This window comes from Phlebotomus papatasi, chromosome 2, assembly GCF_024763615.1.
Source record: "Phlebotomus papatasi isolate M1 chromosome 2, Ppap_2.1, whole genome shotgun sequence".
NCBI lineage: Eukaryota > Metazoa > Arthropoda > Insecta > Diptera > Psychodidae > Phlebotomus > Phlebotomus papatasi.
In genome coordinates, this window is record NC_077223.1 from 20,967,254 (window position 1) to 21,024,067 (window position 56,814).

At 32.8% G+C, this 56,814-nt stretch overlaps 2 protein-coding genes across 2 annotated transcripts; both read right to left on the minus strand.

Annotated features, from left to right (window-relative positions):
- Positions 1 to 5,703: 5,703 nt before the first annotated feature.
- On the minus strand, positions 5,704 to 11,314 carry LOC129800272 (uncharacterized). Its single transcript, XM_055844547.1, has 2 exons — positions 11,171 to 11,314; positions 5,704 to 6,117 (listed from the first exon to the last, which is right to left on the minus strand). The coding sequence occupies exons 1-2, from the start codon at positions 11,312 to 11,314 to the stop codon at positions 5,704 to 5,706; spliced, it is 558 nt and encodes a 185-aa protein (XP_055700522.1).
- Positions 11,315 to 15,564: 4,250 nt separating this feature from the next.
- LOC129802998 (protein O-mannosyl-transferase TMTC1-like) lies at positions 15,565 to 56,533 on the minus strand. The gene is made up of 8 exons (XM_055849281.1): positions 55,884 to 56,533; positions 45,083 to 45,858; positions 34,981 to 35,232; positions 31,119 to 31,739; positions 30,591 to 30,755; positions 26,094 to 26,207; positions 25,677 to 26,020; positions 15,565 to 21,592 (listed from the first exon to the last, which is right to left on the minus strand). Exons 2-8 carry the CDS (start codon positions 45,394 to 45,396, stop codon positions 21,048 to 21,050), a joined length of 2,355 nt encoding a protein of 784 aa, XP_055705256.1. The 5' UTR covers positions 45,397 to 45,858; positions 55,884 to 56,533; the 3' UTR covers positions 15,565 to 21,047.
- Between the last annotated feature and the right edge of the window lie 281 nt (positions 56,534 to 56,814).

A 56,814-nucleotide genomic window follows, 5' to 3' on the forward strand; every position in this document is an offset into this window, starting at 1 on the left:
TCTTGTTAACTTTTCTTAGTTTACTTTTAGTTTCTCCAGATCTCCCTCTACTTAGTTAATTCACCTTTTTTTTTGGTCGCTCAACTGTTCTTCTTCCAGGTGAGTTTCCATTCATCGCTCTTTTCACTGGCAAATGTGCTTCCATTCTTTGAACGTGTCCTACCCATGGCAGACCTCATGCTTTAATGAATTTTCATATGTTTTCGTCTTTATAACCGATTTATTACCAGTCACTATTGTAACCAATTCTTACTTATAATAAATTCCCATGACCTTTTAAACTAGTCTAAAGATGACTCCATTTGGTTGAGAAATTCATTTTCAAGAGCTTGTTGAACTTTCGACTTTGACAACTCGTTACGTCCGCGTTACATAATTGGGGATGGTTCAACGGTGTTTTCGTGTAAGGACGAAATATCCGCATATGTAATCTCTAAAACATATTCAAAATTGAAAAAAAAACAGCATGATGCGTTTTCAAGCAATAATCCAAAAAACATGATTTTTAGAGGGGGGTATTAGGGGTGCATTTTGGAACAGACGGACAGACAGTTGAACAGCGTGACATAATTTCTCAGAAATCGTCTGAATTGTGGCGATATGTTGGATCTTGGAATATGATGTTGGGCAACTGGGCTTTGTGTATTTCCTTTTTATCTGCATTTGTTGCAAACGCGATAAGTAGCGATAAGTTGTTTGAAATGAATACGAGATACTGAACCAACCGATGATAATCTTGGTAGTAAAATTCATCCTCCACAAGTTTGCAAAAGATCAATTTTCTCTTTTACTAAAGAAAAATTCTTTGAAGCCAGTTATCAAAAGCTTTCAACAAGAAAAATGTTTTTACTGGTTTGGAAAGGCAAAATATGGAGAAAAGACACAGATTTTGGAAAATGACTTGAAAAACAGGTTTTCGTTACCAAACCAGAGAGATTAAATTATGTAAGACAAAGTTTTTGAGGACGAAATTAATCATTTTAACATTAATGAGAAATTGCTTTTGAAGTATAGCATCAAACAAAGTTTCAAGTACAATCGCAAAACTTGGGACGCTTTCCATGGCTTTAAATAGAATAATTTCCATAGATGGAAAATTCTTCGGAAAAATTAAAAACCAACAACGAATTCGTGTTTGCTAAACTTTGGTGAACCAAAGTTACTTAAGAAATACTCACTACTGCACAATTCTTGGACAATATGTTAATTTTTTAATGTTAATTTTAATTTTAATTTAATGTTAATTTTTAATGAAAAGAAATGAAAATATTTTGAATAGATGACCTAAATTTCAATATTTTTTATCTTCCATTTGCCTTGCTCGAATCTCTTGAGAGTTGAGACACTTTGTACGTTTAAGCAGATTCGATATATTTTATCTTAGATAACGTTGATTTTTTAAAATTTTTCATTTGTACATTTTTGCCCTAGTCTCCCCTATGCAATTATGGTAACTTTTTTTTAACCTGTTATTACTAATTTTAAATATTTCTCTTTTAGAAATTAGAGAACTTGAATTAAAAATATTACATTATCCATGATTATATGATTATATCCGTATTTTATTTCTTGATGGGGCAAGAGTTTATTCACTTGATTTTCTTTCTTGATTTACTTTCTTGATTTGTGAGAAACTTTCTTCAAAGTAAAGCATTTTGACACGTTTTTCGTTCATACTAAAGCCATTTATTTCAAAATACTTAATTTTGAAGAAAATGTCTTATACAAATCAAGGGGTTAAATAAAATTCAAGACTAAATAGACAGAAAAAATGTTTTTTTTTGAGACACCAGTACCCCACATGTTCTTAAGGCATTAAAATAACCTGTTGGTCCTGTAGCTTTATTAACGGCCAGACGGTAAAAAGGGATTTTTTCAACCCTCCCCCCAAAATTTTGTCCTTCCACCCCCTGGAGATCACTTTTCTCAACAAATTTTCGCATTTCAGACGCCACGCTCTTTGTCCGTCTGTCCGTTCGGCTGTCGCTAGCTCTAGAGGCCAAACGGTTAGAGATAGCGACTTGGGGCCTAAGGGGGACTCCCCCATAAGTCGATGCAAGGATCGTTAACATGCCCTCATTTTCCCCCCACTCCTCCCCTTTCCATCCAAAACATTTTTTCATTTTTGGATGTGTTTTAGAAATTACCCAGGCGGACAATTGACCATGTGTGAATACCATTAAATCGTCCCTAATAACGGTTTTTCAAGGTTAAAGGTTAAAAAAAGGCTCCAGAGGGCGCATTTATCAGGTGAATGGAATCTTGATTGGGCTCGTTGGAAAGGTCTTGGAATTTCCGACAAAACTGAACCGGTTCCAATCGGTTTTGAACCGGTAATGAACCGATACGATAACTAATTTTTATTTGAAATTCAATTAAATTACCCCTGAAGTGTATTTTGAGAAATACTTTGAATGATTTATAAATCGGTTCAAATCAGTTGTGAACCGGTAATGAACCGATAAGTAATTTTTTCCCGAAAATAAATTTTATTACTCTTAAAACTATTTTGGGGAATCTTTTGAGTGATTTATGAATCGGTTTAAATTGGGTGAGAACCGGTAAACAGCAAACATATTTACGTGTAATATACGTTTAACATATATTCAAACGGTACAATGTAGCTATCAAACTTTATGGATTTCTTAAAATATGCATGTAATATAGGGGAAAGCGCGCTACCTTCGGACGATTTATGCTTTGCACAAATCATTTTTTACAAAGTGGTATAAATTAATTTAGCCCATTATAATATTATGTTTTAATAGCTAGTCCAATGAATGCCTCAAATTTTCAGAAAAGTGTTATGGGTGAAATCCATCAGGAACATAGAGAAAAAATTGAATTGTCCGAAGCTTGAATCGTCCGAACGCAGCGCGCTTTCCCCTATTTTTTAGTGTTTCCATTACAATTTTTTCCTCTTTTCCAAGAAAAATATGTTGAATATTCTACAGTGCTGTCTCTCTATATGCACACTCTCTATATGCACAGCTTTTGTGGCGGTTGCATTCAAAATCAATTTGTTTACATTTTGACAAAGTAATAAAGACAATTATTTTCTTGGTAACTAATTTTTCTTGTTTTTAATTTTCTTAATTTTATTTTTTCTGTCACATATTATATTTAAAATAACACGGGAAATTCTAGAACAATAAAAAAATGATAATTTATTAAAAGAAAGAGAAAAAAAACAGTTGGGAATTTCAAAAAAAGTTGTGCATATTCAGAGAGAGAACTGTCAAAAAAAGTACCCAAACTGTGCATATAGCGAGACAGCACTGTACTTACTACGGTCTGTCATTTGACCGAGCGCGCAAGAAAAAACGACCGAAAACGGTCGGTAGGTTTAGTGTTAAATATGCAGTTTTTTTTTTTAATTCTCCACGACCCACATAACCCTTTAAAGTAAGTAATAAATCAATAAAATTAATATGAGGAGTTTTATCATGTGTGGAGTATATGGAGTTGTTTAAGGGATGAAAAGTTAGCAAATGGGATGTTTAGAAATTAAATTTGTTTTTGAAAGGCATTATATAATTTTAAATCAAAGTCAGGAAGTTATTAAGTTAATTAAGGAAAACCGTACCTTTCTGTCTGAACTTCAAGCAGGATAGGTCATCTGTTTTAAACAAATTGTACAACTTTAAATTTATTTACCAACAATATTCAAAAACCCACATCTACAAACGCTTCATCAATTCCTTTGCTCATTTCCATATTGCGAATTCTTCTCAAGATAGGGTGGGGTGGGGTAACAACGGTCACTGCGATTTCTTTCTTTGTAGAATCTTGCTGAATAATTAGATTACGTGAGGTAAAGTACCCTCAAGACGGTCGGTTCCTCAAGCTCGGCCGGTGGAGTCATTTAATCAGTTGATGAGTCCGATCCTTGAATCTTTGATAATATTGGGGCAACTGGGGCAGTAAACATGGGGTAATTGTAAACTCTATGATTTTTTTAAATTAGAAATTAGACTTTAGAGGTCGAGACCTTAATGAACTTAAAGATACTACAGGAATTTCTGTCTACTGAAGAAATGGTCAACATAACTCCACGTAGTGTAGACATTAAAATTACTGCTTACAACTACCCCATGTTTTTACTGCCCCAGTAGTTACGAAAACTAAATGCCAAACAATTGTATTTTGTCTGAAATTTATCGCTATTTTGGGACATATTTTTGGTAATTTATAAAACGGTTTAAATCGATTCTAAACCAGTACGCCTTGTTCCACAATTTTTTCAAAAAAAAATCTCTAAAACTGAAGTCGAAATTTGCAACGAAATAGCCCTATTCTCCTCTATAGGGGAGACTGGGGCACATGTAACCATTTTCGATAGATGCGAATTTGAGGTGATTTTCCAAGGACACCGTGATTTTTTGGAAAATATTTCTTAGCTCATGTTTTACCCTTGGGTATAGGCAATTCGTCGAGGGTAATGCGGATGCTGGAAAACAATTGAGTTTTCCATAAAAATAAAATTTGTGTCCCTGTGCATTTTTCTCTTTTCACAAAATACCTGGGGTAGAAGTAACCACTTTCTGGGGAGGATGTAAACACCTTTTTTCCCACCCTTGAAATTAACTTTGCACCACTCTCGATTATTTTAATTACTTAAGAGATATATAAAGACTGTATATTTTTCAAAAAATCACGACACTTTTTACAAAGAATAATTAAAATAGCAAAAGAACTAAAAGCATGCATATCAAAGACATTTTTCAATGAATTTCCCCATATTTTGACATCATGTGACTTTTTATTGAACACAGCGCCACCAATTTTTTTCGTAATCTATGAATTATAGATATTTCGCATGAAGGTCAATTTCCCGCTCTTTTACCTACTCATTTTGTGAAATTGAAATTGCCTGTTTACATCTACCCCAAATGCTGTTTTCTGACCAATTATTAATTCTTTTGAAATAATGAGAATCTCAATTTGTCTAGTAAATCCATAAATATAATCCTAAAAGATGTAGGAAAGAACTGGTATTGCTACATTTCGATTATTTTACACAGTTTTTAATTTCCAGGTGGAAATCCAAATGACCAAAATAATTGAAATATCAACATTTTCAGGAAAAATGATTTTTATTTTTAAACTATTAGGATTTTATTGACCAATTCTTCTGTGGACATACATCCCCATGGTATCTATGAATGCTCATGGGTTTTATCCTCTGGAGTCTTAAAATTAATGAAAAAAATCACAGTGTTTACAACTACCCCAGTTTACTACTGCCCCAGTTCCCCCTAAGCATATTTGATAAATATCTGTATGACTTTTTAGTGGTCAATTTTTCACCTCTTCCGTCATCCTTGAGTGAATAAGTATGGCAAAAATTTTCTATTTCACCTGGTGATATCAAATAAAAAAAATAAGAGAGAAGGGGAAGCAGAACTAAGAGACTCCATCACCTGTGCAAATAAATTGCTCAATGTTTCTCTTGTTTCCTCCTCGGCAAACCCCCCAAAAAGCTTGACAACAATTTGACCCCATTTCACGAGGACAATGAACTGGAAATTTTCTCATGCAAATTTTTCGTGTATTTTCTCATCGGTTACATGTTTTAAGAATGAACAAAAAAAATTGCTTATGCTTCACGCCTCTATGCTAGGCTCTTACACAAGAGAGGTAATATGGGCTTTCTGAAGAGGGACGGTTGACTTCAACCCCCAGAGGATGATTTTGGGTTAATTAAGGTTTCTTGCTTTTTCCCTCCACGGCCACCTGTTGATGGTGTTTTCCCGCTTCCTGGGCAAAAGTTTGGCTGTTTTTCTTTGATTTTGCAGCATCGAACTTGTTATAAGCACCACCTTTGTGTTCATCCCCGAAGAATTTATTCACTTTGTGGTATTCACGCTTTCGGAAGCTCTGCCTAAATCCCTTTTCTTTCTTCCCATTTTTCTGGGCTTTTTTGTTATTGTAGTGGGCTTTTAGGTGACCCTCGTGGGCGTCATCATGGTCTCCGGACTCATAGTCTTCCTCAAAGTCCTTTTTAGTTTTCCCACCTTTTTCTTCGTGAGATTTTGAAGAGTCTTCTTTGGTGTCTGATCCCTTCTTTGAGGTGGATTTTTCTCGATGCGATATCCCATCAATTTCTTCAGAAACCTAGATGGTTGAAATAAAAATCAATGAGAAACTTTATATAAACCTTGATCACCTTACAGTGAGTGAGATTCTTAATGTGATATGAAGTTGGAACACGTGCAAATTTAATTTTAAACTACAGGTGGTCCCGGGATTATGAATACTTTCGGGATCAAGAAAAACCGCGTGAAATGGCTTTATGCATACAGAAATTTTGCATACATGCAGGAGTTTTTTTTTCGAATAAGTAACATAAATGTCGTAATGTTTGCAAATATTGTTGACGATATTATATCAAGCTGTTTTTAGCGCCAACTGTTCATAGAATATTTTACAGACCTCAAATGTTTTTGCACTAAATAAATTTGTGATTTTTTTTACAAATTACGGTATACCAAAATTTCAAAATACAATAATAATTAAATACTTTGATTTTATAAACCTGAATTACTGAAATATTCAGAACCAATTATGAATTTATTAAAGATGGTATTAAATGGGACATGGTGCTATATGATGCTACTATCCTAACCCCAAATAAAATATGCTCGCATTTTTAAAGTCTAGGATTTCTAGGTTATGGATTTCTGAGTTTTATGAAACTTTTTCAAGGTTTTCTGAGGTATCTGCAAAACTTATTCAAGGCTGTATCTATTTCATTTCGTCATATTACAGATCAAGCGATTTGTTGATTACAGTGGAACCTCGATAGAGTCAACTAATTATTTCCAGACCTGTTGACTCTATTGGATTCGTTGACTCTATCGGAGTCCAAAAAAATCAATTAAAATGTGAAATTTTGATATAAAGGAGTATTATTTTAAGTTTATACTACATCATTGATAAATTCAACACGATAGTAGAATATTTTATTAAATTAATCCATAAATTCTATACCCTCTGACCCAAAAAAGTCGTGTGTTTAGGCAAAAGTTGGAGATTAAGGAATGATTTTTAAGAATAATTTTATAATTAGTAAATACACTCAGTCCCGGGATTATGCACATTTTCGGGAGCGAAAAATCGCGCGAAATGGCATTATGCATCAACAAAAAGGTGTATACCCGCAGGTGATTTATTTTTAATGAATTTGCTTAAAAATTTTAATTTTCTGTTGCTTATTTTTGTTTTATATCAAAATTTTCTTCTAAGATACTGATATTTTAAATTAAAAATGTCAGTTCAAATAAATTTAGACGTTTTCTTTAGAAGTGTAATTTTTAAGATTGTTTTTATCATGTACATTTTTTAAAGAAGTAAGGTCTTTAAAAATGATTACACGTTTAATAAACCTACGAATTTAATCACAAAATTACCATGTCCTTACATAAATATTTTTTCTTGTGTTCAAAGTGTTACGTTAATACACAATAAGACTGGCTTTTATTTCGAAAAGATCATATTAAATCATATAATATTATTAGTTCAATAATTCAAGAATAGTTGAATTTATCGGAGTCAATTTGGGTCCAAGTTGACACTATCGGAGTCCGTAGAGTAAAAAAAAAAGCTGTTGAGTAATGGAGATTGACTCTATCGGGGGTTGACTCTATCGAGGTCCCACTGTATTTGCAAGCATATTTATTTTATAAAGATAGACCGTGACTAAGGTCAATTTACTACTCACGGGACCTTTTTCAAATCTTAAAGAAACCTGAAGATAATGTTTTTTCGTGCTTTTATTTAAAAAAAAAGTGTCGAAGTAAATGGTAGGGGAGACTGGGGCAAAACTTGTCAAAACGCATATTTAATACTTTCACGAGCTCTGAGAAAACTTAAACGTTTTATAATGAGCTGATTCTTATAGAAAATTTACTGCTCTACAACATTGCAGAAGAGTATTTTCCTCTATCTGGAAAGAAATGTGATTTTCGAATCACTTTCTTAAAGTCGATTTTGTGAAGATTCTCAAAATTGCTGGGGCAAATTTTGTCAGTCTTCGGATAATTTGTGACGTTTTACTTTCGCAAGCGCTACAAATATCAAATTGACATATTTTTATAGGAAATTTATTTCTCTACAACCTTGTCGAAGATATTTTTTCTCTATCTTAACGAGAAATGTGCTTAAATTGAGCTAATCAGTATTGATATTTTCTGTAAGTCAAATATTCCAAAAATAGGACTCAAAATTTCAATATTTTTTATTTTACATAATCCTTTGTCGTATCCCTTGGAACTTTGTACGTTTAAGAAGGTTCATGAAGGCTATCCATAATAAAAATTTCAAGCCTCAGTCTCTTTTATTTTAGAAAATAGTGAATATTGAAATTTTTATTTTGACAAAATTTGCCCTAGTCTCCCCTATAATTGGAATGTTGTATTTTTGTTTGCTTAAGAGCATGAATTGAACATTTTTTTATTTTGTTAAAAAAATATAAATATTTTAAGAAAATAAGTTATGCTGCTTCTTTAGATTTATTGATCTACGTAACCCTTTAATCCTTTAAGGACGACTGGGTCACCGTTGAGCCAAACACAAAGTTGTTGCTAAGGCCATCTAAAGTCTTGATTTGCTATAAAATAAAAAGTCAGAAAAAAAAGATTTTTTTTGACCCCCAATTTTCCACTCTTTCGTCCTTAAAGGGTTAAAAGACTGAAGAGATCCCGAAATTCAAAATCAGATTCTGTTCAATACTATATATGTACTCTGAAAAAAAAGTCTTGTTAAACGGACAAACGGATTTTGTTCAAAGGAGAATGGTCAAAACTATATGGGCGCTGGTCCCGGAATCGCCACAAACGAGAATAGACGCATTTTGTAGGTATTGATATAAGATTAAAAAATTGCCGGAACCCAGGATGATAAACGCTGAGAGTCCTTGTAAAAAAGCCTATCCTTCCGAAATATCGCTATTTTGACAACGAATTACTCAAGAACGACTAAAGCGATCTTGATGAGATTAGGTATAGGGTCAGTGTATAACTTAAACTTTTTATTCGTGCATACCACCCCCTCCCCCCACCCTCTGCTCTGGTAGCCCCCATACAAAATGAGAGCATTTTACGTTAAGACTTCTTTCTGAGAAGAGGTACAAAGCTGAAATACAGCATGCGAACAAGGCTTAAACAAAACTATTTAACCATACATACCAAACCCTTCGTCCATCATCCCTTATGGTAGCCTCCATACAAAATGAGAGCACTTTACCTATAATTCCTTTCTGAGAGGAGGTAGAAAGCTGAAATTCGTCATGGGAACAAAGCTTAGGAAATACTCTTTAACTAGCATACCACCCCAACAACCATCTGTCTGATAGTCCCAATATAAAAAGAATTCCTTCGCACAAATTGTTATAAATCCACTGAATTGCATATTAGTACAACTTTTGTAGACAATAAATTGAGAAGCAACTCCAAAACTTTAATTACAATATCAAAAAAATCACCACTAATGCCAATTAGATTATACAATGAGGATATGTTTCTTTCTTTCACGTACCAACAGATCTTAATGAGACGAAAAATGAAATATAAAAAAATCTAGAAAATGATTGTTAACTTTATTACTTATTCAAGTTTTTCATTCAATCAAGCTCGATCAAAAAATTGTTCGTGAAGATTGTTGAAAATATCTCTTCTCGGAAAGGAGTTATAAAGTAAAATACTCACATTTTGTATGGGGGCTACCAGAATGGAGGGTGGGGGGAGGGGGTGGTACGCATGAATAAAAGGTTTAAGTAATACACTGACCCTGTACCGAATCTCATCAAGATCGCTTTAGTAGTTCTTGCGTAATTTGTTGTCAAAATAGTGATTTATCGGCAAGATAGAGGCATTTTTACAAGGACTCCTAGCGTTTATCGTCCTGGGTCCCGGATTTTTTTTAATCTTGTACCAGTATCTGCGAAATGCGCCTAGTCTTATTTCTAGATAAAGATGAACCGGTGCCCATATATACATTTGACCATTCTTCCTTCTAAGAAATAGTTTTTATGCTCTAGAACTTTTCCTCCATAGCTTAGAACATTGGTCCTAGAACAAAAGTTGTTACCTATACCAATATCTATCCATTGACATAGGTCCCGTTCGTGGCGATTCCGGGACCGGGACCGGATTTGACCATTCTCCTTTTGTCAAAAGAATGTTATTTACCAATTTGACAAAGGTTTTTCTCGAATTTGATATGGAAAAACACCCTTTTAACAAACTTAACAAGATCCAGTTGGCCATCGATTTAACAAAACTTTTCCATATTCTGTATGGAAGAACATCCTTTTGACAAACTTGTCTTGTTAATTTGACAAAACTTTTGTTTTCGGAGTACCTTAATGTACCGTACTTGCTTACTTTTCTATGGTCCTAATTGCGAATTCGCACGATTTTTTCGTTCCCGGCAGTTTCGGTAATCTTATCGTCTATATCTATAAAACTCCAAGCTTGCGATGTATATAAGTCTATAAATATTTCTTGACACAGAACATTCCAGATTATTTCGACACATTTAAAACACATTACCTTTCGAGTTTCTAGAAGTGAAAAAAATGTTTTTGTTAATGGATTTTTCATGGTTTCAAATTTTGCTACGCATCGGTCGTTTTAAATATGCATATTTTGACACTGTAGTAAATGTTTTTGCATATTTTTATACATCTTTGAAATTTAAATAAAAGAATTTTTTTTACTTCACGGAATTTTAGTACAAAATATGGAAAAGGATCTGTCAAATGGAAATTCTTTTTCAAACTGAACCAAAAGAAATTTTATTGCTCTTTTGCAAGTTATATTTTTGACTGTGTGTGAAGTTGTTAAAAGTTTTATTAAAGTTAATAATCATTGAATTTAAAGACTTCGGTATACTTCTTTTTAGGGGAAAGTTGTTCCCGTTGTTCCCCTTTGAAAATTGAAGAGATATTTTCAATTCTTTTTTAGTACTTTACGGAGTTTGTCCCCTTTTCTTTTTATAAAGCTTTCCGTAACTTTTTCGCCTAAAGTTTGAAAATGTCTATAAGTAATAAAAATCTATAATTATATACCTATATAATGTATTAACATTCACTTTTCCTCTTTAAATGCCAAATTAATGGAAGTTTGGATAATTTAAGGATTTACTTTGAATAATACAAACAACTCACACTAGTTAGGGCGTGAACGTCAGCTCCTTGATGGCTTTGTGATGATGCCTTGTGCTTAGATCCGTGGTGATGGTGATGATTTCCTAGGGTGGTGGACACAAGAACGGCCAAAATCCACATTAATATGTAATGAGATGTCGCCATTGCTCGACATCAAACTCGTCACTCACTGTCTATCGAGAAAAGAAAATTCTGTGCGTTGTGATTAAGGTACTCAAGAGCTATGGCTGCCTGAATGATTTTGATGTTGGCATAAATGGTAAAAATGTACCAATTCACACTTATTATTTGGCCGGGTAATGAAGCGAGGCAAAAGAGGGGAATTTTCTCAATTATTCAACCGGATGATTGACACACAAACAAAGTAATTTTCACTTGATATACCTTCTCACACCATATTTCGTGTTTGCTTTTTTTGTTCCTTCGGTATTCAAAATCCCAACATAAGAAATCCCCAAGAGAGAGAGTGAGAAAATGGGACTTTTTCACAAAATCACTGGCTTGACTCTTGAGATTGATGGGGAGAAAAATTAAGAGCCAAGGGGTAAATATTTGAAGCTGAAGGATTTCTCAAAAGACCCTTTTGGGGATTATTGAATTTGATGGTGTAGGAAGAAGAATATTATTTTTTTAGTCCAATATCATCATAGGGACTTTGCTATATAAAAGGTAGCCTTCTAATGATAATTTATTTACACAAACTTAATCCTTTGATTTTGTGGATTTTTTTTTGATTCAACAGTAACAAGCTTTCATTAATATTTCTTTGAATTTTGAGCTTGAATTACTGATTTCTTTAAAATTTTTTAATGTGTCCCTAAGGATGAGTGAAACTTTGCTGGTTTAAAGCGGAAAATAGTGCGTCGGGATACACAACACACTAAGTAGCTGTTAATAAGCTTGAGGTCCGGATCAAACTTTTCCAAAGTGTTTCTTGCAATACATAAAGAAATATCATGAATTTATGAGAGACAATTTCGGCTGACTAAGCTACCATTCAGACAAATTTCATCATAACCACAATGGGACGATGACAAAGATGAATTTATCATTGAATAGTTGATGAATAGTTCAATTCTTTTATTATGCAATATCGTCTTATAGAACGACTGATACTGAGTCAAAAAATATCACCGATACTAGAGCTAAAATTTCAAATATACGTACATCATTTTGATTTATATAGCATCTCATATTTAAACCTTAAACCATATTTATTTTTGTCTTAAAAAAATATTTACGAAACGACTTTAGATCGAATTTGTGATGCTATAAACGAAATCATTTATATCACATTATCCTTGTGAAGTATACTTTGTGCATACCATGAATAACTGTGAGGTCTTCTTAAGGACATATGGGACATGTACTATAAAAGCCTCGATTAAATAAATTGATCATGAGTCACCTCCAAAACTCTGTGTATTGCATTTCTCGATACGTTAACTTTATCGATATTTTTTTTGTCTTGAAATATATTGATGAAACAGGTTTTAGTTCAGATATAAGGTGCCATAAAGGAAGTTATTTATAACACCTTTATTTTTCTACCAAGAAAACTTGTTTCTTTTTCTTTTGAAACATCAAAACCGCTTTAGATCGAATTTGTGGTGCTACAAACGAAATCATTTATTACACCTCTTATTTGTACCAATATCTTTTTTGTTTTTGTCTTAAAAAAAAATAAAAAAGTCAGTTAGATATGTGCTATAAATGAAGTCATTTATAGCGCCTTATATTTGTACCAAAAACTACGTTTGCTTTTGTGTTTAAAAGTATTTACAAGAATGTTTTATTTCAGATTTGAAGTGCTATGTGCTATAAATAAAATTATGTTATTATGATGAGAATCATGCCAGTTCTGTGATTTCTAAAATATTTTAATAAGAAAAACTTTTCGAGTATGAACTTGTCTGTGCTATAAAGCTAAAATGAAGGTTAGCGTTTCCCATATAATTTTTCATATTTATTAGAGGTTGCAATCACAGTACTTTCTCTTAGGGTGGAAAGAAGTCTTTTAGCACTTCAAGAACTTGTGTTACTTTGTTCATTTTTTTTGTTGTTTTGAAAACTTTCCTTTTTTAAATATTGACTTATGTATATCAACTTCATTGACTACCGATTATAAGCAACTTTTTTCAACATTTGTGAAAACTCAAAAAAATGCATTTTTCATTACTAAGGTAAAGTGCCCTAAAGTCGACCGGTTCCTTAACTCGACCGGTGATCAATTTTTCAATGTTTTATGGCCAGTTTCCATAAATTTGTTACTGATTTTTATGAAATAATTAACCTAATTAATGTTAGATCATCCACTAAATATTGTAGCAAATATATATAAATTTTATAAATAATCCTACCGGTCGAATTGAGGAACCGGTCGACTTAAGGGCACTTTACCTTATGCCTTAATGACACCTTAAGGCCTGGCAGTTTCAGTACCATTTGGAATATAAAATTTGAACAACAATTTGATATAGGGGAAGGCTTTGAAGTTTCGCACATAGTCTGGCTTGGAACATTTTATATTATTTCAATATATTCCTAAAATAAATCTGACCTATTTTTTCGGGAAATGTGTGACTGAAGACTGGCTATTAAATTATATTGCTATTAGGCCAGATTTTTTTAAGGAATACGGGAAAAACTATGAAGTGTTCGAAGTCAGAATGTATGTGAAACCTCAAAGTCTTCCTCTAGAAAATTATGTCATAACTTGCAATACAGTAGAACCCCGCTATAGGCCATCGCTCTATATAGTCCACAATTTATCGACCGTTGATTTCAAAACACTGATTTTAAGTTCAGTTATGTTTTTTAGTACGCGACATGCAATGTTGTCATAATTATTTTAATATTTTTGGCAAACTTTATTGAGTAGTTGTGATATTTGTGATCCATAATGAAGAGAGCGAGGACAAGTACCACAATCGCAAAGACAGTGGAGGTCGTTGAGCAATTTCAATACTAAAAGTCGTTGATAATTTTAAAAAATTACATGGACTATAGTGCGACCCAAGTGTCAAATCTGGAACCAAATATGGCCTATAGCGAGGCTCTACTGTATCTTGAAGAGACTGCGAACATAGTGTCTCCACTGAGAGAAATATTAAAAAGTTAAAATAAGATTCCGGAAATGTTAATTTTACCCTGCAGTATTGATCCAAAATCGGTGTAACTATTACCCTTTATAAGGTGTATTGGGGGTTAAAGTTAACCTTTTTCATGATATTTTATCCTTAAAAAGGTGTAAAATTAACATTAAAAAATGTTGATATATTTTTACACATAAAAAGTGTTAAAGTTGAGGAAAAAAAGTTAATCGCACCCTCTTTTTTATTCTCAGTGTCTGCCGAAGAGATAATTAAAAAAATCTTTACAGGGCCTAAAGACTTGGCAAAGAGGCATAAAGAATTTAAGCGAACTGGCAACTGAAACTATATAAAACTTTAAGCCAAGATCCCTATCGTAGCCATAAAATTATCATACGAGTATCAAACGCTTCTTTAAATTTATTTTCTTTTTTTCCTGAAAATAGTATCTCGGTATCTTTAATAAATATGTAGTCTTTAGAAACTTGTATTAACAGTGAAAAGACTTTTAAAAAAATTATTGAAAAATATTTACCATTATATTTAGGTGATGTATGTTTTATTTATTTAAGACTCCCATTTGCCGTAGACACTTGAAAGTTTTAATAATCTCAATTGATATTATTCATTGTTATTTAATAAGTTATAGCCTTTGTATACCTTCAGTCCCTTCAGTAAAATCTTTATTTAAAATTTCTTACCAATAAACACCTTTCAGTGTCTGAGCGCCTTCTGAATAATTGCAGGGAAGGGGGCTTGATAGAGGCACAAATTATCGTAGGAAAATTTACCCATTCCACCTTACGTGAGACCATGGCAATTTTGTAATTGAATTTCACCCCAGGAAATTGTCTATCAAATACCTCTTTCCGCAAAAGAATTTTTCTTTCTCACCACCTTTAGTTCATGTTTTCTTGTTTTTTTACCTTCCCATTTTTGTTGAGGCAGGAAGAAATGACGATTCAAATTAGATAGGGAACGAAGTGAGAAGCCAAAAAAATAAAGCATAATGAGACAGAAACATTTCCTCTAAATATGAAACATATTTCATTTTATTTTCTCATTATTTCATTTTTTTCACCATTTATTCTCCTCTTGCATTTGCTGGCTTGGAAATTGAAGTTGGTATAGCTGGAAAAGCCAGAACAGGGTGTTTCAGTATCTTTTCCGTCTTTTTTTTTGTTTTTAAATTTTATAATTTTGTTCCCATTTGTGAATTCTTTTTTTTTCGAGTAATTTCTCTTTCACTTGATTTTACGATTTTGGGTTTTCTTTTTCTTTAGTTGATTAGGTTAGCTTAAAAATTAGATGTTTTACATTACTTAAAGGTAGAGTTTCTTTGTTGTTGTTGGTTTTTTTTTAAGTTAATAAAATAGTATATAGTTAGTATATCATTTTTTTCTTTTTAAAGATTTATTAAGCCAATATTTTCACAATATTCTCTATATTCTAAATTGAATACTTTCTGTATTTTCCTCATTTCCTCATTCATTATTACAAAAGTAATAAATAGATTTATATTTTATTTATTTAGTACAATATTTTGATGTTTTCATCTAATAATTTCCCGTAGATTTTTCTATGGTCACAATAAGAATTTTTTTTAGAAAGAATTTTCAAGATTGTTTTTTAATGTGTCGCGAATTGGTCCAAATTTCGAAATAAAAAGTATTAGAATGGGGAAATTTTAAAAAAGTTTTTTTTTTGTCGAAGAAAAATCTACAGGACATTTTTAAGAGTTAAACACCGAGTATATTTCTTATGGCCACAAATCACTTAAGCTTACGTTAATTTCTTGTATCTTAGTAATATTGTGTTCACTTAACTTATTTTGTACAGCGGTAATATTCACTCTATCTTCAATAAAGACCAATGCTAACTTTCGAAGAGTTAGGCAGATGCGATTCTTTAATTATACTGACAAACCCCTCAACTCTGAGATAAAGAAAATTTAAAGATTTAAGTGGAGTATTTAGTGTCAACAATAAAGATTTCTCTTTGCCAAAGGCTAATGAAGCTTCTATTTTAATCTTTTTTTTTTAAGTTTCTGTAACTTAAAGATATTTTAATATATTCATTTCAGCTTTCTTTTTAGATGATACAAAATCAGCCTTCAAAGTCTAATTTAAAGATTAAAGGCTTAAAAAAATTATCACAGAATTAAGGGGGTGTTTTTTTAAATTTTATTTTGCAAGGAGATAAGTATTTAAACTCCTGATTTATATATAATACTTAATTGCTTTATACTTTTGCAAATATGTTTTCAAAAGATCATATGTAAGGGAGAGAGGCAACTACACTGAGAAAAAAAGAGGGTGCGATTAACTGTTTTTCATCGCAACCTTAACACTTTTTAGGTGTAAAAATATATCAACATTTTTTAATGTTAGTTTTACACCTTTTTAATGGCAAAAGTAACATGAAAAAGGGTAACTTTAACCCCTAATACACCTAGAAAGGGTAATATTTACACCGATTTCGAATCAATAATGCAAGGTAAAATTAACATTTCCGGAATGTTATTTTAACTTTTGCGAATTTCTCTCAGTGTAGCAGTAGATCTCACTTACCCAAGTTGAAATGTTAAATAAATATTTATAAAATAAATGTCATTTATTTTGTAAATATATTTCACGTTATATATTTAAATTAGCTAAAATCACTCTCCATAAGATGCTATCACACAATTATTTTAAATATTTATAATTTAACAGGGAATACTCTAACCTTTTCTGACTTTGATAAATCAGCATGTGCAAAAATAGGCCACGCCCCCCTCTGTTTAATGTCAAAAAACACAATTTCCCATTTTTATTCGTGTTATTTCTACTCTTCAAATTAAGGAATAGATAAGAGAAAATTCTTTGAGAAATATTACTTGAGTTGCATGATTTTTTAAAGTTTAAAATTTCGTGGGGCGTGGTCTATTTTTTAAATTATGACAACTTGAGTGATTTTAAGCAAGGGCATTGCTTTAATTTCATATTAAATGTTTGGAATTCAAAAATATTGCTATACATTATGTTGCAGTTCCTGGAAGAGACGAAGCCTAAACATTTTGTGGATAAAATTCACTTGTGAGTTTAAATGCTATCCCCGTGTAAAACAAAACTTAAAAAAAATGACAGTTTATTTGTGCCAAACAATTTTGCAAATCACCCTGTTGTAAGAGCAATTTATTGATTTATTCCATATCCTTTTGTCTTGTTCTTTTTTTGGCAAAAAGCATAATAATATAATATTTTCACTCTCTTATCATACATGTCAGAGTAGAGGGTAGTTCTATTTTTTCTCTTTTCTACTCATAAATTTGTCGTATTTCTTCAAATGATGAACATTTTGAGAGAATTGTTGTGTTAGTTCCTCCTTTGAAGTCTATTTCTTATTGGTAAAACAATTTGAAAATAAAAACAGAAGCTATTTCATTAGATAAAATATTCATGCAATTTTTTGTTGTTGTTCAAAGATACGAAACCATATTTTGATCAGAGCCGTTTATATATTCATCAAATTCCTTGTACTTCATGCAATTATTTTCTCTTTTGTCTATAAATATTCTTGTCATTTAGTGCACCATTATCTTTTATTTACAGCTCGATATGTTTCCTCCAAAACTTTTCCTCTTTCCATAAATCATTATGCATTTATTACTTTAATTTATCATTATGATCATTTGGATTACAAATGTAGGTTTAATGATTAATCTTAGAAGGGTATTAATTATTAATGTTTTTTGCTATCTTTTTTTTTTGATTTTCTTTCGAGAAACTTAAGCATTATTAGTTCAACAATTAGATTTTCTATGGGGGAGTTAATTATTGCTTTATTGAATATGTTTTTTTTATAGTTTTAGAAAATGGTTCAGTTTTTGTTAAAGTGAAAAATTATTTGTAGCTCTGACCTTTAACATTTCACTAATAATTTCAATAATCAATCACTTTTTGAAGTGATAAAATAATGGGAGTCTATTCAATATACGTTTTAGATTTATTGCTTTTCCGTTTATGTCACTTCCTATTTTTCTCGAGGGTTTTTTCGGAAAACCTTCTGGGAATTCTTGGCATTTCTCTGTGATGGTTTATAGGAATCAAATTAGCATGAGAATTTAGGAACTCGAGTGGTGCAGATGAAATTAAAAATTTTCTGTGCAATATCTCTACCATTGTTTTGTTGGAATACGATAATTTATATGGAATATCATTATTATTTATGCTTTTTTTCTTTTTGGCTTTCAGTTCTTCTGAAATCAGTACGTGAAGGGAAAATGAAAATTGAAAAAGCTTCTAAAGTTGGTGTCTACAGCTCAAGTAAGTGCTAAAAATGTATTTTTTTAGTTCTTGGATTCAGTAATTTGAATGATTATCTAATTTGGTAATCTTTTTAATCCTTTGCAATCTAACAAATGAAGAACATCGATAAAAAAACAGTAAAATGTAAGGTTATGCCGTACCTAACCTTAAATCAACTATTAATTGTGTAATTGCAATTTGTTAGACAGAAAAGAGATTCAACGTAGTTATCTGCCATTTTTTTAAACACATTTTTAAGACAGAAAGTACCTCCGAATTGAAAGTATGAAGCGCGAACTATTAAAAAAAAAATCTGAAATACAGTAGACTCTCTCTCAATCGGGAATATGGGGCGAAATGTCATCCGGTTTAGCGATAGAATTGAGCGTCAAAGCCTTTGTAAATTCCAAAAAAGTGCTCAATTATAAAGAATTACGATAAAATAGGAAGAACTACAGCGAATTTGAGCGAATTAGCTTCATAATTAAACGTGAAAATTGTCAACAAAATTTGTCGCCCGATTGAAAAAAGAGCCGATTGAGTGAGAGTCTACTGTACACAAAAGGTTAAGTTGCAAATTAAGCTTATAGAAATAATCTTAAAAAAAAATAGAATTTAAATTTCAGAAACTTTAAAAAGATTTTTTTTATTTCGACGATAGCTTGTGATGTAGGCATTCTTTTTGATGATTTTTTTTTCAAAATAACATAACCTACAAGAAACATCTTTAGAAGAAAACTCATATTTTCAGTGATTAACATTCAGAATACTCTCATCGTTTGTGTAATCAAACACGCATTATGATAGAATGATAAATTATAGAAAAAAAAAAATTCACTTTAAAGTTAAAAATGCTGTTGTGGTCGTCGTGAAATCGAGTGGACTGTATTTTTTTTGTAAATGCTTTTTATTTGTCGTCGTCTTTACAGCCGGCGAGACACGGCTAATTCCCGAGTTGATCTAGTACAGCTAATCAGTAAATTGATTTAAAGTCGTCCTAATTACTAAATAAATCGTCTTTGTCTTTACCTAATAAGACTTCAATCTTGTTCAGGATATCACCTAATATCTATTAAATCTGTCTGTATCTATTTAATCAACCTATCACAAAGAAAAGAAATACCCTCTTAAATTCAATAGATAGCATAATTTTACTCCATTTTCACAACTTACTCGAGAAAATAACCAAAATTCTATAGTCGTCGTCGTCACGCGTGTCTCGCCATTAAAGTCACAAAATGAAAAGACAAAATGCCAGAAGGGCCTAAATTACAATGCCAGAAAATATTAATTCATAAAATTTCCGTCAGATGGCGTTCTGTCCATAATAAATGCCTTAAGTTTCTTTTAGGTTAAGTTCAACATAACCTCACATTCTAATTTAAGACATTCAGGCCCTGATAGAAGTATTGAGATATTTTACTAAAGTAGTGTAAGATGGGGTAATTTTGGAATTAAGAGTAATTTGGAAGGGGAATCGCCAACAATGACGGAAACCCCTTAATAAAATGAAATGAAAATGACTAATTTGGAACTTCAAGATTCCCTAGAAGTTTTAGATGGCAAAACGAAAAAAACAACTAAGAAGTATGTAAAGTCATGTACTCCATGTACTTCTTCGTGGCTTTCTTTTTGTCTTTAACCATCTGAAACAGTGAGAAAATCTCAAAATTCCAAAAATAGACATGGTTCCGAATTACCCTATCCTACCTTAACGCAAATCAGCGTAAATCTTAACGATATTATTCTGTCAATGATTTGTCAAATTTTGAGGTTATGTACCCAACATAACCCTACATTCTAAAATATATAAGCCAAATAATAGTAATAAGTCCAGTGACTCTGGTTAAGCTTAAATGACCAGGTATTCTTTCCAAATGATTCTTTTTTTTGCACGCAATAACAGCCCAAAAAATGTCCATACTAATACTGTACAAATTCTATTTACATTGGTTATCTCTATTCTTAATATTTCATACTGTCGTTTAAGTTCGTTGCTACAAATTTGTTTGGTTATGGTTCTGATCATTTTGTCTGACTTGCTCTTGGTATTTAAATTTCTCTATCTTTTTTGGTCTTTATTCTTATCGCTTTGACAATGTATTTATTGCTATTGGAATTTTCTTTTCACTCGGTTGCATCTTGAAGAAAGAAAAAAGATAACTTTATGAGCCTGAAATTTTCAAGCACGTCCAAGATGCTCTTTGCTCGTTCTTAGGTTCTTTTTTTTTGCACCCCAGACCTTTTTCACTTTAATGCAGTTGATTGATTAGCACAAAGTTTCTCACAAAAGTTAATTCATTTCTTATAGAAATTTTTGTTGTATCTGCAAGTTGGTGAAAAAGTTAAATAGTCTCTTCACTGCACTTTCAATAGTTTTCCCTTTTTGCTGAAGCTCTCTAAATCGCTGACAAGGTTGATAGCACACAATTTTAAACACACGAACACACAGTGTTTAGCATTTTAAATAATTCGCAGTAGATATACGTTTTTTTTTTAGAGTTTGTCCAGGAAAGTGGATATTAGGAGTGGTACAACACTTTCAGAAGTCTCCAGTTGACTAGTTTTTCCATTCTTGTGCTTACTCTTGGGCCACTTCCTTATCCTCCAGTATCTGTAGCAGGAATTCCCGGCATTCACAACACTTGGTTCCGATGATACAGTTATTCTGGTATCCCTCAGAATGGGCAGAAGTCGCTCAGATCGGCTACAATTGAATTGTTTTCCACCCTCAATAGTAGCATGTAGGGGAGTACAGGTTGTTGTTGTAGATGTCCTGAGGCTGCTATCATAGAGTTTAGCTCGATTTCTCAGTTCCATCTTTATTTGCCAATCACGCAAATAGAGGTCTGTGTGATGTGGTGAGGAGTGCACTCCCTTGCTCAGGTACATTATGATGTGCCATCTAAAGACAAGCTGCTGCAGGCGTATTTGTTGACCAAGGCGTCGGAGTGTGTGACATGCCCCCAGAAATGACATTTGATGGTATTGATTTAATCTCAGGGCCCTCAGAAAGAATTCTAACGCCTGTATTGGGGAATCTGCAAAGAAAGATGGATCAAATACACTTAAATACAGCTTACACCTATTGCTTTTCCAATATTTTCTATATAGTAAAAGGTGGGGTAACTGGATCGTTTTCCGAAGAGTGCTACTTAAACGCTTGTTTTTTGACTGATGAAATTCTTTTTTACATCTTCTAAATCCATAGAATTATTCACTGTTTCATTCAGAAATATAATATAAAAAAAATTATCAAAAATATTAAAGAAAATTTATAAAATAATGATAATACTGAAATGTCAGCATGCCCTAACTGGGTCGCCTTTTCGCTAATTCACTTTTAATTAAACCTTTGGATTTAAATACTTTTTTCACAAGAAAAAAAAAACAATAAATGTTTTCAATAAACCATTTATCATTAGCGAAAATATCACTGCTAGAAAATTTTTAGTGAAGAACCCAACTTGCACAAGATTGGAATGAGTCGATTACACTCACTTATTTAATGGATAAAAATATTATTCTTGCTTTTTCTCAAACTTGAATAGTTATATTATGTTACTGTGGTGACTATATTACGGAAATAAAAATAAAAATATTATTTTAAGTGGATTAGTCATAAACGATCCAGATAGCGAAGCGCCCGGATTAGCACACTTAACTGTATATATATAATACTTTCTTATAAACAAGTCATGAATACATGGCTCATCTAGTATTACAAGGTCGTATGTGGTAAAATGTAGTTCTTTGGACTCATTTCTAATTTGGAATCTTAAGATTTTTTCATTGATTCAGAAGGGTACAGAGGAGAGAAAGACCACGAAGATGTGTAAACCAAATCTAAGAGCAAAAATATGCTGACCCGTCAGCAGTTCTCTAACAAAAAATGCTAACCAAATATATGAAAGAAAATGGCACTGCCTTGCGAGTCTCGTTTTAAGGTTGGCTGAATTCAACTGAAAATACATGTTTTCAGATAAATTGAACGGATTGGCGCCATGAATTATTTTGGTCTTTCTGTCCTCTGGTCAAAATCATAATTTCTGAAGCCTTTACACCAACTTTTACGAGTGGATCTCGATGGTGCATGTTTTCTGTAAGCCTCCTTAATCAAATGACGTGCTTTATTTGATTTTTTTCTAAATTTTAAGTGCTGAAGGAGGACACTATGTAAATGCTGTGATTTTAGCCTAAAATTCAACATCTTCGTTGTTAGGATTTTTTTAAGTTGCGATATCAATATTGTGACTGTTAAGAGATAACTATAACCTAAATAAATAAATGCAATTTTAGGCATGTCTACCCACTAAAGCGTGTCCACGATAAAATTGTTCCAAAGAATAATGCTTTAAAAATAAAGTCTACATAATATTGGATGATTTCATATATTCTGTCAGTAGAAGAGGTCGAAAGTTTGGAGTGGTATATCTCAGCTCCTGATGAACATAATTGGATGGGTGAACTATTGTTGGAAAGCTTGGCTCATTAGCTTTTAGAATCTGGTATATGTAGTCTGCTATGAGTAAATCATAGTCATCCAGAACCATTTATGTCGAAGAAGACACTTTTTGCAGCGTCATTTTTGACCATCTACTGCTGAGACCAGGAGTGACCCACAATTCTCACACTTGGACTGTTCGTTAGAGGAACTCAAAGGGTGTAATTTGTAGAAGAAACTTTTTTTTTGGACATCTTACTTTTTTTTATTCATCGACTTTTGCAAGAATTTTAACATTTTACACGCATAGAAAAAATTACAGAAATCCTAAAAGAGTGGTTTCTGGAGGGGAAGGATAGACGTGGGGATGAAATTGATGTGATATTTGGATTCCTTGGATCAACTTATGGGGGAGTACTTAGAACATTCCAAGTCGATATCTTCATTAGTATGTCCAGAAAATGAGATAGAAGGATTTCTGTCATTTTTTTCTATGCGTGTAAAATGTTAAAATTCTTGCAAAAGTCGATGAATAAAAAAAAGTAAGATGTCCAAAAAAAAAGTTTCTTCTACAAATTATACCCTTTGAGTTCCTCTAACGAACAGTCCAAGTGCGAGAATTGTGGGTCACTCCTGGTCCCAGCAGTAGATGGTCAAAAATGACGCTGCAAAAAGTGTCTTCTTCGACATAAATGGTTCTGGATGACTATGATTTACTCATAGCAGACTACATATACCAGATTCTGAAAGCTAATGAACCAAGCTTTCCAACAATAGTTCACTCATCCAATTATGTTCATCAGGAGCTGAGATATACCACTCCAAACTTTTTACCTCTTCTACTGACAGAATATATGAACTCATCTAATATTAAGAGAAAAAGGAAAATATTTTTTGAAACTTTAATTCATTGTAGATTTATTAGATATATTAGCTTTTTTATTCAAGTATTTGATTGGCGAAATCTCGAATCTTCTTCTTGAATCCTCCCATCAAAGTCTGTACAAAAGATCATCACCACGGTTCTTAGTTGTTTCATTGCATTTTTTCTTGAAGTCCTCGATGTTCTCGACGCATTTAGCCTTCTTCTTCACATGGTATTTGATAATAGCCCAATATGTTTCAACTGGACGGAGATTTGGAGTGTTTGGCGGATTCATCTCCTTGGGTACATAACGAATGTCGTTCTCCTCGTACCATTCTTTGGTCTCTTTTGAGTATTGGCACGACGCCAAATCTGGCCAGAAGATCTGGTGTATGTCATGCCATCTGTACAGAGGCAACAGGCGTTTTTGGAGGCACTCCGTGATGTAAATTGACGGGTTCATGTTGCCCTGCATAAAGAACACCTTGCTCTGACGTCCAAACCATGTATTTTTTTGGAAACGTGTAATATTGTTGTCCTGGTAATTGTTTGAAGTCTCCTCTTACGTATATTTCATCATCCATCAAGATGCACCCACTAAGCCAGACATCATCTTATCGTGCAGCCTTCGAGCTCGTGTTCTAGCTGACTGACTTTGTGCATCCGTGCGATGCGGGGCTGCTTGGGCCTTAAAAGTCTACAGTCCATTTCTCTGTCTGATTTTGTGCACAAGACTGGGAGAACATTTAAGTTTTTTTTAGCCATATCTATCACAGATGTCGAAGGATTGTTTTTGTAGCGCATGATCACCTTTTTCTCCAAATCTCGATCTGCAATACCCCGATTATTTCGACATCCAGGTTTCTGGGCAGTGGTTTTACTGTCGAGGAATCGAGGAATCACCCTCCGGATGATCTGGCGTGAGGTATTTGTCAGTTTTCCAAGGTCCGCGTAATTGATTCCGGGGTTTTTTTTAGATACGTGTACATGATCAGTTCCCTTCTCTTTTCAATTATTATTTCGTATCTTAGTGAAAAATGAACAGAATTTGATGAGAGTTTCACCGAAAGAAAGGTAAAAACACGTTTTACAGTAGACTCTCTCTCAAATGGGCATTTGGGGCGAAATGTCATCCGGTTTATCGATAGATTTGGGCGTCAAAGCCTTTCTAAATTCCACAAAAAGCACTCAATTATAAAGAATCACGATAAAATAGGAAGAACTACAGCGAATTTGAGCAAATTATCTTCATAATTAAATGTGAAAATTTTCAACAAAATTCTTCGCCCGATTGAAAGAAGAGCCGATTAAGTGAGAGTCTACTGTACAATGTTTATATACAACGAAAATGCGGAGCTAGTGACATCTGTCATAAAAATATCAAATCATTTGGAACAATTTTATCGTGGACACGCTTTATATTTATCGCTAGCCCAATCCAGTTGTGAATAACGCAAATTTAATTGAGGATCTCGAGTATCTACTTGACAATTTATGAAACAGTTTAAATCCCTGATAAACAGATACGTCAGATACTCAGATGTTTTACCTTTTTTTTTTTTAAAGATATCTATTCTTGAAGAATTACATACAGTTGGTCTTGCCTTTATGCATATAAAGATAATCCTGAGCTCAATATAGTATATCAAAATAATCTCCTTTGTTTCAACAGCTTTCCATGAATTCAATTTAAACTGTGTTTACTTTCTCTACCTTTAATATCGCCAATCAATAAGAAGAGCTAAAGTCTTTAAAAATGTTGACCAATCATTCGCAGGAAAATATTGATAAATCTTTAAAATTTAAAGTAACTTACTATTGTTCAACAACCAATTGCCGTACAAGTAGAGGTGATTGAGATTCCTTGGCGATAATTTAATCACATTCTTCAAGAGTCTACCAGCTTCATGTCCACTCTTGAGTTTGTACAATTCCAAATATCCAGGCACAAATCTCGACTCGAGCTTTAGACACCTCTCCAGCATCCGAATGGCATCTACAGTACGATTGGTACGTCTGTAGAGCTTTCCTAAATTGTAATGAGCATTTACGTGATCTGAAGAATACCGGATGGCTTCTAGAAAGTGAAATTCTGCCACCTCGGGATTCGCAACGAGAGTACCCAAGTTATTGTGGGCACTTGAGTACATTGGCCAGAGGCTGAAAAGCACAAATGGTTTAGATAGCTTCTCAAAGGAAAGCTTTTTTTTTACCAAGTGAATGAAAAACCAACCTCAGTGCTCTTTCATAGTGAACCATCGCCAAGTCTGGCTTCGATGAGTCTCTTAGGAAATTCCCAAAGTTGTAGTGCATTTTGGCATTGTGAGGTAAAACGCTGAGACCAGATCTGTTAAATGACAAAGAATAGAGTAAACTTGATGAAAAAAATTCTAGGTGAGAATATAGACAAAAGTTATTTAAATCTTTTGTTTTTGGCTTAAAATTAGAATGCTTCTTTTTAGCATTTCTTTCGATATTTCTGATGTAATCAACTATCAACGTTAAATGTTATTCCTTCTGGTTTTCCTCATTCGTTCTTTTTTATATCCAATAAATAAATTCTTCCCTTTTACAATTTGAAACCACATTTTCAGTATTTTTTTATTGTTTTGCACTTTCATTTATTTCAATAAATGATTATATTACTGAAAATTATTCATAACATGATAATAGAGAATATTTTCATCGGAATTATGTGTATTTGAGGAATTTTTTCTGTTATTTTTTTTTATTATTTAGTTTACTGTTCTTAATTTTTAATTTACAAAAAAAATCAAAATAAAATAAAATCAATGGAGTGCAGTAATTTTAGGGGAGAGAAAGAATTCAATTATTTTAAATAATGAAAATAGCTTTATAGGGCGGGAATTTATTTCAATTTAATTTACAATACAATTCTACTAATTAAATACCTTTAATTTCTTTTGTTTGATTTAAAATAATTGTAATTTTTTGCTGCTCACTTGAGCTCTATTGAGAGAGCAATGTATGTATCTAGGGGAATGTAGGCATGGTTCGGACAGAGTGAACCTTCAAACGATGCGAATTTTCTCTTTGTTTGCAAAGAGCTGACCTACCATTTCTCATCTCGTTTCATGAACTTAATAATGATCTATCTTATGGCTAAAGACGTCTACACATTGGTAGCAATTTTCGTCAAAAATTGCGTTTTTGACAGAAATTTGACGTTTCCCCCTACAACGCTGCAGGGAATTTCCTTCAAAAAAGCAATTTTTGACAAAAATTTCTCCCAATGTGTAGAGGCCATAAGAAATGACGAACTATCTCTTTGCAAACAAAGAGAAAATTTGCGTTGTTTGAAGGTTCACTCTGCGAACCATGCCAACATTCCCCTAGTCCCTTTTTTTTGCCTCGCAATATTTCAACCTGGTTGTGCTTTATACGACTGTTCTCAGAGTTAGAAGCCAAACGTTTATACTTAGCGGCGTAGGACTTTCGGGAGAACTCCCAAAAGTTGACCCAAGGACCATTAATATACGCCTAATTTTTTCTCATCTTTCCCTTCCCCGCAAAACCATGTTTTCCTGAGATTGTTCAAAAACGCGTAGGGTAAGGTGAGGTAATTTAGAATTATGTTTAATTTGGAACTTTGAGGTATCCTAACAGTTTTAGATGGCAAAATGGAAAAACACCGAAGAAGTACGCTGGAATGTAAAATCTTGTATTTCTTCGTGGTTTCCTTTTTCTGTTTGACCGTCTGAAACAAAAAAAAATTCTGAAAATTCCAAAATAGACATGGTTCCGAATTACCCTATCTTTCCCTAGTGCGATTATTTTTATTTTGGTATTTTATTTATATGGCAGAATCACATTTACAGTAAAATGCTCACCGTATTTCGTAATTTTACGAATTTTCATTGCAATTCTTACGCAAATTTTCCATTACCGTATTACCTTATCTCATACTCGGTGGCACTAGGTGAAAATAATATAAGAAAAATGAAGAAATAAAAGGAAAATGCGATAAACGGTGAGAAAAAACTGTACGATTAATTTCTCTTACAGTTTTTTTTGCTCACCGTTTTTCGAATTTTTGTTTTATTTCTTCAATTTTCAACTATAGTGCCACCGAGTATGAGATAAGGTAATACGGTAATGGAAAATTTGCATAAGAACTGCAATGAAAATATGTAAATTAACAAAATACGGTGAACATTTTACTGGCAATGTGATTCTGCCCTAAAAGTAAGTCTGGACACCTCTCGTAGACTCCTCCTACTCTTAGTAATGGGAACCGAAATCTTGTGGCAGTATTGCTTACACTTCTACGAATAACAACTAGGGGAAACTGGGGCACCACCAAACACGGGGTACCACCAAACAGTAATTTTTACTTCTAAACTACTTGGATTATCTCGACCATTCCTTCAGTGGACAAGCATCCCTATAGTGTCTATAAATTCCTATCGGTCTTATCCTCTGATATCCAATATCAGATTAAAAAATCGCAGTGTTTGGCGGTACGCCGTGTTTGGTGGTGCCCCAGTTTCCCCTAGTACAATTTTCAGCATGTTCTGTCATTCGGCTGCAGGAGAAACGCAAGATAGAACTTAAAGGAAGGAATAAAATTCTTCACAGTTGCAAGTTGACACTAAATCAGTATAATATTTCTTTCACATTGAACGCATTTATTGGCCGTTCTTAATTGTTCAGCCCCTTATTTGAAGTCATTTTTTGAATAGTTTATCTGTTTTGATACGGAATTGATCATATTAGCTCTATGCCATTTTGAAACCGATTTAGAGAAATAACAGCTATTCGAATAGGGCCAGAACATCTAAATAAGGTTGTGTTGACGTATGATTGGTAAAATTCGTTTTTCTTTAACGTTAATTGTTGAAGATGTGACGATATGCTGCGTGTTAGGTCCACGACTGTATATTCCTAACCTAATCAGAACCTTCTTTGCCAATTTCTCAGTCTACACGAATTTATATTAGCCTAGGTAGAGATGGCATATTTCATGAAATTTTACCGTAGTTTCCATCTACAATAGGCGGAAAAACGGGAAATTTCATGAAATTTGCCATCTATAAGCCTAGGACATCACAATGGCCAGTAACAATGTAAAACTTTTGACCGGGAAGTTGTCTTTAATCCGATGTTATGTAGGTTTCATCGTCCATTATTTTTACAACACGTAAGAGTTCGAATTCGTTTTTTAGGAATAACGGTTTTTCAAGGTCAAAGGTTAAAAAGACACTAGAGTGCGCATTTATCAAGAAAATGGGGTCATGTTTTGGGTCGTTGGAAAGGTCTTGGAATTTCCAACAAAAGTAAACCGGTTGCGATCGGTTTTAAATCGGTAATGAACCGGTTCATAACCGATAAAGAAATTTATCTGAAAATCAATTCTATTACTTTTAAAACTATTTTGGGGGATCTTTTGAGAGATTTATGAATCGCTTCAAATCGGTTGAGAACCGGTAAACGATAAATAATGTGAAAGTACTTTTGCGGTATAGCATCTAAGTCACGAGTTCGAGCATTTCGCAAAGCCTGGGACGCTTTGCCACCCCTTTTTTATTATGTTGAAAAAAGATATGCTGTTTTTTTAGTCTGCGGAACCCACGTAACCCTTTAATTCGTGAACATGAGGTTTTTCTTAAGAGGTGGACTTTATTAATTTAAACAAATGATGCTAAACTACACTTTTCTGATATAGGGTCAGAAAACAAGTTCAAGCGTTTCGCAAAGTTCGGATGCTTTGCCACCTCTTTCAAATGTTAAATGCAAAGCTCACGTATGTATTTTCTAAAGATTCTTTAAAGCATTTAACGCAAGCAAGCAATGTGGGAACTCAATTGGTGAAAAATCTCTCTTTTATTTAGAACGTAAACAAAGAATATAATACACTATGCTTAAACGTACCTATTAAATAGATTAATGAAATAGTTTTAATCGCTACATAAATTTTTTGTTTGTTTTAGCTACATTTCTTTTTTATAAAAACTGAAAAGGACTTTTTGGATTTTGTATATTTATTTGCATGATAATGGCAAATCTTCAGAGCAAGAAGAACACAATTGTGATTTGTTTTTCCAAAATCTAGAGAAAGCACATTATTGAAATGCGCTTTAGCAGCAAAATTCTATCTACAAAATTTTGAGTGAATTTTTATTCTGTTGATTTTTGCTATTTTGCATTTACATGAATTTAAGAGAGTGCAGAAAGAATTAAATTACGAAAGTCTTGGAAAATTTTCTTTTGATAAATAGAATTATGCAACTTCTACTGTTGCAATTTTAAGATATTATGACTGAGTATTTCAAGAGTTAAACTATTCTAAAATAATATGAAATAAATTTATTAATTTGTCTTTCTCAAATTTATATTGATATAAATTTTCTGTGTGTTAGTTATATAAATATGTGTGTTAGTTTAGTTTTAAAAACTATTTTTTTTCTTATATTAAATATTCCTCGTGGTTTTTCAGACAGAGTGTGGAAAGAAAAAGTTTTCTATATAAACCAAGAGTTTCGTATTATTTCAAAATACCCGAGCTTTTTTTTGAGAAATGTTAAGAGGCGATTTATTGGTATAAAATATAGACATGAGAAAGTTTTCTTGCTAACTACTTTAGCATTCTAATAATAGATTTAACTATTGAAAATTGAAAATTTGCATTGGCAATTGTTATAAATTTTGCAAGTTTTGTTTATTGTTTAGTCACACATGTTGATTTAATAAAACTTCAGGATGTACTCACCTCAAGAGACTCTCTCTTGATAACCAATCTTGATTTCTCATGATGGTCTTTGCACTTCCGGACAGTGTAAGTATGATGCACATCCCTATGATGATTTTCCGACAGCGTGGCAATATTTGCCAAAGAAGTTGGACACCATAGACAACCAATAGGGTGCTACCGAGGCTACAAAATTAAACATGAAAATTTAACATGAGTTTAGGATAGGAAACTTTGCACTCAGAACAAATGAAGCATATTTCACCGAATGGGTAAATTATTATAAACTTTTGAGCAAGGAAGATGTATTAGTAATTGCGTAACAATCTAATGATGAAGTTTAGCATGTTTCGTGGTGAATAATTTCCATTATTAATTTTGGAGGAAGTTTTGGGCAGATTTCCAAAGAGAAAATTACATTAATACACCCAACAATCACTTTCTAAGAAACTTTCAAATGTGTAATTATGTGCTTTGCGTTAAACTTTCACCTGTCTGACTGGAAGTTCAGTGTTTAGGAATTTTGTTAGTTATTGAATATACAATTACCTGGGTATGTAGAGGATTCTCTCAGCAACGACAAATCCCACAGTAATGACGAGATTGCTGGCAGGAAGGAACGGCAGAGTGAGAAGTAGAAAACCTAGTACAAGGGGTGTCTGTCGTTGGGATTCAAGATCCATAATTCCACGACAAGCGAGAAAAATTAGTGCCAGAAAAGCAATGAGGGTTAACATATTTCTCAGATCACTCAGGGATAGCATTAGGGGAATTGATCCCATTTGCCAATCATGACTCAGTGTTACTGGACACAGAAGAATCCACCAGTTGAACGCTGCTAGGTACAGAAATGTTAGCAGACGCACCCGGAAGCTACTGTGGAAGGCAGCTGGATTGTCCTGAAGGGAGAATTTGGGAAGTGTTCCCTGAAGTAGAGCGATCCTCAGAAGTAGGAGGATCATTACGGTAATTCCGATTCGCAGGAGTCTCTTAGCAAATTGCTGACTCTCTTCAGTCCATCGGACATCTGTGATAGATCTCTTGAGCGACGGCCAGTTTTTGTAGGTGTCATATGCCAAATTGACCAGAAATATCGTCATTCCTGTCTCCTTGGCCAACATACTCAATCCCCCAAGGATGATGCTCAAATTCTGGTATTTTTCACATTTTCTGAGGAAATAAAGTTAAATGTGTAGAGTGAACAAGGTGGAGTATAGCAACAAATTTTCAATTAATTTGTGGTGAACACTGTGTGTGAATTATTTCACCTGGGATGACAAATACACCCTGACATACACCAGGGAACTACAATAATGGACGTAATTAAATTGGCATGAGGATAGGGTTCTTGTTCTTCCTTTTTCAACAACAAAGTTCGATAAATTCCTGCCACGAAAAGAGGGAATGTTTTTCTCTTTGTTCTTTTGAAATCGCTCATAGGAATTTACAGGGACAAAATTCCTTTTTTTCTGAGATTATTATAGACAAAAGTTAATAAATCAGTAAAATAAAAAGTATGTAAAAAAAATTATTGGATATAGTATACCTTCGGATACAGGCAGGAAGATATGATTTTGGAAGGGAAGGGGAAATTAAGGACCTAAACAGACTCAGGCTGATCCTCGAGAATATTTAGCCTGTAAAATCTGGCAGTAAAGGATTAAGTAAAGAAAATTTATGCAAAGGGCTTCAAATCGATGATCCTAAGCCCTCAATGTATGACAGTTTGGGATAAATCTTTATTGTCAAATTTTACAAGATAAATAATCTCGAGGGTCAGCCTGAGACTATTTAGGCCTTAAGATCATCCTAGCGATGTCTGAGTCGAGTTAAGTCACCTATGGCTTAAGCCGAAAGACGACTTAACGTCATTATGAACAAAATAATTATTAGACTACATTACCATTGGTTTACCACTAAGCCGTCTCTCGGCTTTAGCCGTAAGTTTGTCTAGGGCACTACGGCTTAAGCCTAAAGTCAGTTTAGTGAGAATCTAATCTTATATTATTATTATTAGTCTTATCATTATTTTGAGTATAATCACATTTAGCCGTAGGTGTGTCCAGTGCATAATACCAGCGTCAGACCTGAGGTTTAGCCCAGTTCCCGAAAGTCTCAAATTTCAAAATAACAACTAATTTTATTTATTTTTCAGAATTAACTGGATCATTTGCCCATAAAGTCCAATCCTAAGTCATATTTTCCCAACAAATCTTGACTGATAAGGAATTAGAAAAGTTAAGCCATGTAGCTAAGCCTTAGGTCCGAAACCCATATAAGGGCCTGAATATATTAAGGCTGATGCTCGAGTATAGTTAGCCTGTAATGATTTATCCCAAATTGTCATAAATACACTGAGGGCTTAGGATCCTTAATTTGCCTTATCCAATCGTTTAGAGTATTTAGGCCGTACCCTAGACAAACTTATGGCTTAAGCCGAGAGGCAGCTTAGCGGGAAAGTATTGGGAATGTACAGTAGACTCTCTCTCAAATGGGCATTTGGGCCGAAATGTCATCCGGTTTATCGATAGAATTGAGCGTCAAAGCTTTTGTAAATTCCACAAAAAGCGCTCAATTATAAAGAATCACGATAAAATAAGAAGAACTACAGTGAATTTGAGCAAATTAGTTTCATAATTAAATGTGAAAATTGTCAACAAAATTTTTCGCCCGATTGAAAAAGAGCCGATTGAGCGAGAGTCTACTGTATACTCTAATCATTATTTTAATTACAATTACTTTAAACTATCTTTCGGCTGAAAACCGTAGGGTGTTTGTTCATCCCATAAGAGCCTGGCTTTAAATTTTTAGGCTCTTACTAGTTCCTCAAGAACTTGAATAATACAAACAATATAAAAATTAGGGTTTTCGAATGGGAACAATGCAAATGAGGTGCAGGTATAATGGTTCCAGCGGTTCCAGCACAACTTTTAGATCAGAAAAATTTTATGAAATCGAAAATCATATTCCTTTTTGCTATTCTAACTTAATCGAACTAAATTGAATTTATTGTGATGTTTAAAAGAAGAAGAAGAAAAAGAGCGTGAAAGAAAAAATTGAAATAGAAGTTAATGTGGAATATTACTATTCTCGTTTTTGCCCGTCTGTTTTAAATAATCTTATGTCAAACCGATAAAAATAGGTGCAGTGGGTAGTGTAATATAATCAAGTGGGCGGAGGTTCAGAAGGGGTGTGGCTTCATTATTTTTTTTCTTTTTACTTATACTTGTTATTGTAAGACAAGGTTTTAAGATTTTAGTCTTTTCAGGGACAATTCACACAAGGGTCATGTTATGACCTATTTTTGCACTTGTCCTCTTTCGTTCAATAATCTTACCTAACGTTATGAATTAGATGAATTGGGTGGAATAATTCACAGAAATGGGCGGACCTTCAAATATATTTTACTTTTCCTTTTAGGAAGGGGCTAGACTCGATTATTTAGAGGCGGGAGGCGGGACACTTTTATCCTTAAACATAATTAAATTTGTAGGTGTCTTCTTGTTAACCCTTTGGTAACTATCCAGCCTAGAGCTCAAAAGTCTTCTAATATCAATTTTTAATTTTTTTAATACATTTTTTTTACTATTTTTTATTAATGTATGAATTTTTTTATAGTACGAAGCTTTCGCTTTGAAGAATTAACAAACTAATGAAAAATTTGCATTGAAATTCATAAACAACCTCAAAAATTGTGGTTGCATGTTCGAGTTATAGTTTTTTATTGTCTAATAAAAAATTGCACATTAAAAATAAAAAAAAAATGTTTGACCATAGTTCACGAAAGGGGCGTGACTTAAAGGTTTTTTTTGGATAGTGTTTATTGAATAAGGAGAACCAGTAAGATAATGCCTGTACATAACGCCACCTTTAAAAAGGGTTTTTTTTTATCCTGTTGTCGTGTTTGAGAATTACAATAGGGGGGATTGGACAAATTGGAGCACCTTTGAATTGGGGCACTTTTAAAATAAGTTTTTTTTCCCAATATTTTAAAATAAAACTGGACCTTACCATGATAAAATTTTGTTCTAAAGCCAATTATGAAGCTGAATTACATAATGATAAGGTTCCATTTAATTACAAAATAGAGGAAAATCTCTATTTTAAAGCTGTTTCCGCTGTTACTATTCAAAGCTGTACTACTCCCCCTAAGCCATTTTTTTTTAATTTTTCAGTTTTAAAATTCTGCAATATAAAACAATTTTACTCAATGTATTTAGAGTTACTGGCTCGTTAAATAAAAAAAAAGTTTCTTTTATCTGAACTCGGAACCATTTAACTTCAGACCATTTGGAACATTTTAACGTTCCTGCAAAACGAATGGTTAGAACTAGAGGGAAAGTGTTAGAAATAACATCTTTGAATATTTATTTAGTTGTGTTTGGATATCGAGGTTTAGTGTTATACTCACCCATGGTACGTTAGAAGTGAAAGGAGAAAAAAGACACAAGCCAACACATCAGCTCGTCCGACAATTCCTGTGACAGCTTCTGTGTGAATTGGATGGAGAGCAAATAAAATTCCCGCCATTGTGGCAAAATTCCTCTCGAGATGGGCGACAACAAAGCACACTCGACTGAAAAGGATACAGACGAAGGCGTGCAGGAGGATATTGGTCATGTGGAACCACAGTGGCTCGAGTCCAAACATCAAATAGTTGATACTGTAAATGGGGAAATTTTCATACATGGTTTTTATGCTATATGTACAAGGATAATATTCATGGGTAGTTTGGGATGGTGAAGGGGGGTAGGGGTGGTAGGGAAGAAACACAAGAAGTGTATTTTGGGGTTATTAATCAAACAATGATGAATAACAATTGTCATATACGATACAGTTGGAAAGCATTTTAATGATTTTCCACAAGAAGATTATTTAACATCATGTTTTTCTTCTTTTGTTTATGAAAGGCGATACATTTTCCACAACAAGGAAGAAAAAAAAAACGTAATGAAGAGAATGAGTTGGAAAGTATTCCTTGCACATAGCACAAACTTTAAGACTGATGAGGAAGAAAATTCCAAGAATACTTTGAAGCTTTTCCTTTTATAAAATTCTTACTCTACAAAATTCTATTCTAATTTGTAAATTTAAGCTCGTTATGAGGAAAATATCAAAACGTAAGACTCTTTAGAGTATAATAGAACAAATTGTAGGGGGTCTTTATGAACTTCTAATTTGAAACTTGAGAAGAGTAATGAGATTTCAAACAATAGAAAAACATGATTGCTCTTATTAAAACACCTATAAAGAGTAAAGATTTTGATAATATTTTGCTTGCATGACACTCTCAATTGCCAAATGAAAATGCAATGTGTTTAACAAGAGGTATTTAATGGATGTTTCGTGAATTATAGGCGTGTTTTTCGTATACGTAAAAAGATAACAAGATGGGTTTAAAACACCCCTTAGTGCCACACCATTTAATGTCACCTTGAATAAATTGGTATTTTTTGTCAACTTTATAAAGGTTATTTGAGAATTTTAATATAAGATAGGGAAAGATGGGGCTACAATGAGCTACGAATATGTTGATGATTTTTTTTGTATATTTCTAAAGAAAGTTGGTTTTAGTCATAATTTAACTTAGACCTGCAATTTTGTTGTATATCTAAAATACAATACTTGAAGTTGGTCAACAACGTTAAGACGGCGGTGGCCGCTAAAAACGACGATATAGTTTTGTCCCTCTTGTGCTGTTCCTTATAAGCATAGCTGATGAATAAATATCTATTACGTTAAAGCCCAGTTTCCTTATTCCCCTTAGGGGAGATTGGGGCAAAAAGTCACAAATCGAAAAATTCAAAATTCAATATCTTCCAAGGTAAAAAAGATAGCAGCTCAAATTTTTTTCTACAGATAGCCTCCATAAACCTTCTTCGATGTTATATGTTTTTTAGAATTCGAACAAAGAATTTAGAAAAAAAAATATCGATTTTTTTTGTCCTATTTTAAAAAAAAAAATTTTCCTTTCAGAAGATAACAATTATTACCTAATTATTTTCCAAAATTGATGCACTGGTGAATATTTTCTAAATAATTTGGATTCTTTGAAAACGAATACGCTATCTATTTTAGTATTTCACAAATGTTCTTTTCTCCAGAAATACTTTTATTAAAAATGGCCACTTGGGGTAAAAAGTAAAGAAAGGTATAGAGCAAAAAGTAACAAAAACCGAAGCAATTTCTGATGTCTCACGGCGAAAAGAAACGTCATTATCATGTCTCGCCGCTTGTTGTTTGCATTGGTCAAACGATTTGCAGTCTTTTGTGTGTTTTTTCTAAAATAGCTTGAAACGCGCTTTTCTCGTTTTCTCACTTTTCTCGCAGAGAAAACGGTGTTTTACAAAGGTGTAGATGAATAAATTTTCTATGAAAATATGTCCTCTCTCTCTCGGTATTTTTTCAAATTTACGGAAGCCTGTAATGAAGAGAATCAAAATATGATAATACCCCATGTCTGGTACTATTTGCCCCAGCATTTTTGAGAATAGTCACAAAATTACCTTTATAAATCGGCTCGTTAAACGTATTTCCTTATAAAATAGAGGAATATTACTTTCACAAAGTTGTAGAGTGGTAAATTTCCTATAAAACTGCACTAATTAGAAATTTTTGAAGCGCTCGAGTAGCTTGTAAAAAAATAAAATATCCGTTTTGTGACTTTTTGCCCCAGTCTCCCCTACTGATTCTGATAAAATATTTTCTATTTATTCTGAAGTGGCACGAGAACGGAACCGGTTTACACTTGTTAGAAAGTCAAAGACCTTTCTAACTAGCCTAAACGTGATACCATTCAGTTGTGAAATATTCTCTCTAGAGACTTTCTGACTTTTGACCTTGAAAACCCGCTATTAGGAATGATTCAATGGGATTTCGCCTCTAGAGGCGGAAATGTCCGCCTGGATAACCTTTGAAACATATCCAAAATTGAAAAAATCGCACGACGCGATTCTCAATTCTATCTTTAACCGTTTTAGCCTCTAGAGTTGATGTCAGACAGACAGATGAGAACAAGCAATACGATGTCAAAAAAAGCTGAGATTGTAAAGAATCTCAGCTAAAACTCGGGACTTCAGATTTTCAAAATTCTACCAAAATACGACCCCTACGGGAGTCGTCCTAGCGGGTTCTAGGGAGTCTAGGAAGTTGATATACATATTGTATATATCAAATATATATCTATATCTAACTATAATCTACTCAAAATCGCAGGATTATACTATGCTCTCATTCGAGTTCGAACAGTAAATAGTTTCTTTTTTATTTTTAACGTATTTTGATGTACCGGGTCATCAAGGCTATTTTATTCTTTGGCACCAAGTGAGATTCTAATTAGGGTTGAAGGAACATCTATTGCCATCATATTTGGGATACGGAAGTTGAACAGCTATTAACGTTTAACATCTATTAATGACAATTGACAATCATAATACTACTTGCATTTTATTAGACATATTAAATAAATTTCGATTTTATGCCAAACTACCAACAAGTGTTCTCTGACGAACAGGCGCTTTTTTGACCCGTAATTAAAATTAAAAATTATCTTTAGCGACCTATATGGATCCCTTTATGTAATGAGCACACTGAACAAAATACAATTAAATTTCATTAAACAAGTTGTAATTTTAACATAATTTGACATGTACATTTGTTTGTGGCATGAATCTTCTATTCACAAAATATGTGCAAAATCTAGAATTTTCAAAAGCATAAGAAAGTTCATTGCGAAAGAAGTTATAAGAAAGAGGAAATAACGGCGGATTTGCATAATAAGTTATTAAATTACACTTCACGAATCCAAATGAAAATGATTATGTAACATTTTGCGACAAATAATGAAATATCTTTTATTTGTATCATTCGTTTAAAAACTTTATTTTGCCAAGTTGCGTGGGTAAATTGAGGCCTGATATTTTTTAAAAACAAATTGAGTCATAATTAAAAACCAATTTTCCTCTTATCCCAATGCTTAGGATTTTACACAGAAAATAAATATTGTTTGTATTTGAAAAAGCCTGATAAAGTGAAGTGCTATTTTTGCCTTTCAATTATTGAAGTGTAAGCCTTAATGGGGCTTACTAAATTATAATAAAATTTATTAATGGAAAATGGGGAACTGAAGGTACCAGCCATCTTTCAACTTCCCCGGAGTGAACTGTCCACGGAAACTGATGCTCACTCACTGAAGTACTGATGTTAGTTGCCATAAGCAACAAGAGTACCATATAACAAGCTTCAGTACTCGCCTAGGGATGGTGTGTTGGGTCTGTTTGGCCGTCGGCTGGGTTAAGAACTGTCGAATTGACTATACTCTCTACAGAAGGAAAATTTATTTCACTTTGTAAATTCTGTTTCAATATTTAATAATGTATTTACAAAAAAAAAACAATTGAATATAAAGGTTTTTTTAGAAAGTTTTTTCTAAAAAACTTTTTCTAAAATTTTTTTAGAAAAACTTTTAAGAATTTAATTATTTATGTTTCACCGATAAAAATACGTTTTATTTGTATTCATCAAAACCGCCAAAAATATACGCAATTGTGTAATCCGTGAAATCGATAAAAGCCTAATGCTAATTAGCCAAGATTAAGTTTTCAACTTAGCTAAGGCTGATTTGAAAACTATGACTAATGGTTGCGACATACTTTTAGATCAGGAAAATTTCATAAAATCAAATTTCACATCCCTTTATTTTTTAAATGTTACGCATTTGTCTCTCCTGACCTATAGGGGAAAGTGCTCTACCTTCGAACGTTCATGCCTTCGAATAATGTGAATTTCTTTTGTTTTTCGTAAGAGATTTACACTAAATTATCACGGAATTATCAACAATTGATGATAAGCCAACTAATATTTAATAGAAATGTGTAAGTCTCTTAGAAAAACTGAAAGAAAATCCACATTATTCGAAAGCATGAACGTTCGAAGGGAGAGTACTTTCCCTTAAGTCTTTTTCTTCTGCTTTAGTACTTCACGACAAATTCAATTTAGTTGTATTAATATTTTAAAACGAAGGGCAAGATAGATATAGGTATGCAAAGAGTTTTCTAAAAAAAATGATAGGAATTTTGATTTTACGAAATGTTCCTGATCTAAATAAAAGGCATAGAAAGATATCAAAACTAATGATAAATTTTGTTTAGATATATTATAACTTGAATCATTTAAATTTAATAAAATTCTTAGCAAATTATTCTTGGATGATAATTCTTCTCGTTCAACATGTTCATTAATTGAATTAAATGTTTTCAAAAAATATGAAATTTTTCTTTATACTTATAAAATATGTTAAAATGGAAAAATATTGCATTTGTATTTATAAAGTTTTCAGTCTTATAAGTTCATAAAGTTTTCATCTCTAAAATGTTTTTCTTCTTCTATGCGTTCATTAACATCTTTGTGTGGTTAATCAAACTCCAGAGCAAAATTATGGAAAACCTTTATTCACAAACATTACGTACACTATTGCTTTTCGTAACTGTAGGAAATATAATACACAAGTGGTACAGAACATGCTGATACAATCTTTTGACATTACGAGAAAAGGAAAATTTATAAAATAAAATAAATGAGTCGCTTAGAGCAAAAATAGATATTTTAACACTATAGACCGTTTTTGCTTTGAGCACGTAGGGTAAAGTGATATAATTTGGAATTAGTGTTACAAGTTGGACAATTCGCCGGTACAAATTGGACATGGCTTTTTTCTTGATATCTTGATCAGTACAAAATTTGTTTTTAAGCACAAAGAACTAAATTATAAAACTAAAGCATTAAAAATATGCAAATAAAAATAAAGTACTAAATTTATCAAGACAAAAAGCCCTGTCCAAATTGTACCATTGTTGTCCAACTTTTACCACTGTCCAACTTGTACCACTTTACCCTACAATGAAATAAAATCTGCAACAGCCAAGGATAGAATGGGAACCGTTCAGTATTTTCTTTTTTCTTCCTTATGGCCTGTATAAACTAGAGAAAAATATGTGTATGGAATTTGCTTCAATATGGACATAAATTTCTCTAGTGTATAGAGGCCATTACTGTCTCCCAAACATTTCTCCCAAAGAAACCTATGATCTGTAATAGCTGGCTCTGAAATTGGTAAAAACATTTTATGAAACTTGTTTTATCTTAAAATGTTGGTATCATTGAATGATTCGTAGAAAAGGACTCAAGGGAGATTTTTCTTAAGCAAGCCATCCCTCCATCTTTTCATTTTTCCAAGAATTTTGCATATTTTCCTATAAATTCTTAAATATCCTTCAAATCCACGAAAATAATGCGTGGGATGACTTGTTTCCGTCACAAAAGTATTTTCCTTGAAGAGAAAAGAGTTTTCCGCAATTTTTTTTGGATGTATAAAAGATTAATGTTGATTTAAATTCATCTCTAAATCACCATAAACCATGTTGAAGTTGAAAGTTGTTTAAGAAAAGGATATGTAAAGAAAGAACATTTACATTTTAAATAATTATTAGACCAAATCGGGTGAAAATTAAGCCCTTTGACCTTGAATATTTAAATATATGGCGATTTAGCCAGTGAAAGGTGACTTTAGACGAAATGTTCAGCTGGACTGCCTCCGAATAGCCTAGACCAATTTTGAGAAAAGTTAGAACAATATAATTTGTGATCTATTTTAGGGGGTTAGCAAATTAATAAAAGGAGAGTAAGGAAAACGATAAAGATTAGTTTCGAGATAGTGTAATTTTAGGAGGGTCATCGAAGACCGAAAGTAAATATCTCTTACCGTTTGAATTTTATATGGGTCAGAAGACTTAGAAAACGCGAAAAACAGTATGATCTAATATCATTACTTTCCCGATTCATTGCCAATTGTTACCGATGCAGTCGGTTTTGGAATTTCATAACCTTTCAAAAAAAAATTTAAATTTGACCAAATCGATTGAAAAATAGGCCATCCAAGGTGATTGGCCTTTGGCATGAAATAAATCAAGATGGCGATTTAACCGGTGAAAGGTGTCTAAGGACGAAATGTTCAGCGGGACTAATTACAAAACATATCCGAAAATCATTGCAAAAGCTTGGACCGAAATCTTGTTTTTGGAGGGTTTGAAAGGGGTGGGGGGTGCTTTGGGGAAATTAGTTCACCGAAGACCGGAAGACGATATCTTTTACAATTCGCATTCGGAAGCTAGGATGGATACACTAAGAAAAAACTTAAAAAGTTAAAACAACTCTATGAACTCTCGAAGAATATCGATGTAATTGTTACTCTTTTTCATTGTAAATTTTAGTAAATAGAGTTGAAACAACTCTTCCTACGAGTTGAATTAATTCGTCGAATATCGATGTAATTATTATTCTTTTTCAATGTAAAATTTCATCTCGACTGAAGTATATGCTTAAGTGTTTTCGTTTTAAGAATATACTTCAGTCAAGAAGATTTTCGTGTGTTAAAGTTCATATGGAACATCAACTAGAAATATGCCTAACAATGTTTCATGAACGCTTCATACGTGATATTTCGCTCGGAATATATGGAACTTAAGATCAAGAAAATTTAAATAAAGAAAATGATAAAATACAAGAAACATAAAATTGCAAAATCTATCCATTTTGGGATTTGAAAGAGTTATTTTAACTCCAAAAAAGATTTTAATAACTCTTGGAACGAGTTATTTTAACTCTTAAAACGGGTTAATTTCAGTCTTAAAAAGAGTTATTTACACTCTTTTGACATGTAAATTTTAGGAAAAAAAGTTAAAACAACTCTTCCGAATATTACACTTAAATAGAACTAAAGTCAACTCTAAAATATAGTTAATCTAAAATCACAACGAAAAAGAATCAATTCAACATCGATTCGAGTAAGTTTTACTCGATTATTTTTCTGAGTTGAGAAGTTGAAAAAAATTGGATTATGGAAATTGCTCTCTCGTGGAGTTCAAGTAGTTAGAAAGGTATTGTTGTCGAAATTTTATCAATCAAATTGTTAAGATCTAAAAATATCATCACAAATGTGAAAAAAACTTAAAATAAGGATATCGGTTTGGTCTTGAATTATTTGATTAAAATTTCCTTGATAACTCTGGTCTTTTTTGTCCATGTGATCTTCAGTGAATTTAGTGTTTTTTTACCGGAGAATAATTTAATGAAGGAGACAGGTCCTCCCATGTATCCTTTTCAATTTGAAGGATTTTTAAGGATTTGTTAAGAAATTCTGGGAAATTGCAAGGAAAACGAAGAGATAGAGCGATAATTTTTTCTAGGAAAATCTTCTTTGAGCCAGGGCCTCTCGACATTTCATTTTTCCATACATTTTGCATAGAGGCACTGAAGACTATTGGCAAGTTTTTTCCTAAATAGAATTAACTTATCAGTCTGATATATTTCGAAATCGTACATTAAAAGCTATCTAAAAATACATATTTCATAATGCTCGCCGAAATAATATAAGAACTAGGAGCAAATTTGTTTAAGTAGCGGTTCAATATCTGCAAATTTTTTACAAGGAAAAGTGAAAAATAGCTTTACTTTTTATTAGGCTTGATGGGCCCATGTTTGAGCACTGTTATTGAGATGAAATAAATTTTATAAAGTATTTTTACCAAATTTCTCAAATAATATCAACGGTAGCTTGGAAACTTGGCATGATAGAGCATAAGTTTCTTTGGGAGAAATATAGAAGAAACACCTAAGGAACAAGAAATTACTTATCATTTTCTATCTGAAAAGAATTTGTTTTTTTTTTTTGTTGCAGTATGTTATTTGTTTACGACATGAGAAGGTGATTCGCATTTTATTACAGTAGACTCTCTCCCAATTGGGCATTTGGGGCAAAATGTCATCCGGTTTATCAATAGATTTGGGCGTCAAAGCCTTTGTAAATTCCACAAAAAGCGCTCAATTATAAAGAATCACAATAAAATAGGAAGAACTACAGCGAATTTGAGAAAATTAGCTTCATAATTAAACGTTAAAATTATTACTGTATTTAATTCAAGAGGAACACTGAATACAAAATTGATTAGATCCGAAATAGCAATTTGAAGTAATATTACCGTTGGATGTATGTATTCTGGATTCCAAAATCGGGTCCTATAACGGTCGTCAGAGAGTTGAATGACGGAAAGTGGGGAATAATATGACGGTAATTACGGAAGTCATTTAGCGTCATAATAACTCTGAGATTACTCGCTCACGACTAAAATATGACGCCAACTTCCAGTAACTTCCAGTGTCCCTATGAAAAATCTTCCTCTCACTGGGTATATGCGAGGGGAAATTTTACTTGTCAAATGACAAATAGAACTATTCAGTGCAGTAAAATCGCGAAGTAGTTGATATTTGCGCGTATTTTCTCAACAATATTATAGTGTGCATTGGGAGGAAAAGCTCCTCCAGTAGAAATATGTGTTGTGATTCGAAAAAGTACAGTGCCAACAGGAATTAAGTGAAAATTAGGCAATTTTTTGCATGATAAACACACAAACATTTTTTTTGTAAAATGAAATTTTGTGGTTCAGGAGTTTGCTCCAGTTTCTGTAGTGTCCTGTGATTAAAATTTTGTGTCGAAGAGACCTATTTAGTGATTTTTTTTAAAAGTTTTTTTTAAAAAAATTAGAGAAATTTACATAGAACGTAGTAGAAAACGATAGAATATGTGAAGAATTGTTGAGTTGATGTCAACGGTGGTAATACAATACAAAGTTGTGAAGTGCACTTAACGTCTTCATTCAAAGTGCGTACGTCGATTTCGTACCTATGCAGTAGAGAAGGACGCCAAATGCATTGATTTTGGCGCGTCATTTTTTCTACGGAAAAAGACCGTCGTTTGGAGTCGCTCTTGTTACTGCATGTTAGAGTAAATTTGAGAACCGTAAAATAACTATTATATTACTAATTCAATCTTGAGTAATGCTGTGACTAAAATTCGACGCGAATATGACTAATTTTTAGGATTCCAATTAGGAGTAATTTTTTGCGGATTGGGTGTGAAGTACACTTAACGTCTTCATTCAAAGTGCGTACGTCGATTTCGTACTTATAGAGAAGGACGCCAAATGCATTGTTTTTGGCGCGTCATTTTTTGTACGGAAAAATACCGTCATTTGGAGTCGTTCTTGTTACTGCATGGCAGAGTAAAATTTAGAACGGTAAAATAACGATAATATTACTAATTCAATCTTGAGTAATGTTGTGACCAAAATATGACGAGAATATGACTAATTTTTAAGATTCCAATTAGGAGTAATCTTTTTGACCATTTCTTGTACACCAAAAACCAATCATTTTTGAGTCAGAGTAATTTTTGCGGATTGGGATGTCAAAGAAAATTTGCATATTTTCAATTGTGGAGAACGTGCTTAAGGTTTTCTATTTTAAGTTTAAAGGATTATAATTTTTTTTTAAATAAGCTCTCTTATCTAAATGCTTTCCAACTCTGTGGTTATATAAATTGCAATCGGTGGAAAATTTTACCCAAATTTTGCGATATCTTGAAGTGGGGAAGGACTAGTGTAATATAATGGAAAACTTACCGAAATGTAAGTGTTGTGAGTGGTCGGTAGGATTTGTGGCTGTTAACATCGCCCATTGATGTTCCCCAGAAGTCATTGAGAAAGAGATGAGACAGTGGATTGTGTCCCAAAACATCCTTATTCATGGTGATGGCCGGAATGTCATCGTGGACAAAATCACCACGCAAGCCATTGATATAGCAAATGAGGGTGACAATGAGGACAAGAAGATGACTTCGCCAGCCATCGAGGAGGAAATCTGTCATCTCATTCCACTCCTCATCGGAATTCCCAGTACGATTGATGTTGCTGGAATTAATCAATCGTCTCTTCATTATGACGATTGGATGCTTCCTATATCGTATTTCTTCCACAGTCGCTTTTTCTGGGGGTTTTCTCCTTGCTCAATTGTACAAAATTCTCTCCTCCTGAGATAATGATAGGTATTCTTGGCTGGGAAAATGCTGGGGGAAGAGGCCTGAGAAAAGGTGTGGGAGTCACTTTTTTTTCGTGTGTTTTTCACACCACCTAATCGATTAATTTCCTCTCATTTATTCCCGTGCAATTATTCACCATGAGCACCCATGTTGTATTCATTTTCATCATCATCACCATCATGAGGTTCAATCTTCGCAGACTATCTTCTGTCTGCTTCATTTAGTTTTTCTCTCTATGCTTTATGTCATATATTTGTTCCACTATATGTGATTTCCCTATTAATTTGGTTTTTTCCATTGAGAATATCTCGTATTTCTCCCGAAATCTTCTATAATATGCACTTTTTTCTCGTTAGGAAACTGCAAAAATATGAATAAAAAAAAGTAAATGAATAGTGGTTCAATTATTCGTTGCCTCTGCATCTGTATTCTGCTTGTTGGAATATTTCATGAAATTGTATCTTTCCTCTGCAGTATTTAAAAAAAAATCATGCATTGAACTGTCTCGTTTAATTTAATTTGAAAAGGCATGATTAAAAATTCACAAATTATTTCCTTCAAAGTCTTTGTTTTACGAGAAAAATGAAGGAATATTCATTCATATTACTTGAACATGAAACCTCTCCCATTGAAGTATTATTAAAAATTGACTATGTAATTGAAGAATCAATTTCTTTTTTTCCCTCATTATACCAAAATTGATATCAATCTCTCAACAATGAAAAAGCTCTCAATTTTTCTGTTATTACCAATTATTACAGTTTTACTGTGCAACATATTTTAATTTTTCTTTTTTATTTAAATGTAATTTTTTTTAAAGGTCTTTGATCGCGATGTCTAAAAACTACCGGTTGGACAAACTTGAGCTTAATAACTCAAAAATTAGGAGGGTTATCGACTTGTCATTTTTGGCAAAAATAGTAAATTATAATGCATCAGAATTTAATGAGGAAAGACCATTATAAAAATAAAGTAAAAAAGGGTGGCAAAGCGTCCTAGGCTCAAAGTAATCATAAGCACCGAATTGAACAGATTTATAAATCACACAAAACATTGCCCAACATAACCTGGTAGTGGTATAATTGAATTTTGGATAAAAAATAGTTATTAGGGGACTGTGGGCAGACTTCGCACGTGTGAGCTTTCGAACGATGCGAACTTTCTCTTTATTTCCAAAGAGTTGGTTCCGCATTTCTTAGCCATAAGTTAAGTATTAATGAACCTTATTTTCATTGTAAAAATATGCAGCCAAGCCCTTCTTTCCTATGTGCTAGGATCACAAATAGAAAATTGGCCCAAAATGGGTAATTTTGATGGCACACATTTCATTTGATTTCTCATAGTTAAGCTCATTTCTAAAAAAAAATCACTTACACAATGGATGATGAGTATACTTGAGATGATATTTACGTAATAATTTTTTGCATCGGAGGGAAATTATTTTCACAGTGGCGGAAAATTCGCAAGTACTACACTGTGTGTGGTTTCAAACACTGAATGTGTGAGCGTTCGCACATCCATCAGACAACTCTAGCTTAAAAATCATAACCTCACTAAAGCCTCATAAGCCACAGTGAGACATTCATGGTCATTTCCTCTTGGACAGGCGTATAGTCTCCTTCCCATCTCCATGAGACGACGGTTATTGACAGTAGTGTGAAACCTTGTGAACATGTTCATAGTCCATTTTTCGACATTCATTTGGAAGAAAAAACAGTGCTCCAGAAAATGTGAAAAAAGGTGTTTTAAAGATCTTCTTTTAGTGCAGTGATAGTTTCCGCGGATTCACGGGGGTACAGTATAACAATCGGAAAATAATTTTTAATTGTAGATAAAATTTATTTCGAGAAAAAAAGCAATGACGAACCCAAACCCCCATCGTGTGAACGCTGCCCACGGGGGCAAGAATCGCACAAATCGTCATATTTTTTTTTTCATTTTCCTGTCCAGGAAAAACCAACAAGTCTGTGATAGTGAACTAGGCATGCATAGAAACCGAAAAGATCACAGAACTTTTTGGTGTAGTGCAATTCACTACATTTTACAGTTTAGTCAGAAAAAAGTCCTGAATATGAAGAACGAAAAAGTCGGTTCAGACTTGTCAGGAATTCCAAGAGATTTTCAACAAGCCCAAACATGATCCCATTCGGTTGAGATATATATTCACTGGAGACTTATTGAGCCTTGATCTTGCCAAAACTTTATTAGGAGTGATTCAATGGTATTTTCGTATATGGACGAGATGTCCACCTATGCAACCTCTAAAAAAAAAGTGAGAAAATTAGGGTCCTGTTAACGGTTCCAAGGTCAACTTATGTGGGGAACTCTCAAAAGTCCCAAGTCGCTATCTCTAACCATTTGGTCTCTAGGCGTGGTAATGGTCGGACTGATAGATGGACAAACAGCATGACGTCATTTCCCAAAAATAGTCTGAAACGCCAAGATAGGTTGAGAAAAGTAGACACCGGGGAGTAGATTATGGAAATTTTGGGATGTGAAAAAAAATCGAAGGATTATATATATATATACTCCTCCCTCTGTGGAGTTCGAGCAGTAAAATACTTTCATTTTAAAATTGCAAGTCCCATGAAACCCCTTAAATATTTAAAACCCTTGTTATATGAACTTTGCGAGTATTTATAGCTGGATTTTATCAAAATAAAAAAAAAAGCCACACGAGCTGGAAAATCATAGTTCAAAAGTTTACTAGCCTAGGGCAGATTGGTATAATTCAGAATCGGCTACAAATAAGATTATTTTTTATAGAAAACTTAGTCTGAATAGGTTTAGTAAATTAAAAATTTTAATGTGTTTATTAAGGAAAAATTTAATATTCCCATTTGGGACAGATTTTAAATTAGACAATTCTACCTAATATCTTCCGTTTTAATTTTTATTCCTTTAGGGTAAGTGTGCCAAATTCCGGCCAGCTTGCAATTTCGGCCACTTTTTTTGTTACTAGAATTTCAATGAACTTTTAGATTTTACCTACAGATTATACAATGCAAAATAATAACAAAAAATGGAGCTTCGACAAACGAGATGACGTGAAAAAGACATTGGAAGAATTCCGACAGGGCAAGTAACTATGAGAATGAGGTGGCCGAAATAAGGCACCAAAGCTATGTCTATGTTTTTATTCATTTTAAAATGTATTAAGACTGATTTTAGAGTAAATAAAGACGGTAAACTCTTTACAAGAATTCAAGTAACACTCTTTAAGAAGAAAAAATCAAAAAAGATCAAACTGTATTTAAAATACTCCATTTCAAATTTGAGACTTTGACGCTTGCATGCAACTATGCCGAAATTTGGCACACTTACCCAATATTTGTTTTGTATTTGTCAATTAGATTAAATTATTTGTTTTACTGACGACTTCGATGTATTTCCAAAATCGTTAATTATTCTCTTTAGTTTCAATAAAACTGAAGATATTGGGAATCAATGTGTCTGGTCTCATTTTACCGAAATTAATTACCGTAAGCAAGGGTGCTATTGACACCCCCCTGTTCTTAAGCTTTTCTTTATTTTTATAAGGATGATTTTTACCGATCCAATCTACCATGTCTGATCCGTCTGATCGGTAAGAACCGTTCTTAAACATTAAAATTAAAGAAAAGCTTACGAATGGGAGGGGGCGAAAGTCACCTGCAGGGGACAAAGTCTCCCGCACTTACAGTACCTTATTTAGAAATTGAAGGTTATTATACGCAATACTGCAACATTTTAAAACATAAAAAGGTCGTACGATCAATCCTAAGGAATGGTTTAAATCCAATAGTACTTATTTTATTAATTCTCAAACAACTCGGCTTCTGGATAAACCGATTGTGATAACTTCTTTAACATTACAGAACACTTTTCTTCTTACATTCCACCTATGATATATAGGGTAAGTGTACAACATTTCGGCCATCTCTTTTGTTCCTCAAAATTCCATGAATTTTTAATTTCTGCGAACTCTAGAGAATAAACAATGCAAAATAATAGGAAAAAATGTCTATTCTACGATCGAGATGATATGAAAAAGACTTTACAAGAATTCCGGAAGGACACGGAACTATGAGAACCAAGGTGGCCGAAATAGGCCACCAAAGTTATGTCTACATTTTTATTCATATTAAAATGCAATAAGAATGATTTTAAAGGCAATGAAGACGATAAATTGTCTGTAAGGTTCCAAGCAACACTCCTTACAAAGAAGTAACAAAAAAAATTCAGTTTGTATTAAAAATATTACATTTAAAACCTAAGACTTTGGCGCTTGCAAGCAAGCAACTATGCCGAAATTTAGCACACTTACCCTAGGTATGATAGGTTGAACATGAGCAAAATATTGTCAATGGTAATGAAAAATAAATGCAATTCAATACAATACAATATTCTCTTAAGAATTTATAGTAAGGTGGGGTAACCGGATTGTTTTCCGAAGAGTGCTACTTACACGCTTGTTTTTGGACTGATGAAATTCCTTTTTACTTCTTCTAAATCCATAGAATTATTCACTGTCTCATTCAGAAACAAAATATTAAAAAAAAATTATCAAAAATATTAAAGAAAATTTATAAAATAATGATAATAGTGAAATAAGTCAGCATGCCCTAACTGGGTCGCCTTTTCGCTAATTCACTTTCAATTAAACCTTTGGATTTAAAATACTTTTTTTACAAGGAAAAAACAATAAATATTTTCAATCAGTCAGCTGTCATTAGCGAAAATATCACTGCTAGAAATTTTTTAGTGAATAACCCAGCTGGTACAAGATTGAAATGAGTGGATTAAACTCACTTATTCAATGGATAAAAATATTATTTTAAGTGGATTACTCATAAACGATCCAGATAGCGAAGCGCCCAGATTAGCACATTTCACTATAAATGAGAAAAATTAAATTTTTAGGCATTCAGATTTGGCTCAGATTAAGAATCTTGCTAAAAAGCCTAATATATCTGAAGATTTATTGTTTTATTCTTGTGGCTACCTCGTAAGTATTTCTCACTTAATTTGCTTGGCAGTTTTCGCATTGATACTGTGCTGAATCTAACCCAAAGAAGCTTCTTCGTCATTAGAGTGAGAAAGACTTTAACAAAGTTCGAGGTCATTCTTTGAACATAAAATTTAATGACAATTACTCTTTCGGTGATTATAAAGGAGATGAAAGGAATTCCCCAATTACCTATTCAATTGCACCAATTACTTCTCTTTTAGTAAAAACAACTTTTTTTTTCATACACCAGAGAACAAATATTGAAACATGATTCTATGAATTGGAGAAAAAAAGTGTATAAAAATGAACAACCATTTCCCAATAACATCAAAAAGACTTTTCACCTTCCATTCCTGCCATTCCTGCCCCGAAAAAACAATTTGGCCCCAAAAATAACAAGAGTATCATTTTTCTCTCTTTTCCTCAACAAATATTCCAAAAGAGTAGTTACAGGAAAAAAAATAATAATTGTTGTAATTTGTGGAAAAGGGCACCCCTGGTACACAATTTCTTGATTCACGTACATGATAAATTATTAATAGGGTTGGTGGATTATTAATGAGAAAACACCCAAGCTACACGATCTTATTCAAACATTTCTCACATGATGTGTTCTGATGGGGAGACAGTTGGATTCACGTAATACTGGGAGACCAATTTGCCTCTCGACATTACTAAAAGCATAACCAAAATCCCCTACAATAATAATAATAATAATAATATACGGAGAAGCTTCAATTGTATAAAATTTGAAGGCATTAGTTACCAACTACGTGTATCACTCACACGACATCCCTTTATGCTTCCTAGAAGCACGAGGAATAACAAAATTGAAATTGAAGTATCTTCTAAACAGGGATTATTCAAAATTTGATAAAGTTGGTTTATTGACTGTTTCAAATCAATTTAAGCTCAATTCCTCAATTTAGTATTAATAAATTCTCTTTTGAAGAATTATTTTCTCATCGTACTTAATTTCCATACGATGAGAGTTCATAGATTAAACATCATTGAGTTAAAAGTTTCACTCTTTGTGCATATAAAATATTAGTGGTGCCTATTTATCGTTGCAGTATATTAAAATAAATCTAATTTGATCGCTATAAACATAAACCTAAGCTCAATCCTGCTTATTGAATTTCAATTTTGTGCACATTAAAATGTTATGCTGCACGCATTACTTTTCATGAGTCTTATAATTTAATTTTTTTTATAGAATAGTACAACATATCAACAATATTTCCTCAAATTTCAAGTCATTCACAAGAAAACTCTAGGTCATACAGCCTCTATAGTAATGTCCCTCTCCATTGGCGGCAAGTGGAAAATGTTAAATTTAATTACTTTTTTCAAAAAACTCAATTTTTGAAGTCGATAAAAGAGTTTTTTCGAAAACTAATGAACCTATTACATTGAAATTTAGTAGAATTCTTATATATAAAATCTTATTCCAAGATATTAAAGGCTGAAAATTGGTGTGAAACACACCGAAAAGTAAATGTTTTTGTATGAGATACTCCTAAACATCTAAATTTCATTTTGTTTTTTCAAAACAATCCTTTGTTTAAGTACCAGTTTAAGGGGGGAGCCTGAATTAGGATGTTAAAAATTTATTTTTTCGCGGGGCGGTCAATGGGTCAAAGGGTAGAGCCCTCTCTCTATGATGCAAGTGTCCCGGGTTCGAATCCCCTTTAGGTCACCAGAAATTTTTCTGGCATTAAAGGTGTTCGGATTGCATCCAATGAGCTTCACTGCACTTGATTCCACGGGCATGGGACTGACAACCTTATCCTGTACAAGAGAAAATAATAATGCATGTCTAGAAATCACCTTGCGGGAAGGCCTTGTTCCTTCATGGAATGTTGTGCCAGCATTATTATTATTATTATTATTAAGGGGGGAGCCTGAATTAGGATGTCAAAAATTTATTTTTTCGCGATTTTATGAAAGTAAAGAACACAAGAAAGCTTCATGGTATTTTGTTATATAATTTATACAAATTTAAACTTTTAAAAAATTAAACAAAATGAAAATGACTGACTAATAAGTAGTTCACTTGGGCGCCTTATGAGGCATGAAATGTGTTATGAAAATATTTTATGTTTTATAGCTAAAAAAAACTGAGCAAAACCGATATTTTTTTAATACTTTTTTTTTGTTTAAATGTATATTTTCGAATTAAATTTGAAGTTTCTTCAGGTTAATATACAAAACAATTTAATTGTGAAGAAAATAAGCCTTAATTAATTTCAATCGATCCACAAGTGTTTTTGTAAGGTTTTGGTCAAAAGCCTGAAATCCAGAATCGCGAACTCGATAATCTTAAAAGTGAAAATCCGAAGATCTTAAAAATGTCCTAGCTATACTTCCACGATTGTACCTGGGTTTGCTGGGGCAAAGAAAATTTTTTTGTGTAAATTTTCTGTGTTCTCCGTACAATTTCGTTTTTGTCAGGATTTTGAACATTCGGTATTTTGGCTTTCAGGATTTTGGCGTTCGAGATTTTAATTTTCGGAATTTTGACTTCCACCGGTTTTAGTTATCCTACGCATTAAAATTCGTCAAAATCGTAAAAATGAAAAGTGTAGAAAACATGCATCAAAGTTTTATATATGGGAGCTTTTGAAAATCTGCTCCGTGTTTCTATCATGGTTTCTTCACTGTATCTTTGAAAATACTTGGAACAGGTTTCTGAGCTTATTTTTGGTATATTATTATATAGTTTATCTAATTGATTTAAGAAATAAATAAATCAATTTTCGTGACCGTATAATTGAGGCTTCTTCATTAACTCACCCGTTAACAGAAAATAATTGTTTTTTGGTTTCACATAACTATAGGGGGAAGTTAGGTGGTACCTTTAAATTAGAGCTCCTTAAAAATAGGGTTTTTCCCGATTTCTAAGTAGAACTGAGCCTAGTCAGACATACTGTAATTCTGTTTCACAATTGGTTTGCGAAGCTTAATTATATAGTAATGTTAAGTTCAAATTAAAAATAGGAGAAAAAAACCCTATTTATAAGTTGCAATAATTCAAATGTATCCCACTTCCCCCTACTATGAGTAATCGTATCGACCGCAAAGATTGTTTTATTTTTCAAAGGGTTTCCCAAAACGAACTCACAATAGGTGAACTTTTAACATTTTCCATGGAAGTTTCATAAATATTGTTCAATTGTACTTTATATGATTAAGAGATTACTTTAATTTTTTTTGTATTGAACAAATAATGTGATAAAATATAAATGGCTTTTTAGTCTCCGAGGGCTTCGTAACCCCTTCAGAGTGAAATTTCAATTGATCGAAATGGTAGTATTAATATAAACGTAAACCTAATCAAAATGTAAATTAATGAAAGGTAAATTTAATAGATGAGAAATTGAAATCTGTAAAATTGTATTAAAATAGATATTCCAGAAACTCAAGCAAATGAACTACGCTTGGTCAACTAACAAATACAAATCAATCTCAAATATCGAATTTAGAGAAATAATAGGAGAATTCCACGCAAATTCATTCCCTTTAATCACTTGACGTTTTTTCCTTGTTGGCTATGAATACTTAAAATAAACTTAAAATAAAGAATCAAAAAATGATTTGTGAAATTCTTAAAATTGTGATATAGATACTACATCAAAAATGGTTTCGCATAATTTGCATATATCGATTAGTTCGTAATTGTTTAGAACCGATAAAGTACGGATTATCAAAATAGGTTTGAAATATTATAATCTTAGTTACTATTGAATTTGTGACAAAATGAATTATTAGTTCATTATCCGATCATTATCGTTTGAAATTTGAGTCAGGGATTGGAACTTTATTGCACTTATGAAAATAAAAAAATCCAACAAATTTAAACTAACTTAATCGGTTGAGAAATAAGAATTGTAGAACCTTTTATACTTTGACTTTGAATAACTTTTTAAACTTTTAAAATATATCCAATAGAAAAGAATTGTTTGACATTTTTTCGAGGTATAGTGTAACGTGTGGTATTTCGGGACATTTTTTAGCACTTTCAAATTTCAAACAGCCTAATGACATCTCAAATTATTTTTTTCTTTAGTGATACAAATATTTATGTTCCTTATGCTATCCAGAATAAGATTCTTATCGAAAAATGTTGAAAAATACATCATATTTTATATAAAATAGCAAAAAATGTAAAGAAGTAAGAGTGGTATATTTCGGGACAGAGGGGCATTTTGGGTTTTTGTTTGGGTATTTTGGGACAAACAAAAGTCGCTATTATGCAAATAAATTTTACCGAGTCTGATTATTTACCTTTAAGTAGAAGTTCTAAGCTTCACTGTTTCATAAAAATTTTGTTTAAATTTCACTTTTAAAGTGACTTAAATCGAAAAAAAACTAAGCACTGTTTGTGTTGACATCTGCAAAATTGACCACACTAAAGGTTTTGTAAAAAGTGAAATGTGACACTCACAATTCACGCGTATTTCACACTTTAAATTAAATAAAACTTCAGAAGTTTTATGTTTATTTGATACGTAAAAACCTTAATGACCAGCGCACAATAAATTTTGTTTGGAAACATGTTTTCAAAATTTCCCATGAGAATGAGCGAGATGACTAGATCTAGATCTCACCCATTCACATTGAAATGTCAAAAACATGTTTACTAAACAAAAGTTATTGTGCGTTGGGCATAATATTTCATACAGAACTTAAAAATAATTAGAAAACAAATATTTATAGGATTTTTGATGTGTCCCAAAATACCCATATTATGTCCCGAAAAGCACCTTGTCCAGAAATACCACACGTTACCCCAAAAAATGTTTTTAGCGTGGAAAGAAGCAATGGAGAAATTAAAGTTACGTTTGTGATGTAAAGATCGACATATGGGAGTTTTGCCTGAAAACCTCAAGTCGTTATCCTTAAACGTTTGACCAGAAAGAACGGCAAATTATATAATGTGATGTATAGGGGCATAGGTTTTGTCCACCAGAAGTTGTCAGAAACCCTTGCTTGCCTCTGTTGCAAGAAATGCTTAGAACGATGTTATATCCATCTCTAACTATACCCTAAATGTTAGACAATTTATTTTTTCATGTTAAAAAATTGCGAAAAAAATTAAAAATCTTGCGTATTATGGGCCAATTTAGACTTATCATTGACTTTTTCTTTCAATCACACTATACTTTTTGATGGTATTATAAGGCACACCTCCTTTGTCAATTGTTTTCCCTTTCTTTTCATTATCTTTTAGTGGGAAAAATTCCCAGTGATTCTTTTCTTGAGTTGTTATTCAACATCAAAAAAGGGATGAATTGCAGAAGATATATATAATACGTTTTTGTAGTGTTTTTGTTTTTGGGTTGAGATAGGGGGAAAGGTGAACTAGCAGGTATAAAGAGAAAAGAGAAATCACCTCATTGTTTAATATTTCGTCCTTTTTTCCGCCTCTTTTATCCTTCTTCCGTGCTACGCACACTCTCTCCAAGTATCCTCCATGGTTTCGAATAAATTGGCAATAAGAGGGGACAGGAAGTGTTGCAAATATATATCAATATCACTGTCAATGGTATATGGAAATTAAAATGCAAAATAGTGCACTGTAATTGGACTTCTTTTTTTTATAGCAATACACCCTCCATTGTCTGAATTAATTTCTAACCCCAGACACGCACTGTTTTGGGGGTAGATCCAACACCAACTGCAAAATCACAATTATCCTGCAGGAAAGGCGGTATCACCTTCTAATGTTAGGCGTATAAATCAATTGGGAAATTAGGTGAAAAAATGAAACACAATTTTTCCGTCCTTGGGTCTTCCGGGACTTTTTCACGGTACTTTTTTTTTCAACTTCCCCTCAGATAATATTCACAATTTTTCCGGATATTCAGCTTAGCGAGAAGGGGTTGAATTTTGTCAGCACTGGGGGTTTGGTTGTGATTTTGGTCAAATATTTCTGGATGGAACACAAAGGGACACCTCCTTTCTCAATTTTACACAATAGTCTGTGGTATTTGTTATGACAAAATGTCTCAAAGATCACTTTTTAGGCCTCTTCTTCTTGATTTTTTTTTTATTTCACCAAAAAAAAATTGATGATGGTGCTGAGAAGGATGATTTTACTATATTTTGGGTTACCGAACAAAGCCCGAGTTTGATATTGACTGAAACAATTCAGCGAGGGTGTCCTGAAAAAGGTGAAGTAGAGTTTGTGTCTGTTGGGATACTACCCCTAAAAAGCTTCACATGTATCCTGATACACACACACAAATATATTCAATACCAAAACATTCATACAGCACAGTGTGAATGATTGCGAAGAACCACCTCTATCTATGGTATTACCG

Excerpts from the sequence above, each read along its gene's own strand:
- LOC129800272 (XM_055844547.1), bottom strand. The coding sequence starts at position 11,314 with ATGGCGACATCTCATTACATATTAATGTGGATTTTGGCCGTTCTTGTG. Across the intron at positions 6,118-11,170 it reads ACGTTCACGCCCTAACTAGT|GTTTCTGAAGAAATTGATGG; the intron begins GTGAGTTGTTTG and ends TCAACCATCTAG.
- LOC129802998 (XM_055849281.1), bottom strand. The coding sequence starts at position 45,396 with ATGAAGAGACGATTGATTAATTCCAGCAACATCAATCGTACTGGGAAT. Across the intron at positions 30,756-31,118 it reads AGAATCCTCTACATACCCAG|CCTCGGTAGCACCCTATTGG; the intron begins GTAATTGTATAT and ends TTAATTTTGTAG. Across the intron at positions 26,208-30,590 it reads TCAAGAGAGAGTCTCTTGAG|ATCTGGTCTCAGCGTTTTAC; the intron begins GTGAGTACATCC and ends GTCATTTAACAG.